Raw genomic sequence first — 72,089 nt, 5'->3', positions numbered from 1 at the left:
CAGGCAAAGTATGGACTATTATATAATGATGGAAAGCCCAGGATGTCTACTTTCCAAAGCAATTGAGAGCGCGCCAATTGGGCATTTGTAGCTCCAGAAAATCTACTTTGAGTGCAGGGAGGTCAGAATCCAACAGCATCTGCAGTCCTTTTTCACCCTTGCCTTTTGGTTTAAAGGGGTATTGGCTTTTTCTGCTTGCTTTTCCTTTTTTTTTTCTTTTTTTTCGCATATATCCTTTTTCTGCAAGCTTTTCACTGCTTTTTCTTGCTTCAAGAATCAATTTTATGATTTTTCAGATTATCAAATAACATTTCTCCTTTTCCCATCATTCTTTCAAGAGCCAACAATTTTAACATTCTTTAAACAACAAATTCAAAAATATGCACTGTTTAAGCATTCATTCAGAAATACAATAGTATTGCCACCACATCAAAATAATTAAACTGTTTTAAAATTTGAAATTCATGCACTTCTTTTCTTTTTCAATTAAAAACATTTTTCATTTAAGAAAGGTGATGGATTCATTTTCATAGCTTTAAGGCATAGACACTTAGACACTAATGATCATAAAGACACAAACATAAATAAACATAAGCATAAAAATTCGAAAAACAGGAAAATAAAGAACAAGGAAACTAAAGAACAGGTCCACCTTAGTGATGGCGGCTTGTTCTTCCTCTTGAAGATCTTATGGAGTGCTTGAGCTCCTCAATGTCTCTTCCTTGCCTTTGTTGCTCCTCTCTCATGGTTCTTTGGTCTTCTCTAATTTCATGGAGGAGGATGGAATGCTCTTGGTGCTCCACCCTTAGTTGTCCCATGTTGGAACTTAATTCTCCTAGGGAGGTGTTGATTTGCTCCCAATAGTTTTGTGGAGGAAAATGCATCCCTTGAGGTATCTCAGGGATTTCATGAGGAGTTTCCTCATGCTCTTGGTGAGGTTCTCTCACTTGCTCCATCCTTTTCTTAGTGATGGGCTTGTCCTCATCAATGAGGATGTCTTCCTCTATGTCAATTCCAGCTGAATTGCAGAGGTGACAAATTAGATGAGGAAAGGCTAACCTTGCCATAGTGGAGGACTTGTCTGCCACCTTGTAGATTTCTTGGGATATAACCTCATGAACTTCTACTTCCTCTCTAATCATGATGCTATGAATCATGATAGCCCGGTCTATAGTAGCTTCAGATCGGTTGCTAGTAGGAATGATTGAGCGTTGGATGAACTCCAACCATCCCCTAGCCACGGGCTTGAGGTCATGCCTTCTTAGTTGAATCGGCTTTCCTCTTGAATCACTCTTCCATTGAGCGCCCTCTTCACAGATGTTCATGAGGACTTGGTCCAACTTTTGATCAAAGTTGACCCTTCTAGTGTATAGGTGTGCATCTCCTTGCATCATAGGCAAATTGAATGCCAACCTTACATTTTCCAGACTAAAATCTAAGTATTTCCCCCGGACTATTGTAAGCCAATTCTTAGGGTCTGGGTTCACATTTTGATCATGGTTCTTGGTGATCCATGCATTGGCATAGAACTCTTGAACCATTAAGATCCCGACTTGTTGAATGGGGTTGGTGAGAACTTCCCAACCTCTTCTTCGGATCTCATGTCGGATCTCTGGATATTCGCCCTTTTTGAGCTTAAAATGGACCTCGGGGATCACCTTTTTATTGGCCACAACTTCATAGAAGTGGTCTTGATGCACCCTTGAGAGGAATCTCTCCATCTCCCATGACTCGGAGGTGGAAGCTTTTGCCTTCCCTTTCCTCTTTCTAGAGGTTTCTCCGGCCTTTGGTGCCATAAATGGTTATGAAAAAACAAAAAACTTTAGCTTTTATCACACCAAACTTAGAAGGTTTCTCGTCCTCGAGCAAAAGAAGAAAGAAGAGAGTAGAAGAAGAAGAAATAGAGGAGATGGAGGGGGCTTTGTGTTTCAGCCAAGGGGGATGTGTAGTGTGTATGTTGTGTGAAAATAAAGGAGTGAAGATAGCTTTATATAGGAGTGGAGAGGGGGCATGGTTCGGCCATTATGGGTGGGAAAGTGGTTTGAATTTGAATGGTGAGGTAGGTGAGGTTTTATGAAGGATGGATGTGAGTGGTGAAGAGAATGGTGGGATTTGATAGGTGAGGGGTTTTTGGGGAAGAGGTATTGAGGTGATTGGTGAATGGGTGAAGAAGTGAGAGAGAGGTGGGGTAGGTGGGGATCCTGTGGGGTCCACAGATCCTGAGGTGTCAAGGATTTCTCATCCCTGCACCATGTGGCGTGCAAAATGCCCCTTGCTGCCAATCCTGGCATTAAACGCCAGGTTGCTACCCATTTCTGGTGTTAAACGCCTAGAATGGTGCCAGACTGGGCGTTTAACGCCCATTCTGCTACCCTTACTGGCGTTTAAACGCCGTAAGTTTCTCCTCCAGTGTGTTCTATTTTTCATTCTATTTTTTCTTCTATTTTTGCTTTTTCAATTGTTTTTGTGACTTCATATGATCATCAACCTACAGAAAATATAAAATAACAAAAGAAAATAGAAATTTAACATAGATAAGTAAATATTGGGTTGCCTCCCAACAAGCGCTTCTTTAATGTCAATAGCTTGACAGTGGCTCTCATGGAGCCTCACAGATGTTCAGAGCAATGTTGGAACCTCCCAACACCAAACTTAGAGTTTTAATGTGGGGGTTCAACACCAAACTTAAAGTTTGGTTATGGCCTCCCAACACCAAACTTAGAGGGAAGCTCTTCATTATATATTGATGGAAAGCCCAGGATGTCTACTTTCCAACGCAATTGAGAGCACTCCAATTGGGCATTTGTAGCTCCAGAAAATCCACTTTGAGTGCAGGGAGGTCAGAATCCAACAACATCTGCAGTCCTTTTTCAGCCTCTGAATCAGATTTTTGCTCAGGTCCCTCAATTTCAGTCAGAAAATACCTGAAATCATAGAAAAACACACAAACTCATAGTAAAGTCCTGAAAAGTGAATTTTAAATAAAACTAATAAAAATATAATAAAAACTAATTAAAATATACTAAAAATATACTAAAAATAATGCCAAAAAGAGTATAAATTATTCGCTCATCACTTAGCATTCAGCTTCATGATTGCTCCTAGATATTGAGAAACTTACTCTTCAACAATGTCTTCATCCTTTACAGAGGAAGAATACTCATCAGAGCTCATGAATGGCAACAGTAAGTTCAGTGGAATATCTATGGTCTCTATATGAGCCTCAGATTCCTTTGGTTCCTCATTAGGGAACTCCTTGGAGGCCAGTGGACGTCCATTGAGGTCTTCCTCACTGGAAATCTCTGCCTCTCCCTCCTCTATAGGTTCGGCCATTTGGGGTATGTTGATGGCCTTGCACTCTCTTTTTGGATTCTCTTCTGTATTGCTTGGGAGAGTACTAGGAGAGAGTTCAGTAACTCTTTTACTCAGCTGACCCACTTCTGCCTCCAAATTTCTAATGGAGGACCTTGCTTCAGTTATGGAACTGAGAGTGGTCTTAGATAGATCAGAGACTGCAGTTGCTAAGTCAGAGTGGCTCTGCTTAGAATTCTTTGTCTGTTGCTGAGAAGATGATGGAAAAGGTTTGCTATTGCCAAACCGTGCTCTTCCACCATTATTATTATTGAAGCCTTGATTAGGCTTCTATTAATCCTTTCATGAGAGATTAAGATGATTCCTCCATGAAGGATTATAGGTGTTTCCATAGGATTCTCCCATGTAATTCGCCTCTTCCATTGCAGGATTCTCAGGGTCATAAGCTTCTGCTTCAGGGGAAGCTTCCTTAGTACTGTCTGTTGCAGCTTGCATTCCAGACAGACTCTGAGAAATCATATTGACTTGGTGAGTCAATATTTTATTCTGAGCCAGTATGGCATTCAGAGTATCAATCTCTAGAACTCCTTTCTTCTGAGTTGTCCCATTATTCACAGGATTTCTTTCAGAAGTGTACATGAATTGGTTATTTGCAACCATTTCAATGAGTTCCTGGGCTTCTTCAGGCGTCTTCTTCAGATGAAGAGATTCTCCAGCAGATTTGTCCAATGACATCTTGGACAGTTCAGACAGACCATCATAGAATATGCATATGATGCTCCATTCTGAAAGCATGCCAGAAAGACACCTTCTGATCAACTGCTTGTATCTTTTCCAAGCTTCATAGAGGGATTCGCCTTCCTTCTGTCTGAAGGTCTGCACTTTCACTCTAAGCTTACTTAAATTTTTGAGGTGGAAAGAACTTTGCCAAGAAGGCATTGACCAGCTTTTCCCAAGAGTTCAGGCTTTCTTTAGGTTGTGAGTCCAACCATATCCTAGCTCTGTCTCTTATAGCAAAGGGAAAAAGCTTAAGTCTGTAGACCTCAAGATTAACCCATTGGTCTTAACAGTGTCATAGATTTGTAAAAATTTAGCTAAGAATTGATGAGGATCTTCCAATGGAAGTCCATGAAACTTACAATTCTGCTGCATTAGAGAAACTAATTGAGGCTTAAGCTCAAAGTTGTTTGCTCCAATTGCAGGAATTGAGATGCTCCTTCCACAAAAGTCAGAAGAGGGTGCAATAAAGTCACCAAGCATCTTCCTTGCATTGTTGGTATTGTTGTTATTTTCGGCTGCCATGTCTTCTTCTTTTTCAAAAATTTCTGTTAGGTCCTCTCTAGAGAGTTGTGCTTTAGCTTCTCTTAGCTTCTTCTTCAAGATCCTTTCAAGTTCAGGATCAGCTTCAACAAGAATGCTCGTCCTTGTTCCTGCTCATATGAAAGAGAAGAGAACAAGAAAGTATGGAATCCTCTATGTCACAGTATAGAGATTCCTTGAGGTGTCAGAGGAAAACAGGAATAGAGGGATGAGGTAGGTAGATAAGAATTCGAACATATAAAGAAGAAGAGAGAGTTCAAATTGCTAATTGAGGAGGAGTGTTAGTCCTTAAATAGAAATAGATGAGAGAGGGAATTTTCGAAAATTTTTAAAAGAAACAAAATAAAATTAAAATTTAAAACAATTAGTTAATTAAAAAGAATTTTGAAAAATGGTTAATGGTTTTTCGAAAATTAAAAGTGAGAAAGTGGTTAGGTGATTTTGAAGAAGGTTTTGAAATCAGTAATAAAAAAGATATGATTGAAAATTATTTTGAAAAAGATGTGGTTGAGAAGATATGATTGAGAAGATATGATTGAAAAACAATTTAAAAAGATTTGAATATTTTTTTGAAAATCAAAGTTGATTACTTGACTAATAAGAAACTAAAAGATATGATTTTAGAATTTAAAGATTGAACTTTTCTTAATAGGTAAGTAACAACTTGAAATTTTTGAATCAAAATATTAATTGTTAGCATTAATTTCGAAAATTATGAAATAAAAATAAGAAAAAGATTTTGAAAATCAAATTTTAAAGTTTTCGAAAATATTAAGAAGGAAATTGAAAAAGATATGATTTGAAAAAGATGTGATTTTGAAAAAGTATGAAGATTTGAAAAAGATTTGAATTAAAAAACTAACTTACCTCCCTTGTGTTGTCCTGGCGTTAAACGCCCAGAATGGTATCCATTCTGGCGTTTAACGCCCAAAATACTACCCTTTTGGGCGTTTAACGCCCACCCAGGTACCCTGGCTGGCGTTTAAACGCCAGTTTTCCTTTCTCACTAGGCGTTTTGAATGCCCAGCTTTTTCTCTGTAATTCCTCTGCTGTATGTTCTGAATCTTCAATTCTCTGTATTATTGACTTGAAAAGACATAATTTTGAAATTTTTTTTGAATTTTTAATGATGAAAGAGAACAACAACAAAATGAAACTAATCATAAAAAAAACTAAGATCAAATAAACAATGCATGCAAGAACACGTTGAATGTCAAGATGAACATCAACACATATTTTTAAGAAAAGAAAGACATGCAAGAACCAAACTTAGAAATTTTCATATTAGAGACACTAACAAATTGAGAATGCACATGAGAAACAACAAAAGACACAAAACAAGAGAATTTAAAGATCAAACCCAAGAAAATCATCAAGAACAACTTGACGATCAATGAAGAACATAATGCATGAAATTTTTTTTTTGAAAATTTTTAAGATAATTTAAAAATATGCAATTGACACCAAACTTAAAATTTGATGCTAGACTCAAACAGGAGACACAAAATTTTTGGTTTTTTATGATTTTATGAAATTTTTTTGTATTTTTCGAAAATTATTTGGAGAAAGAAAAAAAGAAATTCAAAATTTTTATATGAATTCCAAGAATCATACAATGTTAGTCTAAAGCTTCAGTCTAAAAAGATTAGACATGGCTAGCCAAGCTTCAGCAGGACATTACATACAACAGCCAAATTGAATGAAATCAACTAGCTCCTATGATGATAAAAGCATCATTTGAAACTCTAGAATTCATTCTTAAAAATTCTGAAGTCATAGAATAATTTATTTTATTTTATTTTATTTTTTTTAAAATTTTTTTTTCGAAAATAAATAAAAGTTAAAAAGCTTAAACATAAAATAAAAGTACCTAATCTGAGCAACAAGATGAACCGTCAGTTGTCCAAACTCGAACAATCCCCGGCAATGGCGCCAAAAACTTGCTGCATGAAATTGTGATTCACACTCTTCACAACTCCGATGCAACTAACCAGCAAGTGCATTGGGTCGTCCAAGTAATACCTTACGTGAGTAAGGGTCGATCCCACGGAGATTGTCAGCTTGAAGCAAGCTATGGTCATCTTGTAAATCTCAGTCAGGTAGATTCAAACGGTTATGGGATTTTGATAATTAAGATATAAATAAAACATAAAATAAGATAGAAATACTTATGTAATTCATTGGTGAGAATTTCAGATAAGCGTATGGAGATGCCTTGTTGCTTCTGAACCTCTGCTTTCTTACTGCCTTCTTCTAACCATGCATTACTTCCTTCCATGGCAAGCTGTATGATCCTCTCGGATGAAAACAAATCCATATGCACTATCACCACACGGCTAATCATCTGTCGGTTCCCGCTAGCGTCGGAATAGGACCATTGTCCTTTTGCACATTGTCACTTGTGCCCCACATTTGCAGGTTTGAAGCTCGTCACAGTCATCCCTTCCTGGATCCTACTTGGAATACCACAGACAAGGTTTAGACTTTTCGGATCCCAGAAATGGCTGCCAATAATTCTAGCCTATACCACGAAGGTTCTAATCTTAGATTAGAAACCCAATAGATATGCACTCAAGCTATTGCAGATAGAACAGAAGTGGTTGTCAGGCACGTATTCATAAGTGAGAATGATGAGTGTCACGGGTCATCATATTCATCAGGTTGAAGTGCGAGTGAATATCTTAGAGAAAAAGTAGGCGTGAATTGAAGGAAAAAATAGTAGTAATTGCATTAATTCATGAAGAACAGCAGAGCTTCACACCTTAATCTGTGGGGTGTAGAAACTCCACCATTGAAAATATATAAGAATAAAGTCTAGGCATTGCCGTGAGGCCAGCCTCTAAACATGAACATACAAGTTCCAAAGATGAAAGATATATGATATATGATAGTAAAAGGTCCTATTTATAATAAACTAATGGCCTAGGGTTTACAGAAATAAGTAAATGATGCAGAAATCCACTTTCGGGGCCTACTTGGTATGTGCTTGGGCTGAGCATTGAAGCTTTTTCGTGCTCAGGCTGTTTCTGGAGTTAAACGCCAGCTTTGGTGCCAGTTTGGGCGTTTAACTCCAATTCTGGTGCCAGTTTGGGCGTTTTACGCTAGAATTCCTTGGGCTGACTTTGAACGCCAGTTTGGGCCATAAAATCTCAGGCAAAGTATGAACTATTATATATTGCTGGAAATCCCATTATGTATACTTTCCATCACAATTGAGATCGCGCCAATTGGATATTTGTAGCTCTAGAAAATCCACTTGGAGTGCAGGGAGGTCAGAATCCAACAGCATCTGTAGTTCTTTTTCAGCCTCTGAATCAGATTTTTGCTCAGGTCCCTCAATTTCAGCTAGAAAATACCTGAAATCACAAAAAAATACACAAACTCATAGTAAAGTCCAGAAATATGATTTTTATTCAAAAACTAATAATTATATACTAAAAACTAACTAAATCATACTAAAAACTACCTAAAAATAATGCTAAAAAGCGTATAAATTATCCGCTCATCAATGACAAATGCATATGGTTAAAGCAAATTGATACATGACTGTGCACCCATTTTTCAAATTTTTAATGAATATCCAAAATATTTTTTTGTCTCTACCAATGCTTCCCAAAAATTCTCCCACACTTAACTGACACACACACCTCAACCTAAGCTAATCAAAGATGCAATTCAAGGTAAATCATGGTTTTATGCTTAGGGTTTTGATGTGGTTACGATTAGAACAAAGGGGATTAAAAAGCTCAAAATTGGCTTACAAAGGTATATATAAGGGTTAGGCTATATGGGTGAGTGAGTTTAATTCAAAGATGGCCTCAATCATGCTCAATGCAGTCAAACATCAAACATTGGAAAGAATCAAGCAAAACTAAGATCACAATCATAGAAGGAGCATAACACACAATAAACAAAATAGTAGTTAAAATGTGTAACCACTCATTACAGGCTCAACAACTCACAAGGTTGTTTGTTCGTTCTATCTCTCTTCTATGTTCCACAAAAATCATTCAAGCAAGTTTAAAAACAATTTTCCAAATCAATTCAATAAAACGCCCTAAAAACAAAATTCTTGAAAATTTTTGTTGTTTTTCACCAAAATTATTTCCTATATGTATGTATGATGTGATTGATGTAATTTTCAAAATTTTCCCAGTTCTCTTTCTAATTTTCAACATCGCAAAAACTAACATGAACAATTAGGACCAAAATTGAACTAGGTGCTATACTATTCACAACATCCAATCACAACTTCTATCTATAAAATATATACCATGCAAACGATGCAAAATGTAATATATATAAACTATGAATAGTCTAAGATATATGTACTAGAGGAAAATGCAATGTAATAATAAAAAACACTCTAAAATATCTACAAGAAACATAATAAAAAGAAACAAAAATAAATTGCAAAGTGTTCGAAAAAGAAAGTTTACGCCCCAAAAATGGTGAATCTTCCCCTACACTTAAGCCTTGCACGGTCCTCCGTGCACAAAGACAATCCGGGGAGAATGGCTTTACGTTCCTCCACCTTCAGCTGGCGGATGCGGGGGCTCGGGTTGTACTAAAATTGCCAAGTCCAATGCATTCTTAGCATCTCCATCCTCGGTGTCTTCTTCCTCTCCCGGGTCCTTGCCTTTATATCTCATCCTCAAAAAGATTGAATAAAGTATAATTAGGAATCATAGGACAAGTAGCACAAAAAGGTAAAGGCGGAAGCAAATACATTGTATGCTTGGAGCAAAAAGAAAACAAATAAGCATTTAATTGAGGAAGTTTGCATAGTGGTGTGGTATGAAAAAAATTGAGCTGTGTGTGTATTCCAATTATGCGCGTGGTTAGAATACACACAACGGCCGGTTAAAACGGCATCCATATAATCAAAAATTAAGAATGAGTTCTGATGAGCGGATAATTTATACGCTTTTTGGCACTGTTTTTAGTATGTTTTTAGTATATTTTAGTTAGTTTTTATTATATTTTTATTAGTTTTTATTTAAAATTTACTTTTTTTGACTTTACTATGAGTTTGTGTATTTTTCTGTGATTTCAGGTATTTTCTAGCTGAAATTGAGGAACCTGAGCAAAAATCTGATTTAGAGGCTGAAAAAGGACTGCAGATGCTGTTGGATTCTGACCTCCCTACACTCGAAGTGGATTTCCTGGAGCTACAGAAGCCCAATTGGTGCACTCTCAATTGCGTTGGAAAGGACATCCTGGGCTTTCCAGCAACATATAATAGTCCATACTTTGCCCAAGATTTGATGGCCCAAACCGGCATTCCAAGTCAGCTTAAGAATTCTGGCGTTTAACGCAAGAACTGGCATAAAAGCTGGAGTTAAACGCCCAAACTGGCACAAAAGCTGGCGTTTAACTCCAAGAAAAGTCTCTACACATGAAAGCTTCAATGCTCAGCCCAAGCACACACCAAGTGGGCCCCGAAAGTGGATTTTTTACACTAAACACCCTAGCTTACTCATTTTCTGTAACCCTAGGTCACTAGTTTACTATAAAAACTACTTTTAGTAATTCATCTTGTACCTCATGACACTTTACACGTTTCATATTGTATCTTCTACGGCATGAGTCTCTGAACCCCATTGTTGGGGGTGAGGAGCTCTGCTGTGTTTCGATGAATTAATGCAATTACTACTGTTTTCCATTCTCTCATGCTTGCTTCTATTCTAAGATATTCATTCGCACTTCAACCTGATGAATGTGATGATCCGTGACACTCATCATCATTCTCACCTATGAACACGTGCCTGACAACCACTTCCGTTCTACGTGCAATTAAACTTGAATGTGTATCTCTTGGGTTTCTAATCTAAGATTGAAACCTTCGTGGTATAGGCTAAAATTATTGGCGGTTATTCTTGAGAACCGAAAGGTCTAAACCTTGTCTGTGGTATTTCGAGTAGGATCTAGGAAGGGATGACTGTGACGAGCTTCAAACTCGCGATTGTTGGGCATGTGACAGACGCAAAAGGATTAATGGATCCTATTCCAACATGATCGAGAACCGACAGATGATTAGACGTGCGGTGACAGCGCATTTGGAATATTTTCACTGAGAGGACGGGAAGTAGCCATTGACAACAGTGATGCCCAACATAAAGCTTTCCATGGAAGGAGCCTTGCGTGTGTGAAGAAGAAGATAGTAGGAAAGCAGAGATTCAGGGGACGGAGCATCTCCAAAACCTCAACCTGTTCTCCATTACTACAAAACAAGTATTTATTTCATGTTCTTTTACTTTTTACAATTAAATCTGAGAATTATTGATATCCTGACTAAGAGTTACAAGATAACCATAGCTTGCTTCAAGCCGACAATCTCCGTGGGATCGACCCTTACTCACGTAAGGTATTACTTGGACGACCCAGTGCACTTGCTGGTTAGTTGTGCGGAATTGTAAAAGTGTGATTGTGATTTTGTGCACCAAGTTTTTGGCGCCGTTGCCGGGGATTGTTCGAGTTTAGACAACTGACGGTTTATCTTGTTGCTTAGATTAGGAATAATTTATTTTTGTTGGTTTAGAGTCTTTTATTTGAGTTTAGTTTCATATTTTAAGTTTGGTGTCAATTGCATGCTTTTATTTTCTTTTGATTTTTCAAATTTGTATCTCCCTAGTTCTTTTTTATCTTTAAAAATTCTAAGTTTGGTGTCTTCTTAGTGTTTTCCTTTAAATTTTCGAAAAATTGTGTTTGGTTTTTTAAAAATTCTAAGTTTGGTGTCTTTGTGTTTTCCTTTAAATTTTCAAAAATTTGTGCTTGATTTTTTTTAAAAATTTTAAGTTTGGTGTTTTTGTGCTTTTATTTAGTTAAAAATTTTTTTCAAAAATTTGTTCTTGGTGTTCATCTTGATCTTCAAAGTGTTCTTGGTGTTCATCTTGACATTCAAAGTTTTCTTGTTTGTTCTCTTTGTTTTGATCTAAAATTTCTAAGTTTAGTGTCATTTTGTTGTTTTTCTCTTTCCTCATTAAAATTCAAAAATAAAAAAATATCTTTTCTTTATTTTACTCATAAATTTCGAAATTTTGCATTAAATTAGTCAAAGATTTTCAAAATCATATCTTTTTTTTAGTCAAGTCAAAATTCTAATTTCAAAAATTGATCTTTTCAAATCTCTTTCAAAAATCAAATCATTTTAATTTCTTCAATCATATCTTTTCAATCATATCTTTTTTTAAAAATTACAATCATATCTTCTCAATCATATCTTCTTCAAAATAATTTTCAATCATATCTTTTTGATTGCTCTTTCCAAAATCTTTTTAATTAATACATTAATTTAGTTTTCAATTTGCTTTTACTTCATTTTCAAAAGTTTTATTTTATTTTTCATTTATTTTGTTTTATTTTTTCGGTTACTTTTAATTAAAAAAAATTCATATCAATTCCTTTTTCTCCATCATGGACATAAGTGGAAATGAACAGTCCAGAAAGACTCTGGGGTCATATGCTAACCCCGTTACAGCTGCATATGGGAGTAGCATCTGTATACCTCCCATCAAAGCAAGAAGTTTTGAGCTAAATCCTCAGCTCATTATCATAGTGCAGCAAAATTACCAGTATTCTGGTCTTCCACAGGAAGAACCTATTGAGTTTCTGGCACAGTTCTTACAAATTGCTGACACAGTACGTGATAAAGAAGTGGATCAGGATGTCTATAGATTATTACTATTTCCATTTACTGTAAAATATCAAGCTAAGAGGTGGTTAAATAACTAACCCACAGCAAGCATAAAAACATGGAGATAGTTATCAGACAAATTCCTGAATCAATTTCACCCTCCAAAAAGGATGACACAGCTAAGGCTGGACATCCAAGGCTTTAAACAAGAGGATCATGAATCCCTTTATAATGCCTGGGAGAGGTACAGAGGGATGCTAAGGAAATGCCCCTCTGAAATGTTTTCAGAGTGGGTACAGTTAGACATCTTCTACTATGGGCTTACAGAAAAAGCTCAGATATCTCTAGAACACTCAGCTGGTGGATCTATACACATGAGAAAGACGATTGAAGAGGCTCAAGAACTTATGGATACGGTTGCTAGAAATCAACATCTATACTCAAGCAATGAGCCCTCCAAAGAAAAAGAAGTTATGGTAGCAACTACTGATCATAATCCTCAAGAACAGATTGTTGAACTAAATCAGCAATTACTTCTAATGACAAAACAATTAGCAGAATTCAAGGAGATGCTCCAAGACACTAAAAATGCTAACAAGAATATGAAAGCACAATTGAATCAGACAAAACAGCAGCTATCTAAACAGATAACAAAAGAATGCCAATCTGTTCAATTAAGGAGCGGGAAGACATTGAATAAATCAGCTCAAAGTAGCAGAAAGCCAAGAAAGGAACAACTGACAGAGGATGACCAAACCACTACCCAAAATCCCTCTGAGGACAGCAAGAGCCCAGAGAGGAATAATTCTAGTGTTCAAACGCCAGAAAAGGGTGAAAGATTGGCGTTAAACGCCCAGTGGATGCCCACTTCTGGCATCCAAATGCCAGAAAAGGGAGAAAAATTGGCGTTAAACGCCCATTTCCTGTCCAATTCTGGCGTTCAAATGCCAGTAAGGGATCAGACACCTGCAAGTGCTGATAGTAACCCTTCTAAGAAGGTTTCTCCAACCACCTCTGTAGGGAATAAACATGCAGCAACTAAGGTTGAAGAATATAAAGCCAAGATTCTTTATCCTCAGAAACTCCGCCAAACGGAGTAGGATAAATAATTTGCCCGCTTTGCAGACTATCTCAAGACTCTTGAGATAAAGATCCCATTTGCAGAAGCACTTGAGAAAATACGCTCTTATGATAAGTTCATGAAAGAGATCTTAAGTCATAAGAAGGATTGGAGAGAAACTGAAAGAGTGTTTCTCACTGAAGAATACAGTGCAGTCATTCTGAAAAGCTTACCAGAAAAGCTTCAAGATCCAGGAAGCTTTAAGATACCATGCACATTAGAGGGTGCTTGTACTAAGACAGCTCTATGTGACCTTGAAGCAAGTATCAACCTAATATCTGCATCTACTATCAGAAAGCTTGGGTTGACTGAAGAAGTCAAACCAACCCAGATATGTCTTCAACTTGCTGATGGCTCCATCAAATATCCATCAAGCATAATTGAGGACATGATTGTCAAGGTTGGGCCATTTGCCTTTCCCACTGACTTTGTAGTGCTAGAAATGGAGGAGCACAAGAGTGCAACTCTCATTTTAGGAAGACCTTTCCTAGCATTTGGACGAACTCTTATTGATGTACAAAAGGGGAAAGTGACCCTGAGAGTCAATGAGGATGAGTTCAAGTTAAATGCTGTCAAAGCTATGCAGCATCCAGACACATCAGATGACTGCATAAGCACTGATATTATTGACTCTTTGGTGGAAGAGATCAATATGACTGAGAGTCTCGAATCAAAGCTATAGGACATCTTTAAAGCTGTTCAGCCTGATCTGGAGGAACCAGAGGAAATAAAAGAACCTCTGAAAATTCCTTAGGAAGAGGATAAGCCTCCTAAACCCGAGCTCAAACCACTACCACCATCCCTGAAATATGCAATTCTGGGAGAGGGTGACACTTTTCCAGTGATCATAAGCTCTGCTTTAAATCCACAGGAAGAGAAAGCACTAATTCAAGTGCTAAGGACACACAAGACAGCTCTTGGGTGGTCCATAAGTGATCTTAAGGGCATTAGCCCAGCAAGATGCGTGCACAAGATCTTATTGGAGGATGATGCTAAGCCAGTGGTTCAACCACAAAGGCGGCTAAATCCAGCCATGAAGGAGGTGGTGCAGAAAGAGGTCACTAAGTTACTAGAGGTTGCGATTATTTATCCTATTTCTGATAGCCCTTGGGTGAGCCCTGTCCAAGTTGTCCCCAAGAAGGGAGGCATGACAGTAGTTCATAATGAAAAGAATGAACTAGTTCCCACAAGAACAGTTACAGGGTGGCGTATGTGTATTGACTATAGAAGGCTCAATACAGCCACCAGAAAGGATCATTTTCCTTTACCATTCATAGATCAGATGCTAGAGAGACTAGCAGGCCATGAATACTACTACTTTTTGGGTGGCTATTCAGGCTACAACCAAATTGCAGTGGATCCTCAAGACCAAGAGAAAATAGCATTCACATGTCCATTTGGAGTATTTGCTTACAGAAGAATGCCTTTTGGTCTGTGCAATGCACCTGCAATCTTTCAGAGGTGCATGCTCTCTATCTTCTCTGATATGGTAGAGAAGTTCCTGGAAGTCTTCATGGATGACTTCTCAGTATTTGGAGACTCATTCGGCTCCTGTCTTGATCATCTAGCACTTGTCCTGAAAAGGTGCCAAGAGACTAACCTGGTTTTAAACTGGGAAAAATGTTACTTTATGGTGACTGAAGAAATTGTCCTTGGGCACAAAATTTCAAGCAAGGGAATAGAGGTGGATCAAGCCAAGGTAGAGGTGATTGAAAAATTACCACCACCTGCCAATGTTAAGGCAATCAGAAGCTTTCTGGGGCATGCAGGATTCTATAGGAGGTTCATAAAGGATTTTTCAAAAATTGTAAAACCTCTAAGCAACCTGCTAGCTGCTGACACGCCATTTGTGTTTGACACAGAGTGTCTGCAGGCGTTTGAAACCCTAAAAGCCAAGCTGGTCACAGCACCAGTCATCTCTGCACCTGACTGGACATTACCATTCGAATTAATGTGTGATGCCAGTGACCATGCCATTGGTGCAGTGTTGGGACAAAGGCATAACAAGCTTCTGCACATTATTTACTATGCCAGTCGTGTTCTAAATGACGCACAGAAGAATTACACATCCACAGAAAAAGAGCTGCTAGCAGTGGTTTATGCCATTGACAAGTTTAGATCCTATTTAGTAGGATCAAAAGTGATTGTGTACACTGACCATGCTGCTCTTAAATATTTACTCACAAAGCAGGATTCAAAACCCAGGCTCATAAGATGGGTATTGCTTCTGCAAGAGTTTGATATAGAAATAAGAGACAGAAAAGGGACAGAGAACCAGGTAGCTGATCACCTGTCCCGGATAGAACCAGTAGCTGGGGCGTCCCTCCCTTCTACTGAAATCTCTGAGACGTTTCCAGATGAGCAACTCTTTGCCATTTAGGAAGCACCATGGTTTGCAGACATTACAAATTATAAAGCTGTGAGGTTCATACCACAGGAGTACAGCAGGGTGCAAAAGAAAAAACTAATTTCTGATGCAAAGTACTACTTGTGGGATGAACCATATCTCTTTACGAGATGTGCAGACAGAATGATCCACAGATGCGTCCCTAGAGAGGAGGCACAGAAGATCTTGTGGCATTGCCATGGATCACAGTATGGAGGACATTTCGGAAGTGAGCGCACAGCCACTAAAGTCCTCCAATGTGGTTTCTACTGGCCTACTCTCTATAGAGATGCCTGAGAGTTTGTGTGTAACTATGACAGTTGCCAAAGAGCTGGCAACTTACCTCATGATTACGCCATGCCTCAACAAGGGATCTTAAAGATTGAGTTGTTTGATGTATGGGGTATTGACTCCATGGGTCCTTTCCCACCATCATACTCAAACACTTACATTCTGGTGGCAGTAGACTACGTATCTAAATGGGTGGAGGCAATTGCCACACCCACTAATGATACCAAGACTGTGTTGAAGTTCCTCCAGAAATATATTTTCAGCAGATTTGGTGTTCTCAGAGTACTAATCAGTGATGGGAGCACCCATTTCTGCAATAAACAGCTTTACTCTGCCATGGTCCGATATGGAATTAGCCACAAAGTAGCAACTCTATATCATCCACAGACAAATGGGCAGGCTGAAGTCTCTAATAGAGAGCTAAAAAGAATCCTGGAACGGACCATAATTGCCCGTAGAAAGGATTGGGAAAAGAGCTTGGATGATGCTCTGTGGGCATACAGAACAGCATTCAAGACTCCTATAGGAACCTCTCCATACCAGCTTGTGTATGGCAAGGCCTGTCATCTGCCCGTGGAACTGGAACATAAAGCCTACTGGGCAACCAGATTCCTAAACCTGGATGCTAAGTTAGCTGGTGAGAAAAGATTGCTCCAGCTAAATGAGCTAGAGGAGTTCAGACTCAATGCTTTTGAAAATGCAAAAATTTATAAGGAAAAAGCAAAAAAGTGGCATGACAAGAAATTGTCATCCAGAGTCTTTGAGCCAGGACAAAAAGTTCTGCTCTTCAATTCTAGGCTCAGATTATTCCCCGGGAAATTAAAATCCCGGTGGAGGGGACCATATGTGATTACAAGAGTGTCACCATATGGATATGTTGAGCTTCAAGATATTGATTCTGACAAAAAGTTCATTGTTAATGGACAAAGAATCAAACATTATCTTGAAAGCAATTTTGAGCAAGAATGCTCAAAATTGAGGCTTGAATGAAGCCCAGTAAAGGTCCAGCTAAAGACAATAAAGAAGCGCTTGCTGGGAGGCAACCCAGCCATTAGCAAGTTATTTGTTTTAAATAATACTTGTAGAAATTTGATATACACTTTCTTCAAAGGTTAATCATCAACATTGAAGGAATTCACAGCGTTACAGAAGGATTCAGTGCAAAAAGCAGAGAAAAGGAGCTTGCTGACAAGAAAACGCCAGTAAAGGGTATTTTGGGCATTTAACGCCAGTAAAGGTACCATTTTGGGCGTTAAACGCCAGAATTGGCACCATTCTGGGCATTTAACGTCAGAATTGCAGCATCCTGGGCATTCAGTAAAACACCCAGTGATAAAGGGATTTCTGGTGTTTAACGCCAGCCAGGGTACCTGGCTGGGCGTTAAACGCCCATAATGGCCAACAATTGGGCGTTAAATGCCAGAATGGATACCATTCTAGGCGTTTAACGCCAGAAAGGCAGGGGGAGGAGATTTTGTTTCCAAATTCAAATTTTTTTCAAATTTTCATGTTTTAACTCATAATTTTCTGCATAAACATGTTTCAAACTTTCATTATTCACTCTCAATTTTCAAAAATTCAACAATTCTCTAAATCTCTTTTTCAATTTTCTTTCAAATCCTTCCCAAATCTTCTTCAAAAACTCAAGTATGTTTTCAATTTCTTTTCAAATATTTTCAAACCCATCATATCATCTCTTATTTCTTAGATGCATAACCAAATTATCATATTTAACCTTTTTATATCTTTTTCAATTGAAAATCTCATCTTTTTTATATCATGATTTTATTTTCTTCCACCAATCATATCTCTATGGCATATCTCTTTCAAAATTTTCGAAATCCCCCCTCCTCTTATAAACACACATTCAGCCATCCCCTCCTCTCCACCATTCGAATTCGCCTCTTCTCCTCTCTCTCCCCTTTCCTTTCTTTTGCTTGAGGACAAGAAAACCTCTAAGTTTGGTGTGTTTTTCCATGATCACTGAGCTAAGACTCATCAAGATCATGGCACCTAAGGGAAAGCAAACCAAATCAAGAGGCAAGAAAGAGAATACTCCAAAGAGTCTTTGGAAACAAGAGAGGTTCCTAACCAAAGAACATGCAGACCATTACCACAAAATAATGGGTCTAAGGTCAGTGATCCTGGAAGTTAAATTCAATCTAAAAGAAGATGAATATCCGGAGATCCAAGAGCAAATTCAAAACAGAGGATGGAAAATTCTAGCTAATCCTGAAACAAAGGTTGGAAGAAACATGGTTCAGGAATTCTACTCAAATCTGTGGCTAACAAATAAGCAGAGAATAACTGGAACCGCCTTTCATACCTACCGAACCATAGTCAGAGGGAGGCTTATTTACTTCCATCTGGACAAAATAAGAGAGGTCTTCAAACTGCCTCAACTACAAGATGATCCAGAATCCTTTAATAGGAGAATGGTGAGAGTTGATAAGGGGTTGGATCAAGTTCTAGAGGACATATGCCTCTCTGGAACTAAGTGGATAACCAATTCAAAAGGTGTCCCAAACCAACTCAAGAGGGGAGATCTCAAACCAGTTGCAAGAGGCTGGTTGGACTTTATTGGGTGTTCTATATTGCCCACTAGCAACCGCTCTGAGGTCACTGTCAAAAGAGCAGTGATGATTCATTGTATTATGCTTGGAAAAGAAGTGGATATTCATCATCTGATTTCTTGTGAGATTTACACAATTACAAACAAGAACTCCACTAAAGCCAAACTGGCCTACCCAAGCTTAATTTCTCTGCTATGTAAAGATGCTGGGGTGAGGATGGGAGTAGATGAATTCATCCCAATCAAACACCCAATCACCAAGAAGTCAATGGAAGGACAAGTGCAAGACAACTCCATAAAAAGGAGGGCATAGGAGTTCCTCCCAGAAATTCTTAAATTTGACTAATGGACCTGCCTAGAAACGTCTGTTACCAAGCTGCAAGAAGCTATGGAACAACTTAAGGAAGAACAGCAGAATCAAAACTACATGCTCTGCAAACTGCTGAAGGAACAGGAGAAGCTGGGGCGTGAGCTACAGGAGCTGAAGTGCCAGAAGCTCTCCCTTGAAGGACCAAGCACCCCACAGATTGAGGGAGCATCCACTTCTCAAGATCAGGGTTGTTGAGTCCTAACTCTGTGATAACCTTTATTATTAAGAGTCTATTTTAAGAGTCATTTATTTTTCCATTTTTTTACTTTTCTGTCTTCTATTATTATTAGTTTGCTCTTATATTTATTTTTGAGTCTTATTGTCATTCTATGATTAATAAAATTTAAAGTTTATGTCTTAAAGCTATGAATGTCCTATGAATCCATCACCTTTCTTAAATAAAAAGTGTTTTTAATTGAAAAAGAAAAAGAAGTACGTGAATTTCAAATTTTAAAACAGTTTAATTACTTTGATGTGGTGGCAATACTCTTGTTTTCTGAATGAATGCTTGAACAATGCATATGTTTGAATTTGTTGTTTATGAATGTTAAAATTATTGGCTCTTGAAAGAATGATGGAAAAGGAGAAGTGTTATTGATAATCTGAAAAATCAAAATATTGATTCTTGAAGCAAGAAAAAGTAGTGAATAGAAAAAAAAAGAGAGGATGATATGCGAAAAAAAAGCAAGTAGAAGAAGCCAATAGCCCTTTAAACCAAAAGGGAAGGGTAATAAAAAGGATCCAAGGCTTTGAGAATCAGTGGATAGGAGGGCCCTCAGGAATAAAATCCTGGCCTAAGCGGCTAAACCAAGCTGTCCCTAACCATGTGCTTGTGGCGTGAAGGTGTCAAGTGAAAACTTGAGACTGAGCGGTTAAAGTCGTGGTCCAAAGTAAAAAAAAGTGTGCTTAAGAGCTCTGGACACCTCTAATTGGGGACTTTAGCAAAGCTGAGTCACAATCTGAAAAGGTTCACCCAGTAATGTGTCTGTGGCATTTATGTATCCGGTGGTAACACTGGAAAACAAAATGCTTAGGGTCACGGCCAAGACTCATAAAGTAGCTGTGTTCAAGAATCAACATACCTAACTAGGAGAATCAATAACACTATCTGGATTCTGAGTTCCTATAGAAGCCAATCATTCTGAACTTCAAAGGATAAAGTGAGATGCCAAAACTGTTCAGAGGCAAAAAGCTAAAAGCCCCGCTCATCTAATTAATACTGATCTTCATAGATGTTTTTGGAATTTATTGTATATTCTCTTCTTTTTATCCTATTTGATTTTCAGTCGCTTGGGGACAAGCAACAATTTAAGTTTGGTGTTGTGATGAGTGGATAATTTATACGCTTTTTGGCACTGTTTTTAGTATGTTTTTAGTAAATTTTAGTTAGTTTTTATTATATTTTTATTAGTTTTTATTTAAAATTCACTTTTCTGGACTTTACTATGAGTTTGTGTATTTTTCTGTGATTTCAGATATTTTCTGGCTGAAATTGAGGGACCTGAGCAAAAATCTGATTTAGAGGCTGAAAAAGGACTGCAGATGCTGTTGGATTCTGACCTCCCTGCACTTGAAGTGGATTTCCTGGAGCTATAGAAGCCCAATTGGCGCGCTCTCAATTGCGATGGAAAGTAGACATCCTGAGCTTTCCAGCAACATATAATAGTCTATACTTTGCCCAAGATTTGATTGCCCAATCTGGTGTTCCAAGTCAGCTTAAGAATTCTGGCGTTTAACGCCAGAACTGGCATAAAAGCTGGAGTTAAACGCCCAAAATGGCACAAAAGTTGGCGTTTAACTCTAAGAAAAGTCTCTACACATGAAAGCTTCAATGCTCAGCCCAAGCACACACCAAGTGGGCCCCGGAAGTGGATTTTTTACACTAAACACCCTAGCTTACTCATTTTCTGTAACCCTAGGTCACTAGTTTACTATAAAAACTACTTTTAGTAATTCATCTTGTACCTCATGACACTTTACATGTTTCATATTGTATCTTCTACGGCATGAGTCTCTGAACCCCATTGTTGGGGGTGAGGAGCTCTGCTGTGTTTCGATGAATTAATGCAATTACTACTGTTTTCCATTCTCTCATGCTTGCTTCTATTCTAAGATATTCATTCGCACTTCAACCTGATGAATGTGATGATCCGTGACACTCATCATCATTCTCACCTATGAACGCGTGCCTGACAACCACTTCCGTTCTACATGCAATCAAGCTTGAATGTATATCTCTTGGGTTTATAATCTAGGATTGAAATCTTTGTGGTATAGGCTAGAATTATTGGCGGTCATTCTTGAGCTCCGGAAAGTCTAAACCTTGTCTATGGTATTCTGAGTAGGATCTGGGAAGGGATGACTGTGACGAGCTTCAAACTCGCGATTGTTGGGTGTGTGACAGACGTAAAAGGATCAATGGATCCTATTCCAACATGATCGAGAACCGACAGATGATTAGCCGTGCGGTGACAGCACATTTGGAACATTTTCACTGAGAGGACGGAAAGTAGCCATTGACAATGGTGATGCCCAACATAAATCTTTCCATGAAAGGAGCCTTGCGTGTGTGAAGAAGAAGATAGTAGGAAAGCAGAGATTCAGGGGACGGAGTATCTCCAAAACCTCAACCTGTTCTCCATTACTGCAAAACAAGTATTTATTTCATGTTCTTTTACTTTTTACAATTAAATCTGAGAATTATTGATATCCTGACTAAGAGTTACAAGATAACCATAGCTTGCTTCAAGCCGACAATCTCCGTGGGATCGACCCTTACTCACGTAAGGTATTACTTGGACGACCCAGTGCACTTGCTGGTTAGTTGTGCGGAATTACAAAAGTGTGATTGTGATTTCGTGCACCAAGTTCCTCAATTAAATAGCCTAAGATGCAAGTAATGGATGAGCATCAATTAAGCATGCAAACTTAGGCAACTACAACAAGAGTGAATTGAATTTAAAAAATATTGGAAATTGAAAATGTGCAAGTGGAAGTGCAAGATTGATATAAAATAGCGCAACAAACAATAACCAATTCACTAATGAGAAGAAATTACTTATTCATATCCTTAAGAATAAGAAAATAATCATATGGAAAGGTGCTTGTTGCAAAAAGTGACAAGCTTGATAAGAATAAAGTCACGTCAACTCAAAAAATGCAAAGCATTAAAAAGAAACAAGAACTTGTGATGTGATTATATTGATTTTAAAAAAAATTATGATGAACAAGCAATTCAATTCAATTCACTAAAGTAAAAGTGCACAATTCATGATTAAGATGCCGAACAAGGATATAGTCTAACACATATGGTAGCTACAACACATGCATTAAACAAAAAGTTCATCCAGGCATTATGTCAAACACATGGTATGCGGTGCACAAATTCATCAATTCAAGAAAAAATTCAAGCATCAACAACCCATAAGTAAAAAAAAATTGAACACTTGCAATTAACAAGATTACCATAGTTAAATAAAGAAAATAAAAATCAAAACAAGCAAATAAACAAAACAAAGAAGATTAAAACAAGAAAATTGAAAAGATGAAGAATAGAAAAGGAAAGGATAGGCAACAGTGGCACTTGTGATAACCACTGTAATAACCCTTTTAAAACAAACTTGCAATCTGAATCTGTTTGAACTCAGCAGCGAAAAATTTATGAGACAATTTCATTTTGTCTCATGAATATCAGAAAATAGAACAGAGCTGGGAAGAGAGAAGCTGGCACCATCATGTATCCTGGTTCGGTTGTCTTGTGCAATGCAACCTACGTCCAGTCTCCACCATAACAGTGGTAGAATTTTCACTATAGTTAAAGTATTACATACACCAATACCACAAGATTGACACAATCCTTTCACACTCAAGTTCTAACCTAACTTGACTTGGTTATGCTAATACTTAACTCTTCACTCTTAGTGCTAACCCAACTAAGAAAGGGGTACCTCACAGGTACAAGATACAAGACACAGACTTAACCTAAAGAAATCTGAAATAACTCTAGGCTTTTCACTCATGTGTATCTCTCTGCCATTTTCTCTCTTAGGCTCTTTCAATGACTCTTTCATTCAGCATTTTACCTCAAAAAATTACAGAAAGATAAACATTGAAAAGTAAATTACAATCTGCAAAACATGAAGGAGATTGACTCATCAACAGCCTCTTTGCTATGTGATAAACCAGATTTGCTAGCCTCTGATTCGGTTCTTCATTTTGGCGGAATGCTCCTTTTTCTAGGAAGCACTGTCCAAGTAGATGAACTTCTTCAGAGAGCTCTTCTCAGAACATACACCTCAAGAACATTGGTTATCTCTCCTTGTCCTTTTGAATGGTGAACCAACTTCTTTTGTATCTCCTTGCATGTTGCTGAGTTGCTCTCCCTAGGTCAACTCTCGAGCTTTGTGCTTCACCAACCCACCGTCTCACTTTTTCCCATTAATCCTCAAAATAGGAACATTGGTTCTGACCTTCTCTTACTGACTAAAAGCCACAGAACAGCAGAAACATATATCTTCAATGGTAAACCCAGATCTTGGCCATTGAAAAATAACTTGGTCCCCAAGACATACTTTGACTGTAGATGCACAGCAGTGAAGAGCAGAGATCATCTTTCCCATGTAACCCAGAATGGATAGACAGAACGTTGAAGATGAAGAGAAGAAGATATGATGCATGTATAAGGAAATGAAATCACCTTTTAGCTTCTGATTTCTTGATACAGTTTGATGTAGGTGATTAGACTTCAACCTTTTGCTTAATCTTCTCTTTCTTACTTCTTTGGTGAACAACTTAGGGACTAAGCTTTCTCTTACTTCTCTGATTTCTGACCAAATAGGAAAAAGTGTACGTTGCTTTTGATGAAGACAAATTGGAAGGGTTTGAATGAAAGAAGCAATCGGACTTGGATCGGGTTTTATTTGCTTAGCCCATTGATTCCTTACTTTGTTTTTCTTTGGGCTTCTATTAATTTGTAGCCCACCAGCCTTATTTTTATTTTCATCCAATTGGGCTGCTGTTGTGTATTGGTTTTAGCCTGCATCACTCAACCAAAAAAATTAATAACTAATTGGGTAATTTGCCCAATAATCTAATGTTTGTCATCATCAATTATGTTAGTTAATTTCTTAACTCAACAATCTCCCCCTTGATGACAAACATAATTAAACATTAACCAAAAGGAATTGAATTTTAGTAGAGTTGACAGACTTCCCTTTGAATGATGCTTCTTGCTTATGTGTTGCTCCCCCTTTCCTTTTCAAGAGTAGCTCCCCCTAGATTTATTCTCTTCTTTTTGTTCCTGTTTACATTATTCTTATAGAGAGCATAGTAAAGAGCTACAAACGCTTCAGTTTGACTAAGGGATATCACATAGCCAGCAACACATATCCAGCCCAATACTGAACATATCATGTCAGCAACAAAACAGAGCATCAAGTTAACAAGGGCAAACCAGCAACATATCATATAAAGAAAGTTCTAATTTTCATGCCAAAAAAATCACAGCAGTAGCAAAAATTACAAATCAAATTTTCATGCTAAAACCATTGTGGTAGCAGCAATAAAAAAACACAATGAAATTCACAAAAAATTCAATAGCAACAATTAAATTCACCCTAAAATTTTGCACATATTCATGCTACTCATGCTATTACTCAAGCTATTACTCCCTCTTTTGTCATCAAGGGTGGAAAATAGTCAAGATCAAGTAAAATCCACACCTTAAAACCTACAAGAAAGTGTTAATGCACAGTCTAAAACACCAAATTAATTTAAAGTAAGTGCAGCAGTAGTTAAGGTGTTATAGTCATCCGAAATAACGGAAAAAAGTTCAAAAGTGACAAAAGAAACAGTTTTCATGAGACAAAAGTGAGCAGACAGCAGTAGCTTCATGAGACGAATCTAGGCATCTGAACCATTTCCCTCCGAATCAGCTTCCTCTTCAGCATCAGTGGCGTGATCTTCATCTTGTTGAAGATTATCAATGAACTTCATGAAGACAGCCACTGTATCTCTTGATTTTCGGAGGAAATTCTCATGCTTGCTTGCTAGCTTCCTTTGTTCCTTACTCATGGCAATCATATGGTTGGATTGGGAGACAAACTCTTGGACTATATCTCGAACAACATTGAACAGAGCAAATTTTTGTCCAGTGGAGATGAAAGTGCCTTCAGTGGAAGGAGGAGGAGATTCCTCAGGAATGAACTCATCATCTTCATCATCTAGAACCACCCTCTCAGAATGAGTAGGTCCCTTTTGCTGTTTCACTGCACCACTTTCCTTTAGATATGAATGTCTATTTTCATAATCCTCATTGGACAAGGCAACATCAAAATGCTCAAAAATACAAGTTAGAAACATGCCATAAGGAAGGGCTTTATCTTTCTCACTTCTAACAGAGTCAAACATGTATCTTACTATCAAATAGGCAAAAAAATTTCTGTTTTAGTGAGCAGGGCATACAAAACAAGAGTGTCAGTATACGAGACCCTTTGATATGAACTACTTTGAGGAAGTATGATGTGATTTTACAATTCGCTGCAACTGAGCACGTTCATATCCTAGGGTTTTGTGAGTGGGGGTAATGCCATCAATCAAGGAAACATGTTCATAAATATGAGCTAAAACATCATTGAAAGAGATGCCAACTTCTTCATCCCACTTAATAGAAGTATAAGCATAAGCCTCAACATCAATATATTTCAATGAATCACTAATTGTTTCACTATTTAAAACTATGTCTCTGCCCTTAACATAAGCATGAACACTGCCCTCATGATATGTTATGTTAGCATAAAACTCTTTGACCAAAAGTGGGTAAACGGGCTTTTTGATGTTAAAGAGATGGTTCCAGTCCAGAAATTCTAAATTTTCAATAAAAGAAAAACCTTTCTTTTTCAAAGTTGGTAAATCAGCAAGAAAAGAGGGACACAGAGTACGGTACTTAATAACTCCTTCATAAAAGTCATTATTCATGGCAGACTTAAATCAATAAGGGTTATAGTTGGAGTGAGATGTCATGAAATGGGATTTGTGTGCAAAGGGATCAATGTCTGGTTCTCTAACTGATTTAAGAGGGAGTCGAGGTTTACCTCTCTAAGAATGCAATAGAATAAACCTTGTCTTAGGTTAAGTGGGCTCAGAGGAGGGTTCAGTCGCAGCTGAGGGTTTCCCTTTCGATGAACTCGGCTTCGACAAACCAGGTTTGGATGGAGGTTCCTTCGGTGGTGGCGTCTGCTTGGCTAAAGGAGGAAACTTTGATGGGTTCTTAGTGCGTGCCATGGGATCAGACTGAGGAAGTGGGGTAGGAGGTGAGGGAGAAGGAGTGAAAGTTCGGTCTTGAGAGCGAGTGGAAGGTTTTTACTTTGCAGGAATCTTGAAGATTTTTTCACGAAGAGGCTTTTGAGATATGGTTTTCTTCCTCATTGGTTTCAGACTTTTGAAGGAAGAGAAGCAGTAAAGGTTGTGGGCAGAAACCGAAGGGTTAGAGGAGTTATGGAGGGAGAAGAAGAAGTATTGGTAACCGTACCCAAAAGAAAATTTCTTAAACCATGCAACTACATCACCTCTTATTTGACTTGAAGGGACTTGACATCATAAAAAGAGAGATTTTATTTTATTTAAAAAATAAAATGGGAATTAATTTTAAAAATTTGAAATCTTTTTGGACTTAATGACAAAAAATAAACTGAACACACAAGCCAGCAAAAATAACAAAAATATGTAGCATCCATATTGGGTCCAGAGGTGGTGTGAATTAAGGAAACATATAGGACCACCTATGTTCTGATATTTTTGAAGTTGGCCCAGATTATTTTGCATGTGCAACGAGCCCAGAGAATACTGATTAGAGAAGGTTCTTCATATGTCCAGAATTGTCTCATACCTGTTTATGAGACAAAAATTCCAACAAACACATCAGCAACTTTCAAAATCATAGCTTAAAATCCCTAGACTAGTCCTAAGCATGAAAAATCTGTCCTCAACTAGTGGTTTAGTGAAAATATCAGTCAATTGCTCTTCTGATTTAACAAATTGAATGCTAATATCCCCCTTTTGAATATGTTCTCTTATTGAGTGAAATTTCACTTCAATATGTTTAGTCCTAGAGTGAAAAACTGAATTTTTAGAAATATTAATGGCACTCATATTATCACACAACAAGGGATTATTTTCAGCATTTAATTTGTAATCAGCAAGCTGTGTTTTGAACCATAAAAGCTGAGAACAACAAGAAAAAGTAGCTATATACTCAGCCTCTGTAGTGGATAAAGCCACTGTTGGCTGCTTCTTACTAGACCAAACATTCAAGGACTTTCTAAGGAAGCAACATAAGCCTGATGTGCTCCTTCTATCAACTCTATCACCGGCAAAATCTGCATCACAATAATCAATCACTACAGAAAAATCATCAATCTTAGAATACCAAAGACCAAAATTGGATGTGCCATGAACATATCTAATGATCCTCTTAACTGCAGAAAGATGAGACTCTTTTAGTTTTGATTGGAATCTTGAACACATTCCAACACTTTGCACAATATCCGGTCTAGAGGAAGTTAAGTACATAAGTGAGCCAATCATTCCTCTATACCTAGTCTCATCTACATCTTTTTCAGTTTTTCTCTTGTCTAATTTTGAATTAGGGTGCATGGAAGTTCCCATGGGTTTGGTATTTTTCATACCAAATTTCTTAACTAGTTCCTTGGCATACTTCTTTTGATGAATGAAAATACCATTTTCAGTTTGTTTAATTTGCAGCCCAAGAAAAAAAATTAAGTTTACCCATCATACTCATATCAAATTCACTTGTCATGAGTTTTCCAAATTCAGTACAAAGGGATTCATTGGCTGATCCAAAAATAATGTCATCAACATATATTTGGACTAGAATGAAAGAGTCATTAGAATTTTTGATAAATAGAGTTGTGTTTGTGGTGCCTCTTTAAAAACCATTTTTCAAAAGAAAAGAGCTAAGTCTCTCATACCAAGCTCTAGGAGCTTGTCTCAAACCATAGAGAGCTTTTTGATAGTTTAAAAACATGGTTGGAAAATTCTTTATTTTTAAAACCTGGTGGCTACTCCACATATACTTCTCTATCTATCACACCATTTAAGAATGCATATTTCACATCCATTTGATATAATTTAAAACCACAAAAGGCAGCATAGGCTAAGAGAAGTCTTATGGCTTCCATTCGGGTAACAGGGGAAAAGGATTTATCAAAGTCTATTCCTTCTTCTTGGTCATATCCTTGTGCCACTAGCCTGGCTTTGTTTCTTGCAATGCTACCATTCTCTCCTAGCTTGTTTCGAAATATCTACTTGGTGCCAATCACTTTCTTTCTATTCGGCCTTGGAACCAATGTCCAAACTTGGTTCTTCTCAAATTCATGAGGCTCATCCTCTATTGTCTTTACCCAAGAAGGGTCATCAAGGGATTCCTTGATATTCTTAGGCTCCATTTGAGAGAGAAGAGCGTTTGAGTCTTCACTTGCCTTTCTAGTTAAAGACTGAGTTTTAACCCCATGAGAGGCGTCCCCAATGACAAATTCCTTAGGATAATTCTTCAAGAATCTCCATTCACGAGGTCTGGTGGACTTGGAGGCAGATTTAGTCACCAAGGGATTAAGGGAATTGCTGGTTTCAGGTTCTCCTTCAGATTCATGAGACAAAATGGAATTGTCTCTTAAATTTTCAGCAACTGCAGTTTCTGGTTCAGCTTGTCCATAATTTCCATCTTCATGATTTTGTGCAGTTTTATCATCCTTTTGACCTTGATTCCCTGCATCACAGTCTTCCAAAATACTTTGAACCAAGTTAGTATCACAAAATGTAACATGTACGGACTCCTCAATTATCCTAGTATCTTGATGATAAACTCTATATGCTTTACTAGTTGTGGAATATCCTACAAACAGACACTCATATGCCTTTGGATCAAATTTTCCCAAATTATCTTTGTTATTAAGAACAAAGCATTTGCATCCAAAGATGTGCAAGTAGTCCAAGTTTGGTGGGTGACCTTTCCAAAGTTCATAAGGAGTTTTCTTAAAAAATTTCCTTATGATGCTTCTATTCAAAATGTGGAAAGCCGTGTTAACCGCTTCAGCCCAAAGGAATTTTAGAACATTGCTCTCACAAAGCATACCTCTTGTCATTTCTTGAATGCTTCTATTTCTTCTTTCCACAACACCATTTTGTTGTGGTGTTCTTGGACAAGAGAAGTTGTGAGATATTCCAAATTCCTCACAAAAGGATTCAAACAAATGATTTTCAAATTCAGTTTCATGATCACTTTTTATAGAAGAGATCTTTAAATCCTTTTCATTTTAAATTTCTTGCTAAAAGCTTCAAAGGCCGAAAAGGCTTCATTTTTGTGTGCAAGAAATAAAATCCAACCAAACCTAGTATAGTCATCCACAATTACTAAACCATAATGTTTACCACTTAGGCTTTGAGTTCTTGTTGGACCAAATAAATTAATATGTAGCAATTCAAGTGGCCTTTTAGTGGAGATGTCTTCCTTTGACTTAAATGAACTTTTTGTTTGTTTTCCCATTTGGCAAGCATCACAAGTGATGTCTTTGTCAAACCTTATCAAAGGAAGACCTCTTCCTAAACCTTTCTTTATAAGTTTGTTTATTTGAAACATACTTGCATGACCCATTCTCTTGTGCCATAGCCACTTTTCAAGTTCTTTAGAATAAAAACAAGCTACATTTTGATCCTTTAGTTCATCAAGGGTAAGTCCATACACATTATTGCAACGCTTAGCAACAAAGTACTTCATTGGTATTTTCATTTACCACACAGCATTCAAGTCTTTTGAAAGTCACTAAATATCCTAAATCACAAAGTTGACTTATACTCAAAAGGTTGTGTCTCAAGCCATTTACCAAAAAGACATCATCAATGAAAGTGGAGTGATCATTTCCTACTTTTCCAACAGCAACTATTTTACCTTTTCCATTATCTCCAAAGGTCACAAAACCTCCATCATACTTGTTTAGTTTGATGAAGAAAGTTGACCTTCCAATCATGTACCTTGAGCAACCGCTATCCAAGTACCATATATCCCTTTTGTTCTTGGATGCTAGGCAAATCTGCAATAAAAACTTAAAGTAACATTAGGTATCCAAATTAATTTAGATCCTTTGAAGTTAATCCATCTTGGTTGCCCAAGTTCATTGAAATCACATACAACATTGTAAATTTGGTTTCATACAATTATTTTTTCAATGAAGCATTGTAGATATGAGTGACCAAATTTCTTGCAATTAAAACAGTGATTATCCGATTCATATTGCTGAAATTGAGGTGATTTGTTTTGCTAGAAATGATTAAAGGACTGAAATTTTTTGGTTTTTGGAACGGGTGCATTTCTTTTAACAAATTGATTTTTGTTATAATTGTTCCTCTTTGCAAAGGCATTCCAACCAGAATTTTTGAAAACTTTTGGACTTTTCGAATATGAGATTTTGTTGTAAAATGGTGGTTTTTTGAAAGCAACCTCATTATTCGAAATGTATCCCAAACCTGACCTGTTTGAAGTAGGTTCGGTTCTTGGTGAATGCTTGGTTTCACTGGTGTAAACTTCATCAATTTTCTCCTCAAGTGTGGGAACATATACAATACCAGATTTGTTGGATATGGATTTAGTATTTGATGAAGAAGCCACAAATTTCATAGAGGAATTATTAAAAACTGCACTTTCCTTGGTTACATAGCCTAAACCAGATTTTTCAAACAACAGTCTTTGACTTGCAAGTAATTTGTCCAAGTTACTAGAACTTTGAGCAAATTTTGCTAAGTCACCATTCAACTTTTTAATCATTTCATTCAATCTTTCCTTTTTAGCAACAAGCTCTTGAGAAGGATCCATAATGTGCTTTCCTTTTAGTTTTTCAAGTTCAGATTTTAGAAATCTGTTTTCTTCAATAATATCCAAAGCACATTCAGTTTCCTTCACCTTTTCTCTTAAAAAATTATTTTCAGCTTTTAACACATCTTTTTCAGATCTGCATTTATTGTACTTATCCAACAGTTTTGAGGTGTTTAGTGTAAGATAATCAATTATAGCATGTAAATCATCTATAGACAAGTCATAGTAATTTACCTCATCAAGATGATTATTACCAGCCATGAAGCAGATTTTATCTTCACCTTCAGAATCTTCTTCCTCATTGGAGTCATTCTCAGGATCCTCCCAAGCTGCCATGAGCACTCTCTTCTTTTCTTTCTTTCCTTTGTCCTCCTTCTTGAGTTTCGGACAGTTTATCTTGAAATGTCCAGCCTCCTTGCAATGATGACAAATCACCTTGCTCAAGTCCATCTTGTTTTCTTTTGAGCTTGAACCCTTGTACTTGCCCTTGTTCTTCATCATCCTTCTAAATTTCCTAACAAAAAATATAAGCTCATCATATGAAATACCATCACTAGACTCACTCTCTTTTGATTCTATTTTTGACTTGAGGGCTATTCCCTTTTTCTTTGAGTCTGGGTTTGTGTGTGTGGTTTCATAGGCAAGGAGTTTTCCTCTCAGCTCATCATAGGTTATAGGGCTTAGGTTATTACTCTCGGCTAGGACAGTGGCAGTGGTTTCTCATTCTTTTATGAGGCTTCTAAAAAGTTTTCTCACTAGGGTTTGTTCTGAGTAGTTTGTACCTATAGCATCAAGGTTGTTGATTATGATTGAGAATCTCTCAAACATTTTATCAATGCTTTCTCCATCCTTCATATTGAACATCTCGTACTCTTTTCGTAGCATATCAATCCTTGTTTCTTTGACCTGTTTAGTGACTTCGTGTGTAACCTGGAGTTTTTCCTAGATTTCTTTGGCTGTCTTTCATCTAGACACCTTTTGATACTCTTCAAAGCTGATAGCACAGTGAAGAAGGTTGATGGCTTTAGCATTCAACTCCATCTTCTTCTTGTCGTCTTTATTCCATTCAGCTTATTCTTTTGGAGTCACCACTCCATCAGCACTTGTTTTTATTGGAATCTTAGGACCGGTCACAATAATCTTCCATATGTTGTAGTCAATAGATTGGATGAAGATCCTCATCCTCTCTTTCCAGTAGGCATAGTTATTTCCGTTGAAGAAGGGAGGCCTACTGTTTGACTGGCCTTCAGTTAGAGTGTAGGAAACCATGGTTGTGCCCAAGTTGTTCGCCATTGGATCTTTGCTCCAAGCGGTGAAGCTTGATTTTTGAGACCAAGGCTCTTGATACCAATTGAAGGTTGTAGAAGGCTTAGAGAAGGGGGGTTGAATCTATGGCCTTCTTTTAAGTTACTGTAATAACCCTTTTAAAACAAACTTGCAATCTGAATCTATTTGAACTCAGCAGCGGAAAATTTATGAGACAATTTCATTTTATCTCATGAATATCAGAAAACAGAACAAAGCTGGGAAGAGAGAAGCTGACACCATCATGTATCCTGGTTTGGTTGCCTTGTGCAATGCAACCTACGTCCAGTATCCACCACAACAGTGGTGAAATTTTCACTATAGTTAAAGTATTACATACACCAATACCACAGGATTGACACAATCCTTTCACACTCAAGTTCTAACCTAACTTGACTTGGTTATGCTAATACTTAACTCTTCACTCTTAGTGCTAACCCAACTAAGAAAGGGGTACCTCACAGGTACAAGATACAAGACACAGACTTAACTTAAAGAAATCTGAAATAACTATAGGCTTTTCACTCATGTGTATCTCTCTGCCTTTTTCTCTCTTAGGCTCTTTTAATGACTCTCTCATTCAGCCTTTTACCTCAAGAAATTACAGAAAGATAAACATTGAAAAGTAAATTACAATCTGCAAAACATGAAGGAGATTGACTCATCAACAGCCTCTTTGCTATGTGATAAACCAGATTTGCTAGCCTCTGATTCGGTTCTTCATTCTGGCGGAATGCTCCTTTGACTAGGAAGCACTGTCCAAGTAGATGAACTTCTTCAGAGAGCACTTCTTAGAACATACACATCAAGAACACTGGTTATCTCTCCTTGTCCTTTTGAATGGTGAACCAACTTCTTTTGTATCTCTTTGCATGTTGCTGAGTTGCTCTCCCTAGGTCAACTCTCGAGATTTGTGCTTCACCAACCCACCATCTCACTTTTTCCCATTTATCCTCAAAATAGAAACATTGGTTCTGACCTTCTCTTGTTGACCAAAAGCCACAGAATAGCAAAAACAGATATCTTTAATAGTAAACCCAAATCTTGGCCATTGGAAAACATCTTGGTCCCCAAGACACACTTATGACCATAGATGCACAGCAATAAAGAGCAGAGATCATATTTTCCATGTAACCCAGAATGGATAGGCAGAACGTTGAAGATGAAGAGAAGAAGATATGATGCATGTATAAGGAAATGAAATCACCTTTTAGCTTCTGACTTCTTGATACAGTTTGATGTAGGTGATTAGACTTTAACCTTTTGCTTAATCTTCTCTTTCTTGCTTCTTTGGTGAACAACTTAGGGACTAAGCTTTCTCTTACTTCTATGATTTTTGACCAAATAGGAAAAGTGTACGTTGCTTTTGGTGAAGGCAAATTGGAAGGGTTTGAATGAGAGAAGCAATCGGGCTTGGATCGGGTTTTATTTGCTTGGCCCGTTGATTTCTTGCTTTGTTTTTCTTTGGGCTTCTATTAATTTGTAGCCCACCAGTCTTGTTTTTATTTTCATTCAACTGGGTTGCTGTTGTGTATTGGTTTTGGCCTGCATCACTCAACCAAAAAGATTAACAACTAATTGGGTAATTTGTCCAATAATCTAATATTTGTCATCATCAATTATGTTAGTTAATTTCTTAACTCAACGGCTTGTGTCATGGTGGCTTATGCTTCCACTCATCCTTGAGTCGCCACCCATGTTTGCTCTTTAAAGCTCTTCTGGGATCTCAAATTCTAGTTTTCCTGTCATCCTCTTGTTGCTTCTTGCTCTTGTTCTTGGATGGACAACCTCTTAAATCACCTTTGGAGCACCCAATTAAGCCTTGGAATCCTCCTAATTGGATCTTGCACCACTTATGTATTGAACTCCATTGGCAACCAACATCCACTCTTTCAACATTCAACGCTCTGGTGCACGAAATTGTGATCTCAGGCAACGGCGCCAAAAACTCTGTACGCACGTCTTAATAAATTGTTTTTCATTCACAACTTCGATACAACTAACCAGCAAGTGCACTGGGTCGTCCAAGTAATAAACCTTACGTGAGTAAGGGTCGATCCCAGAGAGATTGTTGGTATGAAGCAAGCTATGGTCATCTTGTAAATCTCAGTCAGGCGGATGATAATTGATTATGGAGTTTTCGAAGATAAATAATAAATAAACAGAAAATAAAGATAGAAATAATTATGTATATCATTGGTGAGAATTTCAGATAAGTGTATGGAGATGCGTTCGTTCCTCTGAACTTCTGCTTTCCTGCTGTCTTCATCCAATCAGTCTTACTCCTTTCTATGGCTGGCTTTATGTAAGGACATCACCATTGTCAATGGCTACTTTTCATCCTCTCTGAAAAATGGTCCGATGCGCTGTCACTGCATGGCTAATCATCTGGAGGCATCACCGTGGTCAATGGTTGCATCCTATCCTCTTGTGAAAATGGTCCAAATGCTCTGTCACAGCACGGCTAATCATCTAAGGTTCTCAATCATACTGGAAGAGGATTCACCCTCCTTTTGCGTCTGTCACTACGCCCAGCACTCGCGAGTTTGAAGTTCGTCACAGTCATTCAATCCCAGAGTCCTACTCGGAATACCACAGACAAGGTTTAGACTTTCCGGACTCTCATGAATGCCGCCATCAATCTAGCTTATACCACAAAGATTCTGATTAAGAGATCCAAGAGATACTCATTCAATCTAAGGTAGAACAGAAGTGGTTGTCAGGCACGCGTTCGTAGGGGAATGATGATGATTGTCACGTTCATCACATTCATGTTGAAGTGCGAATGAATATCTTAGAAGCGGAATAAGTTGAATTGAATAGAAGAACAGTAGTACTTTGCATTAATCTTTGAGGAACAGCAGAGCTCCACACCTTAATCTATGGAGTGTAGAAACTCTACCGTTCAAAATACATAAGTGAAAGGTTCAGGCATGGCCGAATGGCCAGCCCCCTAAACATGATCAATAGTCTCCTAAGATGAACAATTGATTAAAACTGAGACCAAAGATTTTAAATACAATAGTAAAAAGTCCTATTTATACTAAACTAGTTACTAGGGTTTACAGAAGTAAGTAATTGATGCATAAATCCACTTCCGGGGTCCACTTGGTGTGTGCTTGGGCTGAACTTGAATGTTACACGTACAGAGGCTCTTTCTGGAGTTGAACGCCAGGTTGTAACGTATTTCTGGCGTTCAACTCTGGTTTGTGACGTGTTTCTGGCGTTTAACTCCAGACAGCAGTGTAGAACTGGCGTTCAACACCCTTTTACGTCATCTAAACTCGGTCAAAGTATGGACTATTAAACATTGCTGGAAAGCCCTGGATGTCTACTTTCCAACGCAATTAGAAGCGCGCCATTTTCAGTTTTGTAGCTCCAGAAAATCCACTTTGAGTGCAGGGAGGTCAGAATCCAACAGCATCAGCAGTCCTTCTTCAACCTCTGAATCTGATTTTTGCTCAAGTCCCTCAATTTTAGCCAGAAAATACCTGAAATCACAGAAAAATACAAAAACTCATAGTAAAGTCTAGAAATGTGAATTTAACATAAAAACTAATAAAAACATCCCTAAAAGTAACTAGATTCTACTAAAAACATACTAAAAACAATGCCAAAAAGCGTATAAATTATCCGCTCATCACAACACCAAACTTAAATTGTTGCTTGTCCCCAAGCAACTGAAAATCAAATAGGATAAAAAGAAGAGAATATACTATAAATTCCAAACTATCAATGAAACATAGCTCCAATCAGATGAGCGGGACTTGTAGCTTTTTGCCTCTTGAATAGTTTTGGCATCCCACTTTTTCCATTGAGGTTCAGAATGATTGGCATCTATAGGAACTCAGAGTTCAGATAGTGTTATTGATTCTCCTAGTTCAGTATTTTGATTCTTGAACACAGCTACCTTATGAGTCTTGGTCATGGCCCTAAGCACTTTGTTTTCCAGTATTACCACCGGATACATAAATGCCACAGACACATAACTGGGTGAACCTTTTCAGATTGTGACTCAGCTTTGCTAAAGTCCCCAATTAGAGGTGTCCAGGGTTCTTAAGCACACTCTTCTTTTGCTTTGGACCTTGACTTTAACCGCTCAGTCTCAAGTTTTCACTTGACACCTTCACGCCACAAGCTCATGGTTAGGGACAGCTTGGTTTAGCCGCTTAGGCCAGGATTTTATTCCTTTAGGCCCTCCTATCCACTGATGCTCAAAGCCTTGGGATCCTTTTTATTTACCCTTGCCTTTTGGTTTTAAGGGTTACTGGTTTTTTGCTCTTGCCTCTTGGTTTTAAGAGCTTTTGGATTTTTCTGCTTGCTTTTTTTTTTCCCTTTTTTTTCGCTATTTTTTTTCTGCAAGCTTTGTTCTTTGCTGCTTTTTCTTGCTTCAAGAATCATTTTTATGATTTTTCAGATTATCAAATAACATGTCTCCTTGTCATCATTCTTTCAAGAGCCAACATATTTAACATTCTTAAACAACAACTTCAAAAGACATATGCACTGTTCAAGCATTCATTCAGAAAACAAGAAGCATTGTCACCACATCAATATAATTAAAGTAAGTTCAAGGATAAATCCGAAACTCATGTACTTCTTGCTCTTTTGAATTAAAACATTTTTTCATTTAAGAGAGGTGATGGATTCATAGGACATTCATAACTTTAAGACATAGTTACTAATTACTAATGATCATGTAATAAGACACAAACTTAGATAAGCACTTAACATAGAAAACGAAAAACAGAGAATGTAAGAACAAGGAATGAGTCCACCTTAGTGATGGTGGCGTTTCCTTCTTGAGGAACCAATGATGTCCTTGAGCTCTTCTATGTCTCTTCATTGTCTTTGTTGCTCCTCCCTCATTGCTTTTTGATCTTCTCTTATTTCATGAAGGATGATGGAGTGCTCTTGATGTTCCACCCTTAATTGTCCCATGTTGGAACTTAATTCTCCTAGGGAGGTGTTGATTTTCTCCCAATAGTTTTGTGGAGAAAAATGCATTTGAGGCATCTCCGGGATCTCATGGTGATGAGCTTCATGCGTCTCTTGAGATCCATGAATGGGCTCTCTTGCTTGCTCCATCCTTTTCTTAGTGATGGGATTCTCTTCCTCAATGGGAATGTCTCCTTCTATGAAAGCTCCAGCTGAGTAACATAGATGGCAAATAAGATGAGGGAAAGCTAGCCTTGCCCCAGGAGAGGGCTTTTCGGCTATTTTGTAGAATTCAAGGGAGATGACTTCATGAACTTCTACTTCCTCTCCAATCATGATGCTATGAATCATGATGGCCCGATCCACAGTAACTTCAGATCGGTTGCTAGTAGGGATGATGGAGCGTTGGATGAACTCCAACCATCCTCTAGCCACAGGCTTGAGGTCCAGTCTTCTTAATTGAACCGGCTTGCCTTTGGAGTCAATCTTCCATTGAGCTCCTTCCACACATATGTCCATGAGGACTTGGTCCAACCTTTGATTAAAGTTGACCCTTCTAGTGTAGGGGCGTGCATCTCCTTGCATCATAGGCAAGTTGAACGCCAACCTCACATTTTCCAGACTAAAATCTAAGTATTTCCCCCGAACCATTGTAATATAATTCTTTGGGTTTGGGTTCTTACTTTGATCATGGTTCCTAGTGATCCATGCATTGGCATAGAACTCTTGAACCATTAGGATGCCGACTTGTTGGATGGGGTTTGTTAGAACTTCCCAACCTCTTCTTTGGATTTCATGTCGAATCTCCAGATACTCATTCTTCTTGAGCTTGAAAGGGACCTCGGGGATCACCATATTCTTGGCTACAACATCATAGAAGTGGTCTTGATGAGCTTTGGAGATGAATCTTTCCATCTCCCATGACTCGGAGGTGGAAGCTTTTGTCTTCCCTTTCCCTTTTCTAGAGGATTCTCCGGTCTTGGGTGCCATCAATGGTAATGGAAAAACAAAAAGCTTATGCTTTTACCATACCAAACTTAGAATATTGCTCGCCCTCGAGCAAGAGAAGAAAGAATAGATGAAGAAGAAGGAGAAAATATGGAGGAGATGGGGGAAAGGTGTATTCGGCCAAGAAGAGAAGAGAGGGTTGTGTTGTGTGAAAATGAGGAAGAATGGAGGGCTATATATAGGGAAGGGAGGGGGTAAGGTTCGGCCATATAGGGTGGGTTTAGGTGGGAAATTGATTTTGAATTTTGAAGGTAGGTGGAGTTTATGAGGTAGGTTTATGGGGAAGAGTGGATGGATGTGAGTGGTGAAGTGGTGATAGGGAAGAGAGATTGAGGTGATTGGTGAAGAGTTTTGGGGAAGAGTGTTTATGGGATTGTGTGAAAGAGGGGTAAGAAGAAGTGAGTAAAGGTAGGTGGGGATCCTGTGGGGTCCACAGATCTTGAGGTGATCCTGTGGGGTCCACAGATCCTGAGGTGTTCAAGGATTTACAACCTTGCACCAAATTAGGCATGCAAAATGCCCTTGCACACAACTTTGGGCGTTCAGCGCCAGATTGGTGCTTGTTCTGGGCGTTGAACGCCCATTTGTTGCCCATTTCTGGCGTTGAACGCCAGAACCATGCTTGTTCTGGGCGTTCAGCGCCAGCTCTTCTCCAGGGTGCAATTCTGGCATTCAAACGCCCAGATGCTGCCCATTTTGGGCGTTCAGCGCCAGAACCATGCTCTGTTCTGGCGTTGAACGCCAGCCAGATGCTTCTTACTGGCGTTTAAACGCCAGTGAGATCCTCCTCCAGGGTGTGATTTTTCTTCTGCTGTTTTTGATTCCGTTCTCAATTTTTTTTTATTTATTTTGTGACTTCACATGATCATGTACCTATAAAGACATATAACTAATAAAAATATAATTAAATAAAAATTGGGTTGCCTCCCAAAAAGCGCTTCTTTAATGTCAATAGCTTGACAGTGGGCTCTCATGGAGCCTCACAGATGTTCAGAGTATTGTTGAGACTTCCCAACACCAAACTTAGAGTTTGGATATGGGAGTTCAACACCAAACTTAAAGTTTGGTTGTGGCCTCCCAACACCAAACTTAGAGTTTGACTGTGGGGGCTCTGGTTGACTCTGTTTTGAGAAAAGCTTTTTATGCTTCCTCTCCATGTTTACAGAAGGATGACCTCAAGTTTTAAACACAAGGGAGTCCTCATTCAATTGAAGGACTAGTTCACCTCTGTCAACATCAATCACAGCTCTTGCTGTGGCTAGGAAGGGTCTTCCAAGGATGATGGATTCATCCTCATTCTTCCCAGTATCTAGGACTATGAAATCAGCAGGGATGTAAAGGCCTTCAACCTTTACTAACACGTCCTCTACTTGTCCATAAGCCTGTTTTCTTGAATTGTCTGCCATCTCTAATGAGATTTTAGTAGCTTGCACCCCAAAGATTCCCAGTTTCTCTATTACAGAGAGAGGCATGAGGTTTATCCCTGAACCAAGGTCACACAGAGCCTTGTCAAAGATCATGGTGCCTATAGTACAAGGTATTAGGAACTTTCCAGGATCCTGTTTCTTCTGAGGCAATGTCAGTTGATCCAGATCACTTAGTTCATTGGTGAACAAGGGAGGTTCATCTTTCCAAGTCTCAATACCAAATAATTTGGCATTCAGCTTCATGATTGCACCAAGGTACTTGGTAACTTGCTCTTCAGTAACATCCTCATTCTCTTCAGAAGAGGAATACTCATCAGAGCTCATGAATGGTATAAGGAGGTTCAATGGAATCTCTATTGTCTCTAGATGAGTCTCAGATTCTTTTGGTTTCTTAGAGGAAAACTCCTTGTTGATCACTGGACGTCCCAGGAGGTCTTCCTCCTTGGGATTCACGTCCTTCCCTTCCTCCTTGGATTCGGCCATGATGGTCAATTCAATGGCCTTGCATTCTCCTTTTGGATTTTCTTATGTATTGCTTGGGAGAGTACTAGGAGGGTTTTCAGTGATCCTTTTACTCAGCTGGCCCACTTGTGCTTCCAAATTTCTAATGGAAGACCTTGTTTCATTCATGAAACTCACAGTGGCCTTAGATAGATCAGAGACTAAGTTTGCTAAATTAGAAGTATTTTGTTCAGAGTTCTCTGTCTGTTGCTGAGTGGATGATGGAAAAGGCTTGTTATTGCTAAACCTATTTCTTCCACCATTATTAAAGCCTTGTTGAGGCTTTTGTTGATCCTTCCATGAGAGATTTGGGTGATTTCTCCATGAGGGATTATAAGTGTTTCCATAGGGTTCACCCATATAATTTACCTCTGCTATTGCAGGGTTCTTAGGACAATAAGCTTCTTCTTCAGAAGATGCCTCTTGAGTACTGTTGGATGCAGCTTGCATTCCAGTCAGACTCTGAGAAATCATATTGACTTGTTGAGTCAATATTTTGTTCTGAGCCAATATGGCATTCAGAGTATCAATTTCAAGAACTCCTTTCTTCATAGGCGTCCCATTACTCATAGGATTCCTCTCAGAAGTGTACATGAACTGGTTATTAGCAACCATATCAATGAGTTCTTGAGCTTCTGCAGGCGTTTTCTTTAGGTGAATGGATCCACCTGCAGAAGTATCCAATGACATTTTAGCTAATTCAGACAGACCATCATATAATATATCCAGGATGGTCCATTCTGAAAGCATGTCAGAAGGACACTTTTTGGTCAGTTCCTTGTATCTCTCCCAAGCTTCATAGAGGGATTCACCTTCTTTCTGTCTGAAGGTTTGAACATCCACTCTAAGCTTACTAAGCTTTTGAGGAGGAAAGAACTTGGCTAAGAAAGCCTTGACCAGCTTATCCCAAGAGTTCAGGCTATCTTTGGGTTGAGAGTCTAACCACACTCTAGCTCTGTCTCTTACAGCAAAAGGGAAAAGCATGAGCCTGTAGACTTCAGGATCTACTCCATTAGTCTTAACAGTATCACAGATCTGCAAGAATTCAGTTAAGAACTGAAAGGGATCTTCAGATTGAAGTCCATGAAACTTGCAGTTTTGCTGCATCAGAGAAACTAGCTGAGGTTTCAGCTCAAAATTGTTTGCTCCAATGGTAGGGATGGAGATGCTTCTTCCATGTAAATTGGAATTAGGTACAGTAAAGTCACCCAGCATCCTCCTTGCATTATTATTATTTTCGGCTGCCATGTCCTCTTCTTGTTCGAAAATTTCTGAAAGGTGCTTGCTGGCTTGTTGTAATTTAGCTTCTTTTAGTTTCCTCTTCAGAGTCCTTTCAGGTTCTGGATCTGCTTCGATCAACAAGAATTTTCTTGTCCTTGCTCCTGCTCATATGAAAAAGAGGGAACAGAAAAATAATAATAATAGGGATTCTTTTTGCCCAAGTATAGAGGTTCCCCTGTGTGAGTAGAAGAAGAAAAGAATGTAATGTAAAGAAAGAAACACAAGGGTGAGGAGAGCAGAGATGTGAGATGAAGTGTTAGTAGATGAATAAATAAATAGAAGGAGATGAGAGAGAAAGAGAATTTTCGAAAATTATTTTTGAAAAATGGTTAGTGATTTTCGAAAATAGTTTTTGAAAAAGGTTAGTAATTTTCAAAAATTAAGAATAAAATTAAAATAAAAAATTAAAATAATTAGTTAATTAAAAAGAAATTTTGGAAAAAGAGGGAAGGGATTTTCGAAAATTAGAGAGAGAGTTAGTTAGGTAGTTTTAAAAAAGATAAGAAACAAACAAAAAGTTAGTTAGTTAGTTGAAACAAATTTGAAAATCAATTTTGAAAAATAAGAAGATAAGAAGTTAGAAAAGATATTTTAAAATCAAATTTTTTTGAAAAAGATATGATTTTGAAAAAGATAAGATAAAAAGATATTTTTGAAAAGATATGATTGAAATTAGTTTTGAAAAAGATTTGATTTTTTTTTTAAATCACAATTAATGACTTGATTCATAAGAAATCACAAGATATGATTTTAGAACTTAAAGTTTGAATCTTTCTTAACAAGCAAGTAACAAACTTGAAATTTTTGAATCAAAACATTAATTGATGATGTTATTTTCGAAAATTAGGAGATAAAGATAAGAAAAATGAAAAAGATTTGATTTTTGAAAAAGATTTTGAAAAAGATAAGATTTTTAAATTGAAAATTTGATTTGACTCATAAGAAACAACTAGATTTAAAAATTTTTGAAAAAGTCAAATCTAATTTTCGAAATTTTAAGAGAGAAAAAGGGGAAAAGATTTTTTTGATTTTTGAATTTTGAATGATGAGAGAGAAAAACATAAAAATGATGCAATGCATGAAAATTTTGGGATCAAAGTATGTGATGAATGCAAGAACACTATGAATGTCAAGATGAACACCAAGAACACTTTGAATGTCAAGATGAACATCAAGAGCTTATTTTTGAAAATTTTATATGCAAAGAAAACATGCAAGACATCAAACTTAGAAATCTTTCATGTTCAGACACTATGAATGCAAAAATGCATATGAAAAACAACAAAAGATACAAAACAAGAAAACATCAAGATCAAACAAGAAGACTTACCAAGAACAACTTGAAGATCATGAAGAACACTATGAATGCATGAATTTTTTTCGAAAAATGCAAGATGAACATGCAATTGACACCAAACTTAAAAATTGACTCATGACTCAAACAAGAAACACAAAATATTTTTTATTTTTTTGATTTTATGATTTTTTTTTTGGATTTTTCGAAAATTATTTGTGAAAAAGAAAAATAAGGATTCCAAAATTTTTAATATGAATTCTAGGAATCTTGCACTCTTATTCTAAAGCTCCAATCTGAGGGTTAGACATGGCTTAATAGCCAGCCAAGCTTTAGTATGTAACTTAGACATGCCACGGCTGACATCCCAATTGACTTGCCTCTATGCTGATGGTTGGAAGCCCCTATCCAAAAGAATTAGACATGGCTTTACAGCCAGCCAGGCTTCAACATGCTTCATGAAACTCTAGAATTCATTCTTAAAAATTCTGAAGAAAAATATATTTTTGAAAACATTTATATTTTTTTTTCGAAAACAAAGGAGAAATTTTTGAAAGAATTTTGAAAAATTTTTGAAAATAACACAAAAAGAAAATTACCTAATCTGAGCAACAAGATGAACCGTCAGTTGTCTAAACTCGAACAATCCCCGGCAACGGCGCCAAAAAACTCTGTACGCACGTCTTAATAAATTGTTTTTCAATCACAACTTCGATACAACTAACCAGCAAGTGCACTGGGTCGTCCAAGTAATAAACCTTACATGAGTAAGGGTCGATCCCACGGAGATTGTTGGTATGAAGCAAGCTATGGTCATCTTGTAAATCTCAGTCAGGCGGATGATAATTGATTATGGAGTTTTCGAAGATAAATAATAAATAAACAGAAAATAAAGATAGAAATACTTATGTATATCATTGGTGAGAATTTCAGATAAGTGTATGGAGATGCGTTCATTCCACTGAACTTCTGCTTTCCTGCTGTCTTCATCCAATCAGTCTTACTCCTTTCTATGGCTGGCTTTATGTAAGGACATCACCATTGTTAATGGCTAGTTTTCATCCTCTCTGGAAAATGGTCTGATGCGCTGTCACTGCATGGCTAATCATCTGGAGGCATCACCGTGGTCAATGGCTGCATCCTATCCTCTTGTGAAAATGGTCCAAATGCTCTGTCACAGCACGGCTAATCATCTGAGGTTCTCGATCATACTGGAATAGGATTCACCCTCCTTTTGCGTCTGTCACTATGCCCAGCACTCGCGAGTTTGAAGTTCGTCACAGTCATTCAATCCCAGAGTCCTACTCGGAATACCATAGACAAGGTTTAGACTTTCCGGACTCTCATAAATGCCGCCATCAATCTAGCTTATACCACGAAGATTCTGATTAAGAGATCCAAGAGATACTCATTCAATCTAAGGTAGAACGGAAGTGGTTGTCAGGCACGCGTTCGTAGGGGAATGATGATGATTGTCACGTTCATCACATTCATGTTGAAGTGCGAATGAATATCTTAGAAGCGGAATAAGTTGAATTGAATAGAAGAACAGTAGTACTTTGCATTAATCTTTGAGGAACAACAGAGCTCCACACCTTAATCTATGGAGTGTAGAAACTCTACCGTTGAAAATACATAAGTGAAAGGTTCAGGCATGGCCGAATGGCCAGCCCCCTAAACGTGATCAATAGTCTCCTAAGATGAACAATTGATTAAAACTGAGACCAAAGATTTTAAATACAATAGTAAAAAGTCCTATTTATACTAAACTAGTTACTAGGGTTTACAGAAGTAAGTAATTGATGCATAAATCCACTTCCGGGGCCCACTTGGTGTGTGCTTGGGCTGAGCTTGATTGTTACATGTGCAGAGGCTCTTTCTGGAGTTGAACGCCAGGTTGTAACGTATTTCTGGAGTTGAACGCCAGGTTGTAACGTATTTCTGGCGTTCAACTCTGGTTTGTGACGTGTTTCTGGCGTTTAACTCCAGACAGTAGCGTAGAACTGGCGTTCAAAGCCCTTTTACGTCGTCTAAACTCAGTCAAAGTATGGACTATTATACATTGCTGGAAAGCCCTGGATGTCTACTGTCCAACACAATTGGAAGCGCGCCATTTTGAGTTCTGTAGCTCCAAAAAATCCACTTTGAGTGCAGGTAGGTCAGAATCCAACAGCATCAGCAGTCCTTCTTCAACCTCTGAATCTGATTTTTGCTCAAGTCCCTCAATTTCAGCCAGAAAATACCTGAAATCACAGAAAAATACACAAACTCATAGTAAAGTCCAGAAATATGAATTTAACATAAAAACTAATAAAAACATCCCTAAAAGTAAATAGATTCTACTAAAAACATACTAAAAACAATGCCAAAAAGCGTATAAATTATCCGCTCATCACGCTCCAAGAAGGGCCTTAAGTTGATGATCCATTTCCAAGAGAGCAAAGTGGTGTGGGCCTATGAAGCTCATTGATGATATTGTTATCCACTTAAATTTCCCTTGGATTGGAGTTATTCTCTTGGACTCTTGCACGATTGCTTCCACTTCTTTGGTGACAACCTCTTCCTCACCACCCATATCTCTCTCAAACTCAAAAGGGGAAGGTTCCTTAAGATTATTGAGGGGGTTGACCAAGGTGGACAAAAAATTATTGATGATGAAATCCACTTCTTGATCAAACTCCCTTAATTCTTCGTTTACCTCTTCCGGTTTATTATTTTACCTTTCTCCTCTTGCGGCTCTAGCTTTAGCTCTACTCCTTCTACCTTAGACTCCATGTTCTCCTTCTCACTACACTCCTTGGTTGATCTTCCACATCCCTCAAGGGAGATGTCTTGATTGCTTGAGCGTAGCAAGGTTAAGCAGTTCACCGCTTCGGCTATGGTAGCCATAAACTTCCCTTGCTTCTTTCGGAACCCTTCTTGCTCTTAGCCCTCCTGACATGTTCTCCAAGTGGACCCAACTGGATATTTTTTATGAAGGCTTAGGAGAGATGTCAAAGATGAGCTTAGATACCTCTGCAGGCGGTTCATTGCACAAGAAGAAGACACCAGAGGAGACTATTGAGCTGATTGAATTAGTTGTAAGCAACCAATATCTCTACTCATCTAACAGGAATCCTGTGAACTCTGAAACCTCTCAAAAGAGAGGTGTGTTGGAAGTAGAAGCTGTTAATGCTCTTCTTGCTCAGAACAAGCTTATGTCTCAGCAAATAAATCTACTTACTCAACAGATGGGTGGCATGCAAGTCTCAGCTATTAACACCCAAAATCCACCACAAGAAGTCTCCTATGACATGGCAGGTAACTTTATGAAAAATGATAATTATGATTATGCTCAACCTTCTTCTGAACAGGTGAATTACATGGGGAGTAGTCCTAGAAATCCCAACAATGATCCATATTCTAAGACATACAACCAGGGATGGAGGAATCACCCAAATTTTGGATGGAGAGACCAACCTCAGAGACCTCAGAACGTCAACAATAGTTCTCAGGGTGGTTTCCAGCAGAACAATGATTTGGAAGTAATATTGACATGTTTTAGACAGGAAACCAGAGCATCCATCAAGAACCTGGAAATTCAAATGGGTCAATTAGCCACAAAGGTCAATGAAATTGATCAGGGGTGCAAGAAAAAAATAAAAAGTTACAGAGAGTTGCGCTGGAGTGGCGCCAGAATGGAGCCTTTCACACAAACGATCCCACGCGATTGCGTACCTCACGATTTCGCGTCGTTTGTGATTTTCGTCATTCACGCGGTCGCGGTCGCGTCACCGACGTGATCGCGTGACCTGCAAATTCGACGTAAAAGAGCGTTTGGGCAGAGAGTTGAGCCAGCTTGGGGCAAGAAGTGTGCTAAAAGCACAAATTTGGTCACGCGGACGTGTGACTGACGCGTTCGCGTCAGTAGCATATATGGCCATCCACGCGAACGCGTGCCTGACGCTATCGCGTCATTATGAAGAATGCGCGACGTACGCGATCGCGTGCTGCACGCGAACGCGTCGCTTGCGCCGCCCAGTTTTCTTTCTCTCTCTCTCCCAATCCTAATTCTCTCTTATTTTCTTATCCTTTTATTTTTTTTCTTTCATTTTAATATTTGTCTCCTCTATTTTCAGTTCTTATTTGCTTGAGGACAAGCAAACCTTTAAGTTTGGTGTTGACGCTGCGCTTATAGGTTTTCTAGTACAAAAGGGAGGTGAATCATCTTCGCGAAGGAGCACAACCTGAAGAATAAAGCGATCGCTAGGATAATTAAGGTGGTTGAGTTCCTTTTATTTTTTATTCCTCCCTCTTTATCTATGTTATGTTCCGGTTTCCTATTATTTTGCTTTGTTTGTTGCATGATCCTTTATTAGTTAGAATCCTAGGACTAGTTTAGTTTTCTTTTAATTGCTTTAATGACTGAAAAGATGTTTCATGTACCACTCACTGAACTTGAATCTAAAAAGAAAAGAAAAGGAAGTGATGTGTTGCATGAGAAATTGAGTTAATTTTAAGAATAGTCTGATTTACTGAGATGTGGTGGTATTTTTTTTCTGTGATTCTAAATGCATGCGTGAACAGTGCATAATTTTGGTAGTGAAGCTTATGAATGTTAAAATTGTTGGCTCTTGAAAGAATGATGAAAAGGAAAAATGTTATTGATAATCTGAAAAATCATAAAATTGATTCTTGAAGCAAGAAAAAGCAGTGAAAAACACAAAGCTTGCGGGAAAAAAAAGGATCCAAGACTTTGAGCATTAATGGATAGGAGGGCCCTTAGGAATAAAATCCTGGCCTAAGCGGTTAAATCAAGCTGTCCCTAACCATGTGCTTGTGGCGTGAAGGTGTCAAGTGAAAAGCTTGAGACTGAACGGTTAAAGTCGTGATCCAAAGCAAAAAGAGTGTGCTTAAGAACTCTGGGCACCTCTAACTGGGGACTCTAGCAAAGCTGAGTCACAATCTGAAAAGGTTCACCCAGTTATGTGTCTGTGACATTTATGTATCCGGTGGTAATACTGGAAAACAAAATGCTTAGGGTCACAGCCAAGACTCATAAAGTAGCTGTGTTCAAGAATCAACATACTGAACTAGGAGAGTCAATAACACTATCTGAATTCTGAGTTCCTATGGATGCCAATCATTCTGAACTTCAAAGGATAAAGTGAGATGCCAAAACTGTTCAGGATTGCAGTTGTAAACCCCACTATAAGAGAAGACATGGGCTTAATCGAACTCTCATTCTCATGCAAATTCACATCCTAAGCTTATATTAGTTTTGGTTGCTTGAGGACAAGCAACAGTTTAAGTTTGGTGTTGTGATGCGTGAGCATCTTGTCTATCTTTTCCTAGTGAATTTGCATCTAAATTGTTGAATTTAATTAACAATTAATTATATTTTAGCCACTATGGATGCTATTTTGAGTTTTGTACAATACTGTTTATTTTAGGTAGCATTTGGCGGAATTTGATGGAGTTTCTGCAGAGAAAGAGAAGAAGCCAAGGAGATGATCAGTGAATACCGACGCGGACGCATGGCTCACGTGACCGCGCGGAATGGAGGAAATCACAATGACGCGATCGCGTGCCTGACGCGAACGCGTGGACTGGAATCTGCACAAATGACGCGAACGCGTGGACGAAGCGGATGCGTCACATGTGCCATGTGCAGAAAATGCAGAAAAATGCTGGGGGCGATTTCTGGGCTATTTTAACTCAATTTTTAGCCCAGAAAACACATATTAGAAGCTGCAGAATGGACAGAACAAGTGGTCTCCACCCATCAACTGAAGATCTGTTAATTAATTCAAATTTAAATTCAAATCTTAAATTAGGAAAAGATATTATTTTAAGTTTAATTTTAAATATTAGATTTTAAATTTATTAGGATTAGTTATAAAAAGGAATCTGATGCCATCAGATTGGAACTCAGTACATTTTTACCTGAATCCTTATTTTCTCTTTTCCATGAGCAACTAAACCTCCATTGTTAAGGTTAGGAGCTCTGTCTATTTCTATGGATTAATTTTATTGCTTTTACTATTTTAATTTATGTATGGATTTATAATTTAAAAATTGTTTTCGCTCTTTATTTTATGAATCTGGGTGGAACGGAAGTATGACCTTCTTTCTATTTGAGTTCTTGTAAAACTTGGAAAAGCTCTTTACCTGAACAACAGCTTGAAAACTATTTCTCCTAAATTTTAATTATCTGAATTTAATAGGATACGTGACATATAATCTTTTTACCTCTTGGATAATTAGAGTTTTTGTGGCATATAAACTAGAAATTGATTATCACCCTCTAATTGGAATTAATTGACCAAGGAATTGGCAGTTAATGAATTTTAGAGGAGACTAGGAAGGTCTAAGGAATTAGGGTCTAGTCACATACAGTTTGCCATAAATTAAATCATGCATAATTAAATTAGTTAGTAAGAAAATTTAATCCGGAAAAATAGATAACTCTGAAACCTTAACTATTTTCTCCATATTTTCTTCCCAATTTATTTACTTGCCTTTTTTCAATATTTTTTATATTGTTTAATGTCTTTTATATTGCATCTCAATACTATTTTCTATTTGTCTAACTAATTCTATCAAACGCTATTGTTGCTTAATCCATCAATCCTCGTGGGATCGACCCTTACTCACGTAAGGTATTACTTGGTACGACCCGGTGCACTTGCCGGTAAGTAAGTGTGGTTGTAAATTACCGCACCAAGTTTTTGGCGCCGTTGCCGGGGTTTTCTAGCCTTAAGCAGAAAAACAAATTAAAAATCCCAAGTGAATCTTTGGTTAGCTTAAGATAGAAATTGTGTATCAACTAAAGTGTGGGAACATTGGGTAATAAGGGAATGTATTTTAATTTATTTGAATATTGGGAATTTGGGAACCTACTCATGAAAAGAAAAACCAAATTAGAAAATAATGAAGAATCTATGTGCATTGATACGTTATGTTTGCTTTTATGAATTAAAAAAATATAAAAATAAAAAAAAATAAAAAAATAAAAAATAATAAAATAATAACAATTATATATATATATATAAAATAAATAAGGGACAAAAACTACCCCAATGTTAATGTTAATCAATGCACATGTGATAAATTAAAAAGAAAATTTTGGTACATGAGTATGGGAATCATACAAAAGTGGGAATTATAGGTAGCTAGGTATGATTTTAAACTTGTATAAAGTATGTATATGTTAGGTGAGATCTTAGACTAATCAAAGATTCACTTTGTTAGCTCATTTAGCCTTACATATATATATATATATATATATATATATATATATATACATCCTTACCTTTACCTTAGCCCCATTACAACCTTGAAAAGACCTCATGATGTTTGCATTGGTATATTAACTGTTGTTGATTGGTTAGGAGAAGAACAAAAGTTAGAAAGCATGATTAGAGAAGGATAGAGTGATCACCCTATACACTAGAGATTAGAGCGTACATACATTATCAGTGAGCGTTCAATACTTGAATTTTTATGTTCCCTGCTTTCATGAGCCATCTTCTTGCACTTTTATCCATTTTATTGTATAATGATAGAATTAATGGAATTTGATTTGTAATTGTTTTGAAGAGCTTATTTACTTTTGATCAAGTAAGAAAGAACCATATAGTTGCATTTATTTATATATATAGGTTTGCATTGCATTTCATGAGTTTCTACATGTTCATACTTATTTCCTTATCTCCTTCAATTAAGCATGAGGACATGCTAATGTTTAAGTGTGGGGAGGTTGATAAACCACTATTTTATGGTTTATATTGTGTTTAATTATGTGGTTTTATCATGATCCTTACCCACTTATTCATTAAATTAGCATGCATATTAGATTTCTTTCCAGAATTTATTACATGTTTGAAAACTGCTTTCTAGAGACTTTAATTATTTAATTTTAATTCTCCTTTATTCCATTCGATTGAGTGTTTCAGACTTTACAGGGCATAAATGAGTTGGAGATTGGAAAGGAAGCTAGCAAAAATGGAAGGAACACAAGAATTTGAGGAGATAACCAGCGAGAAGTGACGCGGTCGCATGGCTCACGCGACCGCGCGAAGGAGAGCAAATCGCAGTAACGCGGCCGCATGGCTCACGCGGCCGCGCGGATTGGAAAAGCTCAGGCGATGCGGTAGCGTGGACGACGCAAACGCGTGGCGAGGAAAAGCGCAAGTGACGCGTCCGCATGGATGACGCGATCGCGTGACATGTGCGATCTACATAATCTGCAGAATTCGCTGGGGGCGATTTTGGACCCTATTTCGACCCAGTTCTCGGCCCGGAACAGCAGACTAGAGTGGATTGGAATTTGCACAAATGACGCGAACGCGTGGACGACGCGGACGTGTCACATGCGCCACGTGCAGAAAATGCAGAAAAACGCTGGGGGCGATTTCTGGGCTGTTTTAACTCAATTTTCAGCCCAGAAAAGATAGATTAGAAGCTGCAGAATGGACAGAACAAGTGGTCCCCACCCATCAACTGAAGATCTGTTAATTAATTCAAATCTTAAATTAGGAAAAGATATTATTTTAAGTTTAATTTTAAATATTAGATTTTAAATTTATTAGGATTAGTTATAAAAAGGAATCTGATGCCATCAGATTGGAACTCAGTACATTTTTACCTGAATCCTTATTTTCTCTTTTCCATGAGCAACTAAACCTCCATTGTTAAGGTTAGGAGCTCTGTCTATTTCTATGGATTAATTTTATTGCTTTTACTATTTTAATTTATGTATGGATTTATAATTTAAAAATTATTTTCGCTCTTTATTTTATGAATCTGGGTGGAATGGAAGTATGACCCTCTTTCTATTTGAGTTCTTGTAAAACTTGGAAAAGCTCTTTACCTGAACAACAGCTTGAAAACTATTTCTCCTAAATTTTAATTATTTGAATTTAATAGGATACGTGACATATAATCTTTTTACCTCTTGGATAATTAGATTTTTTGTGGCATATAAACTAGAAATTGATTATCACCCTCTAATTGGAATTAATTGACCAAGGAATTGGCAGTTAATGAATTTTAGAGGAGACTAGGAAGGTCTAAAGAATTAGGGTCTAGTCACATACAGTTTGCCATAAATTAAATCCTACATAATTAAATTAGTTAGTAAGAAAATTTAATCCGGAAAAATAGATAACTCTGAAACTGATGAGCGGATAATTTGTACGCTTTTTGGCATTGTTTTTAGTATGTTTTTAGTAGGATCTAGTTACTTTTAGGGATGTTTTCATTAGTTTTTATGTTAAATTCACATTTCTGGACTTTACTATGAGTTTGTGTATTTTTCTGTGATTTCAGGTATTTTCTGGCTGAAATTGAGGGACTTGAGCAAAAATCAGATTCAGAGGTTGAAGAAGGACTGCTGATGCTGTTGGATTCTGACCTCCCTGCACTCAAAGTGGATTTTCTGGAGCTACAGAACTCAAAATGGCGCGCTTCTAATTGCGTTGGAAAGTAGACATCCAGGGATTTTCAGCAATGTATAATAGTCCATACTTTGGCCGAGTTTAGATGACTTAAAAGGGCGTTGAACGACAAGTCTACGCTGCTGTCTGGAGTTAAACGCCAAAAACAAGTCACAAACCAGAGTTGAACGCCAGAAATACGTTACAACCTGGCGTTCAACTCCAAGAAGGACCTCTACACGTGCAAAACTCAAGCTCAGCCCAAGCACACACCAAGTGGGCCCCGGAAGTGGATTTATGCATCAATTACTTACTTCTGTAAACCCTAGTAGCTAGTTTATTATAAATAGAACTTTTTACTATTGTATTGGACATCCTGAGTTTTATCTTTGGATCATAGTAGTCTTGGTTACTCCGGTTCCCCTCTGGGACCGAGACCAATGAACTCTATTATCACTTATGTATTTTCAACGGTAGAGTTTCTACACTCCATAGATTAAGGTGTGGAGCTCTGCTGTTCCTCAAAGATTAATACAAAGTACTACTGTTTTCTATTCAATTCATCTTATTTCGCTTCTAAGATATTCATTCGCACTTCAATCTGAATGTGATGAACGTGACAATCATCATCATTCCCTATGAACGTGTGCCTGACAACCACTTCCGTTCTACCTTAGATTGAATGAGTGTCTCTTAGATCTCTTAATCAGAATCTTCGTGGTGTAAGCTAGATTGATGGCGGCATTCAAGAGAATCCGGAAAGTCTAAACCTTGTCTGTGGTATTCCGAGTAGGATTCAATGATTGAATGACTGTGACGAGCTTCAAACTCGCGAGTGCTGGGCGTAGTGATAGAGGCAAAAGGAGGGTGAATCCTATTCCAACATGATCGGGAACCTCAGATGATTAGCCGTGCCGTGACAGGGCATCTTGGACCATTTTCATAAGAGGAGGGGATGTAGCCACTGACAACGGTGATGCCCTTGCATAAAGCCAGCCATAGAAAGGAGTAAGACTGATTGGATGAAGACAGCAGGAAAGAAGAGGTTCAGAGGAACGATTGCATCTCCATATGCTTATCTGAAATTCTCACCAATGATTTACATAAGTATTTCTATCCTTATTTTAGTATTAATTTCGAAAACCCCATTACTATTTTATATCTGCCTGACTGAGATTTACAAGGTGACCATAGCTTGCTTCATACCAACAATCTCCGTGGGATTCGACCCTTACTCACGTAAGGTATTACTTGGACGACCCAGTGCACTTGCTGGTTAGTTATGCGAAGTTGTGAAGATATGTTTAGACCATGGTTCTGTGCATCCGTTTTTGGTGCCATCGCCAGGGAATCAATTTCAAAAAATAATTCACAAACTGAGTAACAATTTCGCATACCAAGTTTTTGGCGCCGTTGCCGGGGATTTTTCGAGTTTGGACAACTGACGGTTCATCTTGTTGCTCTGATTATGTAATTTTCTTTTTGTTTTATTTTCAAAATTTTTCAAAAATATCTTTCAAAAATTCTCTCCTTTGTTTTCGAAAAATTTTCAAAAAAAAATGTTTTCAAAAATATATTTTTATTCAAAATTTTTAAGAATGAATTCTAGTGTTTCATGAAGCATGTGAAGCCTGGCTGGCTGTAAAGCCATGTCTAAATTCATTTGGACTGAGGCTTCCAATTTGTTATCAAGAGCAAGCTAGTTGGTGCTAATCCACCTACTGCTGTTCATGATCTACCTGTTACATGCTAAAGCTTGGCTGGCTATTATGCCATGCCTGACCCTTTGATTGGAGCTTTAGACTGAAGAGCATAAGATTCCTGGAATTCATATTAAAAATTTTAGAATCCTTATTTTTCTTTTTCAAAATGATTTTTGAAAAAAATTAAAATAAAATACAAAAAAAAATCATAAAAATCAAAAATATTTTGTGTTTCTTGTTTGAGTCTTGAGTCATGTTATAAGTTTGGTGTCAATTGCATGTTCATCTTGCATTTTTTTTCGAAAATTTTCATGCATTCATAGTGTTCTTCATGATCTTCAAGTTGTTCTTGGTAAGTCTTCTTGTTTGATCTTTGCATTTGCATGGTTTGTGTCTTTTCTTGTTTTTCATATGCATTCTTGGATTCTTAGTGTCTAAGCATTAAAGAATTCTAAGTTTGGTGTCTTGCATATTTTCTTTGCATTAAAAATTTTTCAAAAATATGTTCTTGGTGTTCATCTTGACATTCAAAGTGTTCTTGGTGTTCATCTTGACATTCATAGTGTTCTTGCATGCATTCCTTGTTTTGATCCAAAAAGAAAAGAGAAAAACGTGAAAATGATGTTTTAAATTTTTTTCTCTCATCATTCAAAATTCAAAAATCAAAAAAAAATATTTTCCCCTTTTTCTCTCATCAAATTCGAAAATTGAGTTGACTTTTTCAAAAATTTTTAAAAATCAAGTTGTTTCTTATGAGTCAAATCAAATTTTCAATTTGAAAATCTTATCTTTTTCAAAATCTTTTTCAAAAATCAAATCTTTTTCAAATCTCTTAGTTAGTTTCGAAAATTCCAAAAATATTTTTCAAAAATATTTTTCTTATCTTTATCACATAATTTTCGAAAATAACATCATCAATTAACGTTTTGATTCAAAAATTTCAAGTTTGTTACTTGCTTGTTAAGAAAGATTCAAACTTTAAGTTTTAGAATCATATCTTGTGATTTCATGTGAATCAAGTCATTAATTGTGATTTTAAAAATCAAATCTTTTTCAAAACTAATTTCAATCATATCTTTTCAAAAATATCTTCTTATCTTATCTTTTTCAAAAATTTGATTTCAAAATATCTTCCCTAACTTCTTATCTTCTTATCTTTTCAAAATTGATTTTCAAAGTTGTTTCAACTAACTAACTAACTTTTTGTTTGTTTCTTATCTTTTTCAAAACCACCTAACTAACTCTCTCTCTCCAATTTTCGAAAATATCTCCCTCTTTTTCAAAAATTTCTTTTTTTTTATTAACTAAATATTTTAATTTTAATTTTCAAAAATTACTAACTTTTTTTCAAAAACTATTTTCAAAAATCACTAACTCTTTTTCAAAAATAATTTTCGAAAATCCTCTCCTTCTATCATCTTACTCTATTTATTCATTCATCTACTAACATCTCTTCCTCACATCATTCACCAAATTCGAACCCCCTCTTCTATCTGTGTTCGAATTTTTCCTTCTTCTCTTCTTCTACTAACAATAAGGAACCTCTTTACTGTGACATAGAGGATTCCTCTTCTTTTCTTTTTCTCTTCTTTTTCTCTTCTTTTTCTTATGAGCAGGGACAAAGAAAAAGGCATTCTTGTTGAAGCTGATCCAGAACCTAAAAGGACTCTGAAGAGAAAACTAAGAGAAGCTAAATTACAACAATCCAGAGACAACCTTATTGAAAATTTCGAACAAGTAAAGGAGATGGCAGCCGAACCCAACAACAATAATGCAAGGAGGATGCTTGGTGACTTTACTGCACCTAATTCCAATTTACACGGAAGAAGCATCTCCATTCCTGCCATTGGAGCAAACAACTTTGAGCTAAAACCTCAGCTAGTTTCTCTGATGCAGCAGAACTGCAAGTTTCATGGACTTCCATCTGAAGATCCTTTTCAGTTCTTAACTGAATTCTTGCAGATCTGTGATACTGTTAAGACTAATGGAGTAGATCCTGAAGTCTACAGGCTCATGCTTTTCCATTTTGCTGTAAGAGACATAGCTAGAATATGGTTGGACTCTCAACCCAAAGACAGCCTGAACTCTTGGGATAAGTTGGTCATGGCTTTCTTAGCCAAGTTCTTTCCTCCTCAAAAGATGAGAAAGCTTAGAGTGGATGTTTAGACCTTCAAACAGAAAGAAGGAAAATCCCTCTATGAAGCTTGGGAAAGATACAAGCAGCTGACCAAAAAGTGTCCTTCTGACATGCTTTCAGAATGGACCATCCTAAATATATTCTATGATGGTTTATCTGAGCTATCAAAGATGTCATTGGATACTTCTGCAGGTGGATCCATTCACCTAAAGAAAATGCCTGCAGAAGCTCAAGAACTAATTGACATGGTTGCTAATAACCAGTTCATGTACACTTCTGAGAGGAATCCTGTGAATAATGGGACGCCTATGAAGAAGGGAGTTCTTGAAATTGATACTCTGAATGCCATATTGGCTCAGAACAAAATATTGACTCAGCAAGTCAATATGATTTCTCAGAGTCTGAATGGAATGCAAGCTGCATCTAACAGTACTCAAGAGGCTTCTTATGAAGAAGAAGCTTATGATCCTGAGAACCCTGCAATAGCAGAGGTAAATTACATGGGTGAACCATACGGAAACACCTATAATCCATCATGGAGAAATCATCCAAATCTCTCATGGAAGGATCAAAGGCCTCAACAAGGCTTTAATAATGGTGGAAGAAACAGGTTTAACAATAATAAACCTTTTCCATCATCCACTCAGCAACAGACAGAGAACTCTGAACAAAATACCTCTAATTTAGCAAACTTAGTCTCTGATCTATCAAAGGCCACTGTGAGTTTCATGAATGAAACAAGGTCTTCCATTAGAAATTTGGAAGCACAAGTGGGCCAGCTGAGTAAAAGGATCACTGAAATCCCTCCTAGTACTCTCCCAAGCAATACAGAAGAGAATCCAAAAGGAGAATGCAAGGCCATTGACATAAGCACCATGGCCGAACCTGTAAGGGAAGGAGAGGACGTGAATCCCAAGGAGAAAGACCTCCTGGGACGTCCAGTGATCAATAAGGAGCTTCCCTCTGAGGAACCAAAGGACTCTGAGGCTCATCTAGAAACCATAGAGATTCTATTGAACCTCCTTATGCCATTCATGAGCTCTGATGAGTATTCTTCTTCTGAAGAGAATGAGGATGTTACTGAAGAGCAAGCTGCCAAGTTCCTTGGTGCAATCATGAAGCTGAATGCCAAATTATTTGGCATTGAAACTTGGGAAGATGAACCTCCCTTGTTCACCAATGAACTAAGTGATCTGGATCAACTGACATTGCCTCAGAAGAGACAGGATCCTGGAAAGTTCATAATACCCTGTACTATAGGCACCATGATCTTTAAGGCTCTGTGTGACCTTGGTTCAGGGATAAACCTCATGCCCCTCTCTGTAATAGAGAAACTGGGAATCTATGGGGTACAAGCTGCTAAAATCTCATTAGAGATGGCAGACAATTCAAGAAAACAGGCTTATGGACAAGTAGAGGACGTGTTAGTAAAGGTTGAAGGCCTTTACATCCCTGCTGATTTCATAGTCCTGGATACTGGAAAGGAAGAGGATGAATCCATCATCCTAGGAAGACCTTTCCTAGCCACAGCAAGAGCTGTGATTGATGTGGATAGAGGAGAATTGATCCTTCAATTAAATGAGGACAACCTTGTGTTTACAACTCAAGGATCTCTCTCTGCATCCATGGAGAGGAAGCATAAAAAGCTTCTCTCAAAGTAGAGTCAAACAAAGCCCCCACAGTCAAACTCTAAGTTTGGTGTTAGGAGGCCACAACCAAACTCTAAGTTTGGTGTCAAACCCCCATATCCAAACTCTAAGTTTGGTGTTGGGAGGTCTCAACAGAACTCTGCACATCTGTGAGGCTCCATGAGAGCCCACTGTCAAGCTATTGACATTAAAGAAACGCTTGTTGGGAGGCAACCCAATGTTTAATTATCTAATGTTATTTTTGTTTTTCATGTTTTATTAGGTTCATGATCATGTGGAGTCACAAAATAAATATAAAAATTGAAAACGGAATCAAAAACAGCAGAAGAAAAATCACACCCTGGAGGAAGACCTTACTGGCATTTAAACGCCAGTAAGAAGCATGTTTTGGGCGTTCAACGCCAGAACAGAGCATGGTTCTGGTGCTGAACGCCAGAAATGGGCAGCATCTGGGCGTTTGAACGCCAGAAATGCACCCTGGAGGAGAGCTGGCGCTGAACGTCCAGAACAAGCATGGTTCTGGCGTTCAACACCAGAAATAGGCTACAAATGGGCGTTCAATGCCCAGAACAAGCACCAACCTGGCACTGAACGCCCAGAGTTGTGTGCAAGGGCATTTTACATGCCTAATTTGGTGCAAGATTGTAAATCCTTGAACACCTCAGGATCTGTGGACCCCACAAGATCCCCACCTACCTCCACTCACTTCTTCTCACCCCTCTTTCACACAATCCCATAAACACACTTCCCCAAAACCCTTCACCAATCACCTCAATCTCTCTTTCCCATCACCTCTTCACCACTCACATCCATCCACTCTTCCCCATAAACCTACCTCATAAACTCCACCTACCTTCAAAATTCAAAATCAATTTCCCACCCAAACCCACCCTAAATGGCCGAACCTTCACCCCCCCTCCCATCCCTATATATAACCCTCCATTCTTCCTCATTTTCACACAACACAACCCTCTCTTCTCTTCTTGGCCGAAACACAACCCCTTCTCCCTCTCCTCCACTTCTTCTTCTTCTTCATCTATTCTTTCTTCTCTTGCTCGAGGGCGAGCAAAATTCTAAGTTTGGTGTGGTAAAAGCATAAGCTTTTTGTTTTTCCATTACCATTGATGGCACCTAAGACCAGAGAATCCTCTAGAAAAGGGAAAGGAAAGACAAAAGCTTCCACCTCCGAGTCATGGGAGATGGAAAGGTTCATCTCCAAAGCCCACCAAGACCACTTCTATGATGTTGTGGCCAAGAAGAAGGTGATCCCCGAGGTCCCTTTCAAACTCAAAAGAAATGAGTATCCGAAGATCCGACATGAAATTCAAAGAAGAGGTCGGGAAGTTCTAACAAACCCCATCCAACAAGTCGGCATCCTAATGATTCAAGAGTTCTATGATAATGCATGGATCACTAGGAACCATGATCAAAGTAAGAACCCGAACCCAAAGAATTATCTCACCATGGTTCGGGGGAAATACTTAGATTTTAGTCCGGAAAATGTGAGGTTGGCATTCAACTTGTCAAACATGGAAGAGAACGCACGCCCCTACACAAGGAAAGTCAACTTTGATCAAAGGTTGGACCAAGTCCTCATGGACATATGTGTAGAAGCTCAATGGAAGATTGACTCAAAAGGCAAACCGGTTCAACTAAGAAGACTGGACCTTAAGCCTGTAGCTAGAGGATGGTTAGAGTTCATTCAATGCTCAATCATTCCCACTAGCAACCGGTCTGCAGTTACTATAGACCGGGCCATCATGATCCATAACATCATGATTGGAGAAGAGGTGGAAGTTCATGAGATTATACCTCAAGAACTCTACAAAGTGGCTGACAAGTCCTCCACTATGGCAAGGTTAGCCTTTCCTCACCTCATTTGCCACCTATGCAATTCGGCTGGGATTGACATAGAGGGAGATATCCTCATTAAAGAGGACAAGCCCATCACTAAGAAAAAGATGGAGCAAGCAAGAGAGCCCATTCATGGAGCTCAAGAGGCGCATGAAGCTCATCACCATGAGATCTCGGAGATGCCTCAAATGCATTTTCCTCCACAAAACTATTGGGAGCAAATCAACACCTCCCTAGGAGAACTAAGCTCCAACATGGGACAATTAAGGGTGGAACATCAAGAGCACTCCATCATCCTTCATGAAATTAGAGAAGATCAAAAAGCAATGAGGAAAAAGCAACAAAGACAAGGAAGAGAAATAGAAGAGCTCAAGGACATCATTGGTTCCTCAAGAAGGAAACGCCACCATCACTAAGGTGGATTCATTCGTTGTTCCTATTTCTTCAGTTTTTCGTTTTCTATGTTATGTGCTTATCTATGTTTGTGTATTATTGCATGATCATTAGTAGTTAGTAACTATGTCTTAAAGTTATGAATGTCCTATGAATCCATCACCTCTCTTAAATGAAAAATGTTTTAATTCAAAAGAACAAGAAGTACATGAGTTTTGAATTTATCCTTGAACTTAGCTTAATTATATTGATGTGGTGACAATGCTTCTTGTTTTCTGAATGAATGCCTGAACAGTGCATATGTCTTTTGAAGTTGTTGTTTAAGAATGTTAAATATGTTGGCTCTTGAAAGAATGATGACAAGGAGACATGTTATTTGATAATCTGAAAAATCATAAAAATGATTCTTGAAGCAAGAAAAAGCAGCAAAGAACAAAGCTTGCAAAAAAAAAAAATAGGCGAAAAAAAATTAGAAAGAAAAAGAAAAAGCAAGCAGAAAAAGCCAAAGCTCTTAAAACCAAGAGGCAAGAGCAAAAAGCCAATAACCCTTAAAACCAAAAGGCAAGGGCAAATAAAAAGAATCCCAAGGCTTTGAGCATCAGTGGATAGGAGGGCCTAAAGGAATAAAATCCTGGTCTAAGCGGCTAAACCAAGCTGTCCCTAACCATGTGCTTGTGGCGTGTAGGTGTCAAGTGAAAACTTGAGACTGAGCGGTTAAAGTCAAGGTCCAAAGCAAAAGAAGAGTGTGCTTAAGAACCCTGGACACCTCTAATTGGGGACTTTAGCAAAGCTGAGTCATAATCTGAAAAGGTTCACCTAATTATGTGTCTGTGGCATTTATGTATCCGGTGGTAATACTGGAAAACAAAGTGCTTAGGGCCACGGCCAAGACTCATAAAACAAGTTGTGTTCAAGAATCATCATACTGAACTAGGAGAATCAATAACACTATCTGAACTCTGAGTTCCTATAGAAGCCAATCATTCTGAACCTCAATGGATAAAGTGAGATGCCAAAACTATTCAAGAGGCAAAAAGCTACAAGTCCCGCTCATATGATTGAAGCCATGCTTCATTGATAGTTTGGAATTTATAGTATATTCTCTTCTTTTTATCCTATTTGATTTTCAGTTGCTTGGGGACAAGCAACAATTTAAGTTTGGTGTTGTGATGAGCGGATAATTTGTACGCTTTTTGGCATTGTTTTTAGTATGGTTTTAGTAGGATCTAGTTACTTTTAGGGATGTTTTCATTAGTTTTTATGTTAAATTCACATTTCTGGACTTTAATATGAGTTTGTGTGTTTTTCTATGATTTCAGGTATTTTCTGGCTGAAATTGAGGGACTTGAGCAAAAATCAGATTCAGAGGTTGAAGAAGGACTGCTGATGTTGTTGGATTCTGACCTCCCTGCACTCAAAGTGGATTTTCTGGAGCTACAAAACTCAAAATGGCGCGCTTCCAACTGCGTTGGAAATTAGACATCCAGGGCTTTCCAGCAATGTTTAATAGTCCATACTTTGGCCGAGTTTAGATGACGTAAAAGGGCGTTGAATGCCAAGTCTACGCTGCTGTCTGGAGTTAAACGCCAGAAACAAGTCACAAACCAGAGTTGAACGCCAGAAATACGTTACAACCTGGCGTTCAACTCCAAGAAGGACCTCTACACGTGCAAAACTCAAGCTCAGCCCAAGCACACACCAAGTGGGCCCCGGAAGTGGATTTATGCATCAATTACTTACTTTTGTAAACCCTAGTAGCTAGTTTATTATAAATAGAACTTTTTGCTATTGTATTGGACATCCTGAGTTTTATCTTTGGATCATAGTAGTCTTGGTTACTCCAGTTCCCCTCTGGGACTGAGACCAATGAACTCCATTATCACTTATATATTTTCAACGGTAGAGTTTCTACACTCCATAGATTAAGGTGTGGAGCTCTGCTGTTCCTCAAAGATTAATACAAAGTACTACTGTTTTCTATTCAATTCATCTTATTTCGCTTCTAAGATATTCATTCGTACTTCAACCTGAATGTGATGAACGTGACAATCATCATCATTCCCTATGAACGTGTGCCTGACAACCACTTCCGTTCTACCTTAAATTGAATAAGTGTCTCTTAGATCTCTTAATCAGAATCTTCGTGGTGTAAGCTAGATTGATGGCGGCATTCAAGAGAATCCGGAAAGTCTAAACCTTGTCTGTGGTATTCTGAGTAGGATTCAATGATTGAATGACTGTGACGAGCTTCAAACTCGCGAGTGCTGGACGTAGTGACAGACGCAAAAGGAGGGTGAATCCTATTCCAGCATGATCGGGAACCTCAGATGATTAGCCGTGCCGTGACAGGGCATCTTGGACCATTTTCACAAGAGGAGGGGATGTAGCCACTGACAACGGTGATGCCCTTGCATAAAGCCAGCCATAGAAAGGAGTAAGACTGATTGGATGAAGACAGCAGGAAAGCAGAGGTTCAGAGGAACGATTGCATCTCCATACGCTTATCTGAAATTCTCACCAATGATTTACATAAGTATTTCTATCCTTATTTTAGTATTAATTTCGAAAACCCCATTACTATTTTATATCTTCCTGACTGAGATTTACAAGGTGACCATAGCTTGCTTCATACCAACAATCTTCGTGGGATTCGACCCTTACTCACGTAAGGTATTACTTGGACGACCCAGTGCACTTGCTGGTTACTTATGCGAAGTTGTGAAGATATGTTTAGACCATGGTTCTGTGCATCCGTTTTTGGTGCCATCGCCAGGGAATCAATTTCAAACAATAATTCACAAACTGAGTAACAATTTCGCATACCAAAAACCTTAACTATTTTCTCCATATTTTCTTCCCAATTTATTTACTTTCCTTTTTTCAATATTTTTGATATTGTTTAATGTCTTTTATATTGCATCTCAACACTATTTTCTGTCTGTCTAACTAATCCTATCAAACGCTATTGTTGCTTAATCCATCAATCCTCGTGGGATCGACCCTTACTCATGTAAGGTATTACTTGGTACGACCCGGTGCACTTGCCGGTTAGTAAGTGTGGTTGTAAAATATTGAACCAATGGTTTCCACAGATCCCATTATGAACCTCCTCTAATACTTCAGTGGTCCTTGAGGTCGGCACGCACTTCAGCAATGGCGTTGATATTCCTCTTTTATAGAGGATATTTTTCACCAGAGTATAGTATTGTGCTTCCCTCCGGATTTTCTTGGTCTCTTTTTCCTCTTTGGGGAGGATGTCGAATTTTAGGTATTCGACCAAGGGATTCATCCATCCGAGGTTCAGACCGATTATTTCAAGGACATCTTGTTTGTCCTCTGCTTTCACCACAGAGGGCTCTTGGAGAGTTTCCTGGATCAGGCTTCTATTATTCCCCCCCTGGTTTAGTACTTGCTAACTTGGAGAGGGCATTTGCTCTGCTATTAAGATCCTGAGTTATATACCTGATCTCGGTCTCTGCAAAGCGCCCGAGGTGTTCCAAAGTTTTTTCTAAGTATTTTTCATATTTGGGTCTTTGGCCTGATACTCTCCATTTATCTGGGAGGTCACCACTTGAGAGTCACTGAATATCATCACTTTTGTTGCGCCGACTTCTTCTGCCAGCTTCAATCCTGCAATCAGGGCTTCATATTCTGCCTGATTATTTGAAGCTGGGAATTCAAATTTGAGGGAGACCTCTATTTGGGTTCCCTTTTCATTAACCAGTATTATGCCTGCACCGCTTCCGGTCTTGTTTGAGGATCCATCTACGTATAGTTCCCACATAGTTGGCTTTTCCTCTTGGTCTCCCGCGTATTCTGCTATGAAGTCGGTGAGGCATTGGGCTTTGATTGCTATCCGAGTTTCGTACTTTAAGTCGAATTTGGAGAGCTCTATCGCCCACTGAACCATTCTACCTGCAACATCCGTCTTTTGGAGGATTTGCTTCATAGGTTGGTTTGTTCGAACTCTTATCTTGTGGGCTTGGAAATAAGGCCGTAACCTCCGTGAGGCTATTATTAAGGAGTAGGCAAACTTCTCTAGTTTGTGATACCTTAGTTCGAGGCCCTGTAGAACTTTGCTGGTGAAGTACACTGGATGCTGTCCGACCTCGTCCTCTCTTATCAGGGCTGATGCGACAGCTTTGTCCGCTGCAGACAAATATAGGACAAGGTCTTCCTCAACTAGAGGTCGGGTTAAGATTGGATGTTGGCTCAAGAACCTTTTGAACTCCTGGAACGCTTCTTTGCATTCTGGAGTCCATTCGAACTGACATCCCTTCCTTAGTAGAGAGAACAATGGAAGGGATTCTAATGCTGACCCTACCAAGAACCTGGAGAGGGCTGCAAGTCGGCCATTCAGTTGTTGAACCTCTCTTAAGCAAGTCAGGCTTTTCATTTCTAGGATGGCTTGGCACTTGTCGGGATTTGCTTCGATCCCTCTTTGGGTAAGCATAAATCCTAGAAATTTTCCGGCCTCCACCGCGAAGGCACATTTTGCGGGATTTAGCCTCATCCCATGCGACCTTATGGTGTTGAAAACTTGCGAAAGGTCTGTTAAGAGGTCGGTTTCTTCCCAGGTTTTCACCAGCATGTCGTCTACGTAGACTTCTATTAAGTCCCCGAGGTGGGGGGCAAACACCTTGGTCATCAGCCTTTGGTATATGGCCCCTGCGTTTTTTAATCCAAAAGGCATGACCACGTAGCAGTAGTTTGCTCTAGGCGTGATGAATGATGTTTTCTCTTGGTCCGGCTTGTACATCGGGATTTGGTTGTATCCCGAGTAAGCATCCATGAACGACAAGTATTGATATCCCGAGCTAGAGTCTACTAGAGCATCAATGTTGGGGAGTGGATAAGGGTCTTTAGGACATGCCTTATTCAGGTCGGTGTAGTCAACGCAAATCCTTCACTTGCCGTTTTGTTTCTTGACTAGCACTACATTCACTAGCCATGTTGGATATTTAACTTCTCTGATGAAGCCGGCTTCTAGGAGTGCTTTTAACTACTCCTCCACTACTTGGGCTCGTTCCAGACCGAGCTTATGTCTTCGCTGCTGCACAGGTCATGCCCCCGGGTACACCGAGAGTTTGTGAGACATGAGCTCGGGGTCTATCCCTGGCATGTCGGAAGCTTTCCAGGCGAAGAGGTCGGAATTGTCTCTTAAGAGCTTGGTCAACCTTTGCTTTAAGACTCCCTCTAGGTTGGCCCCTATGTTGGTATTTTTTTCTTCCTCTATGCCGACCTGTATTTCCTCAGTTTTTCCTCCTAGCTGTGGTTGCAGCTCTTCTTTGGCTCTTGCGCCACCGAGCTCTATGGTGTGGACTTCTTTGCCTTTTCCCCTCAAGTCCAAGCTTTCATTGTAGCATTTTCTTGCCAATTTCTGATCTCCCCGTACCGTTGCTATCCCCGCAGGTGTCGGAAATTTCATGCAAAGATACCACTGCTCCGAGTCGATTTAGGGTAGCTTTGCCAATCAAGGCATTGTATGCTAACCCCACGTCGATGACTATAAAGTCTATGCTCAGAGTTTTGGATTTTTTCCCCTTTCCGAAGGTCGTGTGGAGGGGCAGAAATCCTAGTGGTTTTATTGGCGTGTCACCTAATTCGTATAAGGTATCGGGGTAGGCTCTTAACTCCTTTTCATCCAACCCTAGTTTGTCAAACGCGGGCTTGAAAAGGATATCTGCTGAACTCCCTTGGTCCACTAGAGTTCTGTGGGGATGGGCATTGGCTAGGATCATGGTTATTACCACTGGATCATCATGTTCATGGATTATTCCTTGCCCATCTTCCTTTGTAAATGAGATAGTAGGAAGATCGGGAGCTTCACTCCCGACCTGATAAACTCGCTTGAGGTGTCTCTTGCGAGAGGACTTGGTGAGTCCTCCTCCCGCAAATCTTCCCGATATCATATGTATGTGTCTCTCGGGGGTTTGAGGTGGAGGGTCTTTTCTGTCCCCATCCTCTCGCTTTCTCTTTCCATGATTGTCCGACCGTTCCATGAGATATCTATCAAGCCGACCTTCTCTGGCCAGCTTTTCTATCACATTTTTGAGGTCGTAGCAATCATTTGTTGAATGACCATAGATCTTATGGTACTCACAGTATTCGCTGCGACTTCCTCCCTTTTTATTTTTAATGGGCCTGGGAGGTGGCAGTCTTTCAGTGTTGCATATTTCTCTGTATACGTCCACTATGGAAACCTTTAGAGGAGTATAAGAGTGATATTTCTTTGGTCTATCGAGACCGACCTCTTCTTTTTTCTTGGGCTCCCTCTCCCTCTCTTTTATTGGGGGAGGGTGCCCAGGTCGCCAACTCGACTCTCGTAATCTGGCGTTCTCCTCCATATTGATGTACTTTTCAGCTCTCTCTTGTACATCGCTTAAGGAGGTGGGGTGCCTTTTTGATATGGACTGCGAGAAGGGGCCTTCTCTAAGCCCATTTACTAACCCTATAATGACTGCCTCAGTGGGCAGGTCTTGAATCTCCAGGCATGCTTTGTTGAACCTTTCCATGTAGTCCCGTAGAGGTTCTCCGACTTCTTGCTTTATTCCCAGGAGGCTCGGGGAATGCTTTACTTTATCCTTCTGGATGGAGAACCTCATCAAGAACTTTCTCGAGAGGTCCTCAAAGCTGGTAACCGACCTTGGAGGGAGGCTGTCAAACCACTTCATCGCCGCTTTCGATAGGGTGGTCGGGAAAGCTTTGCAGCGAGTTGCATCAGAAGCATCAGCCAGATACATCCGACTTTTGAAATTGCTTAAATGATGCTTCGGATCCGTGGTTCCGTCATAGAGGTTCATGTCAGGACTTTTAAAGTTTCTTGGAACTTTTTCCCTCATTATGTCCTCAGAGAATGGATCCTCTCCCCCCAGGGGCGATTCCTCTCGGTCGTTACGGGAGTTCCGACTTCTAAGGGAAGATTCTAGCCTAAAGAGTTTTTCCTCTAACTCTTTTCGTCGCTCTATTTCTTCTCTGAGATTTCGGTCCGTCTCTCGTTGTCGCTCTAACTCCTGTTCCAGTTGTTCCAGACGACCTTGGTGGCCATGGACCAACCCCATTAGCTCGGCGGCATGGGGTGGTCCTTCTTTCCCTGATTCGCGTCCCTCTGAGGAGTTTACCTTCGGGTTTTTCAACCCGGAGGTGCCTTCTCTTTGTTGGTCGTTGGTTCCCTGATGAAGAGTTAGGTCCGCGTCGTTGTTTCCGGTGTCTAGGTTTTCTTGTTCGGAATCAGACGCTGTATGACCATCTTCGGGTGAATTGTCCGCCATCACTGGTTGATCTCTCGGGTCCCCGGCAACGGCGCCAATGTTACGATGGGTGACCAGAGATTACTGGGCTGGACTTGCTGGGTTGGCCCAATCGCCAAAAAGGGAAAGCCTTCGAAGAGAATCACGTCCTCGGGCCTCCGTCCGACTTGTGAGTATGAATGAGCGGGGGGTGGTACCTGCAAAGACACTCCGATGCCTAAGTTAGCAAGGGAATAAGCAGGTCTAGAGAGTATTGGGCTTAGTGATACCTGAGGGATGTCAGGGTATTTATAGTGGTGAACCCATAACCACCGTTGGAGTAGTTCCACCATTTAAGGAGGAATAACCATCCCTTTTATCTTAGGGAAGTTGGGATATGGCTCCTGGAAATGGGTAGAGAGATTTTAGGGGCAGTTACTCATTTGAATAAGTGTTTATCTGCCAGCTAATCTTCGTTCCCGACTTCTTTAGAGCAGGTCGTGGCAAGCACCGACTTAGTAGGTTAGAGGTCGGCGTAAGGTGAGGTTCAATCCTTTAGATTGGGCCTTTCGTTTGGTCCTGGGCCGTAGCGTTGGGTCAAGGTATGAATAATATGTTAAGGTAAAAAGAACCTTATTATACTTTTAAAAAATAGTTTTAATTAAAAGATTTAGCTATTTTGTATTTTAAAAATATTTTTTTAAAATATAATATATTTTTTAAAATTTTAAATATATTTAATACATTAAAAATAAAAAATATCTTTTTAGTAATTTTTAGTAACAGTTTTTATAAAATTATATTAAAACTTTTATTTTTGATGATATCATTCCATACATAATCACACATTACTTTTTTATATATTTTTTAAAAAATATATATTAACAAAATCCTTACTTAAATCATAAAAAGTTTATTACGGATGTAACACTTATAAATATTCTAAACTAGTAGAGACCAAAAGTAGTAAACCAATACAATAGTAAGTTGCATAATTAAAGTTAAGGTTTTTAGTAGTTTAAAAAAATTAAAAAAATAAAAATAATTTTATATTTAGATATTTTATATAAAAATATTTTTTATTTAATAATTATATTTGAATACGATAAATATATTATTTAAAAATAAATAATTCTTTAAAAAAAATAAATTATAAATTAAAAAAAATTAATACTTTTATTTTTATTACTAAAATTTTGTTAAATACACTAAAAAAATCTTTTTGATAAATTTTTTTTAACAATTTAATGATATCAAAAAAATAGTTGAGAGCAACGCATCAAAGTAACAGGTTGGGGCGAATTCATTCATCGATTCAACAATCTCGCGCTAAATAATTTTAACAGCCACTGAGTCGCAAATCTAATGTAATGCAATAAGCATAAGCAAAAGATTGACTAGACTAACCCAAGTTGATACAGATAGATAAAAATTTGTGTCTCTTAATTATTTCTTTTGGGTTTGATACTCATTAAAAAATAAAAATAAAATTTGCTTACTTAAAAAGTCGTCTACTTTATGTGTCTCTGCACTACTCGAAAAATTAGTTATTAAATTTCCAGTAGGATGGATACCATGGTGCAAACCAAAAGATTGACGAGCATTTACTACATTACTACTCTACAACTGGCTGGTTCCTCCAGCATTAATTATAACGTAAAAGAGAGCGCAAGTGGACAAAATAGCGTCTAGATTTTGTGCCTAGTTATGGATAAAATCAAGTAAAGAGTGGCCACGTCCGACACCAAGACAACACTGAATATTCATCGTCATCCAATACGGTAAGGAAACGACACCGTTTCAATATCCAATACTGTTTGCTGTCACTCTCACTCTCTTCGGAGTCTCATCCTCTTCGTCCGTGCCTCTGGCTCACTCTACTACCCAAAGCTAAAATCTATTGTCCCAATTCGTTTTCCCAATTATTCACTTCAATTCAATTCCAGCTATGGCCGCCCCGCCTTTATACTTCCACGCTACCCTGTGTGCTTCCCCGTCCCCTTCTTCTGGCCGTTCTTCTACCCTCTCTCTACTTTCCAGACCTCACTTCAACAGTTCCTCAACAAAGCTCAAAACTTTCTTCCCTCTCAAGCATGCTGCAAATGCCACCTCTACCACCCGCGGCGGTTCCCTCTCCGTTCGCATGACTTGGGATGGACCACTATCTTCCGTCAAATTGATCATCCAGGGCAAAAATCTAGAGGTATATCTATGCTGAGTTCCTAGGTGTACTTAATAAAATAAAATGAAAAAAAAAAAGAAGAAAAAATGAATTGTCTATGAACTGTTTGTTGTTTTGCTCAGCTCACTGATGCGGTGAAGCAGCACGTGGAGGAGAAGTTGGGGAAGGCCGTTCAGAAGCACAGTCACTTAGTTAGGGAAGTTGATGTTAGGCTATCCATTCGAGGAGGAGGAGAATTTGGGAGAGGACCCAGGACTCGTAGATGTGAGGTAACATCACCCAATAATTTCATTCTTTGTAATATTGGATGTGAATTATTTAAAATATAATTATGATTTACAACAAAACCACATGTCTGAAGCCACTTAATAGGGCAAGGCTTGCTTTGGTAATATGGATTTGCAACATTATGCATAGTGTAGTGGTAGAAATAGAATATTTTAACTTTGGAATCATCACATGTTGTGGTGATGATGTGCTGGGTACACAATAAGTAAAAGAAAAATAAAAAATCAGTCACTTGAAGATCTCTCTTGTGCATATAAGCATGTGTTTTCAGTTCAATTCATTGATTCATGTTTCCATTATTCTTTGGTTTCCAATCGATTAGGTGACTATTTTTACAAAGAGGCACGGAGTGGTGAGGGCTGAGGAAGATGCAGAAAGTACATATGGAAGTATAGATTTGGTGTCCTCAATCATCCAACGGAAGCTGAGGAAGATAAAGGAAAAGGAGTCGGACCATGGTCGGCACATGAAGGGCTTCAACAGGTTGAAGGTTAGAGAGCCTGTGGAGCCGGTACCACTGGATGAAGAAGAGATATCTGCAAAAGAGGAGGAAGAAACAATTGATGAGGTTGGTAGTTGATATTTGACACAACCTTCAAATATTGCATTTTGGATTTGGTTTTTGCATGCATATTTACATGAGTTCATGAATTCCAAAAAAAAGTTTGCGATCTTGTTCAAAACACAGGAGGAAAAACCTAATATTAGGCCATTGTATATTATATATTATAGGATTACAAATGAGAATTGTTTTGGAAGTGGAAATAGATTTGATAGATGTTCTATTATGACTTATGAGTAATTCAAACCTTTCAAGCATATTGAAATACTCCTAGTTTTTCTGTTGGTAGATAGCTTTGCTCATGTTGTGAATTTGACTTGTAGGTTGTCCGCACAAAATACTTTGACATGCCTCCGTTGACTGTGGCAGAAGCAATTGAACAACTCGAAAATGTTGATCATGACTTCTATGCTTTCCGAAATGAAGAAACTGGTGAGCAATTAGTGTCTAGCTCTGTGTTTTTGTGTGGCTTTGTTTCTTACTTTGCCATGTTTTTGTTGGTTTTTCTCCTATTTTCAATACATTTTTTTATCATGGTAACTAACTTTATTCCCTATGCTGCTTCAGGGGAGATTAATATTGTATACAAAAGAAAGGAAGGAGGTTATGGACTCATTATTCCCAAAGGAGATGGCGAAGCACAGAAATTGGAGCCTTTAGTGATTGAACAAGCTAGAGAACACTCCCTGAAAGAATGAAAGGAATTCAAAAAGAAACTCTGTATGTAAGAAGGCAAGAGCTTGTACATGATTAGCGGATACTAATGATAGCTTCTGCGTGGCCGAAGTGCACAGGGAACTTCATTGATGGCTTTGGTGTTAAAAGTAAAACAAACTTTTCGAATTTGATGTACACTTGGTGACTAGCGATTTTAAAATGGAAGAGATGAACCACAGTTTTGACTGCACATAATGTCCAGATTCCAGAATAAAAACCATTTCCTCCGATAATGCCACCTTTTTCTGTCATCATCCGTTTTGTGTTGGTCCATGTTTGTTTCTATTTTACTCAACATAGAGTGTTCATGATGTTTTTGCTTCATTCAATAAGATCGTGACGATAGTTTATAAGGTAAAAAGTTGGCTAGAATCCAAGTGATAGGGACAGAAATACAGAATCAAACAAAAACTTTGCTAGTTAATCAAGCAAGCAGTGTGCTGATTTCATTCGCGTAACCGGAGCTAGTGGGATGGCATGAATAAGTGAGCATTAGATAGACCCATAATAAAAAAGAAACCGAATAATTGAGCACGCCGACAAGAAAAACCAGAGTTCTTGATGCATTTCTTTGAAAAGTACTACATAGTGACTTGTTGCATTTCTTGACAGTAGTTGAAATACATGGATGCAGTAGCATTGTTGAAAAAAAAATGATCGACAAATGTGGATTGACACTTGACAAAGTTGAGCAATTCTTCACTAGTTCAAATAAGAGGGTGTGATGGAATATTACAATTAAAGCCAACTTGAGCACCAAGAGCAGGAATCACAAAATCGTAATCATCACAAGAGTATATGCAGAGTGAGATAATATACATATATATTGCAATTCTTGAAACATAAAGCTAGCTTGATGAACTGCAAAACAACCGTCGAAACTAAAACTTGTAAAATCCTAATACATATGGAGATTAAAAGTAAAGAAATGCTTACTAATATACTAAACTTGATGAACAAAAAACACCGAGAGATTAGTCAAGTACTAGAGAAGTAACATAAAGTGCTGGTTGAGTCTTACAGAACAGAAGAAACAGCAAAAACACCATCTTGCCTTCTTGATTTCATATCCACCAGCTTATCTCCCTCAACAACCTTGAAAGGATCCAACATAATAGAATCCATATTCAGCTTTGGGAATCCCAATTGGACCTGATCAACAGCATTTTGAAATGACACTCTCACAGATTTCTTCCATTCCCTCATAAGACACAATTCAGTATACTCAGACTCCTTCTTTACCCTCTCAAGCTCCCCCAAACACTTAGCAACCTCCCTCTCCGCCTTCTCCAGCTTAGTCACCACCCTGCA

The 72,089-nt window shown here is 38.3% G+C and overlaps 2 protein-coding genes and 1 non-coding gene across 4 annotated transcripts in view; 2 read left to right on the top strand and 1 right to left on the bottom strand.

Annotated features, from left to right (window-relative positions):
• The first annotated feature begins 40,814 nt into the window (after nt 1–40,814).
• On the top strand, nt 40,815–40,922 carry LOC148581073 (small nucleolar RNA R71). Its single transcript, XR_015899377.1, has one exon. It is a non-coding gene; the product is annotated as a small nucleolar RNA R71 (small nucleolar RNA).
• Nucleotides 40,923–68,604: 27,682 nt separating this feature from the next.
• LOC107623537 (30S ribosomal protein) lies at nt 68,605–71,011 on the top strand. The gene is made up of 5 exons (XM_016325857.3): nt 68,605–69,232; nt 69,334–69,480; nt 69,822–70,067; nt 70,385–70,493; nt 70,629–71,011. The coding sequence occupies exons 1-5, from the start codon at nt 68,978–68,980 to the stop codon at nt 70,757–70,759; spliced, it is 888 nt and encodes a 295-aa protein (XP_016181343.1). The 5' UTR covers nt 68,605–68,977; the 3' UTR covers nt 70,760–71,011.
• A 686-nt stretch (nt 71,012–71,697) lies between these two features.
• Nucleotides 71,698–72,089, bottom strand: part of LOC107624512 (uncharacterized) — a 1,792-nt gene continuing 1,400 nt past the window's right edge. For both annotated transcript variants that reach the window (XM_088508958.1, XM_016327004.3), the window contains exon 3: nt 71,698–72,089. This exon is cut by the window's right edge and continues 431 nt beyond it. In XM_088508958.1, the coding sequence (XP_088365084.1) occupies nt 71,796–72,089 (294 nt within the window). In that variant the 3' untranslated portion in view covers nt 71,698–71,795.

Source organism: Arachis ipaensis, chromosome B10 (genome assembly GCF_059453495.1).
Source record: "Arachis ipaensis isolate K30076 ecotype BB chromosome B10, ASM5945349v1, whole genome shotgun sequence".
Taxonomy (NCBI): Eukaryota; Viridiplantae; Streptophyta; class Magnoliopsida; order Fabales; family Fabaceae; genus Arachis; species Arachis ipaensis.
This window is presented reverse-complemented; position numbering and strand designations above follow the sequence as displayed.

Bases quoted from the DNA above. Each gene is read 5' to 3' on its own strand.
- LOC107623537 (XM_016325857.3), top strand. From the start codon at position 68,978: ATGGCCGCCCCGCCTTTATACTTCCACGCTACCCTGTGTGCTTCCCCG. The intron at 69,233-69,333 runs GTATATCTATGC...TGTTTTGCTCAG, and splicing joins TCCAGGGCAAAAATCTAGAG to CTCACTGATGCGGTGAAGCA. The intron at 70,068-70,384 runs GTTGGTAGTTGA...TTTGACTTGTAG, and splicing joins AGGAAGAAACAATTGATGAG to GTTGTCCGCACAAAATACTT.